This window comes from Pipistrellus hanaki (genome assembly GCF_964339955.1).
Source record: "Pipistrellus hanaki genome assembly, chromosome: 3".
Lineage (NCBI taxonomy): Eukaryota > Metazoa > Chordata > Mammalia > Chiroptera > Vespertilionidae > Pipistrellus > Pipistrellus hanaki.
Genome location: NC_140505.1, coordinates 15,583,806 through 15,655,894, shown reverse-complemented (window position 1 = coordinate 15,655,894; position 72,089 = coordinate 15,583,806). Strand labels below are relative to the sequence as shown.

The 72,089-nt window shown below is 40.2% G+C and overlaps 1 pseudogene across 1 annotated transcript; it reads right to left on the bottom strand.

Annotated features, from left to right (window-relative positions):
* Positions 1–43,914: 43,914 nt before the first annotated feature.
* On the bottom strand, positions 43,915–65,226 carry LOC311618702 (small ribosomal subunit protein uS2-like; annotated as a pseudogene). The gene is made up of 5 exons: positions 65,210–65,226; positions 63,962–64,002; positions 45,717–45,777; positions 45,005–45,053; positions 43,915–44,763 (listed from the first exon to the last, which is right to left on the bottom strand). The product of its transcript is annotated as a small ribosomal subunit protein uS2-like (transcript).
* Positions 65,227–72,089: the final 6,863 nt, after the last annotated feature.

Below are 72,089 nucleotides of genomic sequence, written 5' to 3'. Positions count from 1 at the left end.
TTGATTTTTTTTTTTTCCTCTAAGAGCCAGGTAGAGAAAGCCTGCATTTAGTATATAGGAAAACTTTCTAAAAAGCCTGTTTTGGTTCTGAATCCTGGTTTCTCCACTCATTTATACCATAACTGCTTTAAGGTAGTTTCATCTATAAAATGGGTATAATGATGTTAACCTTTGGGTTAGTATCAGGATTTAGTGAGACCTTGTACTGCAACGTCCACTCGGAAATTCTGCGGATGAGACCATTTCAATTCCCCTCCCCAGGGGCATCTACTCTAATCTGTTGCTGCTTAGGTTCAGGCTTCAGTGTAAGGATCAGAGAAGGCATATCCTTACTTAGTGTTTCATTACTGCTCCTTCTTGGTGCTATGTCCTGGAGTCCAAAAAGGACATGTTATCATTGTGGACAAGAAGGGGCCACATGCTAACCTGACTAACTCAGGAAAGGTCTGCGTAACAGCCTTGCAAACTCAAGAGACCTAAAGTAACCACAGAGGATGCTCTGAAATTAAAATCTTTAACTAAAAAGCAGTTTATAAGTGGGTAGTCATGTCCCAAGCCAGTATCTTTTCTGACAAAGATCAACTTAGATCTTTACTGGACCTATTGTCTTTTTGCATCTAATATAACACGCCTGTGGAATGTCAGGGCAGCTTGTAACTTCCCTTTTTCCAGACCCCTCAGGGCACAACCAAATGTTTTTAAGTGCCAAGAAGGAGACCACAAGTTCCCTCGTTATTATTGTTATCAAGTTAATTGTTAATTGTTAACTGTCCTGTACCCACCTAATAAAAGAAGTATATTTTACTTTTTATCCAATTCTGGAGATCCTCCACATACACACCCTACCCCCACCTTTGCTTTCTCCCGCCTCCCTAATCTATCATCAATGGATTTCAATGTCTCCTCCTTTGATTGTAATGTATAAAACAAGTTTAAAAAAATAAAAATAAAATAAAAATAAATAAAAAACTGCCATTCTCCAGAGCATTATCTTAATGCATTGAGATAGTGCTCTGATCCTCTATATCAAGCACCTTCCCCAGACAGCGTTCACCACCTTTTGGGAGGGTGGGGGAGCGGGAAGAGAGAGATGGGGAGGGCTGCCCACTGGAGCAGTGCTTCTCACACCTCACAGAGCATCTGGAAGCTCTGAAGAGCAATAGGCCTGGAGAGGACTCAGGGATCTGCAGTCCTAATGGGGTCCTCCAATAACATTGTGTGGTGATAACTTTGATGAAGAAAAATAACAGATTCCCAGCCAGGACCATTGTGTGTGGGGGGTTGGCCCACTCTCCCCATGTCTGTGTGGGTTTCCTCTGGGGACTCCAGTTCCCTCCCCCATCCCAAAGCTGTGCACATTGGGTGAACTGGGGCATCTACACTGTCCCAGCAGAATGTGTGTGCACAGTATGTGAGTGCACCCTGGGACGGAAGGGCATCCTGTCCAGCAGTAGGTCCTGTCTTAAACCCTGAGCCGTGGGAACAGGCTCAGGCCATCCTCCACCAGTGACCATGCCCTGGAATAAACAGGTAGGAAAATAATTCTCTTACTTGTTTGTATTAAATCTTTCTGTTCAAGGACCTTTATACCACGGATTCAGAGAGTATGGATTCACAGGGACTGGAGAGCACGGAGCTCAAGCAGGTGACACTCATCTTTATTTCTGCCTCCAGTGCTACTCCCCTCTCTGTCCCCAGCTACACTGCACCCTCCCTGCCTCTAGTGGCTCCAAGGAGATGACTTCTGAGCCCTCAATTAGCATGAAGAGGGCACTTACTTTAACCGAGGTGCTAACATACATTATCCCTAGCCCAGCCCACACTCAATCATCATTCAGAGAGACACATTATTCTCATTTTACATCAAGTTTAGAAACATCAAGTAATGTTTCAAAGGTCACAGTGACGCAGGTGGGACTAGGAGCCAAGGCCTAACCCTTCAGCCATGTGCTGAGTCCACTCCAACCTCCAGGTCTTCCCCTACTGGACCCCACCATGTCTCATTACCTTCCTGGAGAAACATTAATGTTGATGTACGGTGTTTATTCATTCAGACAACAAACCTGTTAGCACAGACCTTTTAGAGACTCAATAACCTGACATTCATTGCACTGTTGAAGACATAGTCTTGTCCATGTGGATCTGACTTCGGTACTCTCAAAACACATCCAGTCACCCATACCGATCACCCACATGCACACTCTTTGGTGATAAATAGGAAAGTGCACCATTCCCAATGAGTACCCACTACAACAGAGCACAGGACCCTTCACTCAGGATGGCTCAACCAGAATCCTATCAGGCTGCTCTGTTCCAAACCTCGGCATGATTTTAACAGAGCAAATCAAATGACCTGAATGCAAATAAAGGCTCCTCTTCTCAGCAGCCCTGTGACCTTTAAAGTTCTGTAAACCTTTTTTGAATCTTGGGTTAAAATTGGAAGAAAATGATACAACTCGAAAGATGGTGTGAAGGAGTAGAGGCAAAGCAGATAAAAACATTCAGCATGTAATAGAAACTGAGTAAATTCTAATCCTCTCTTTTCTTACCCATCCTTCTGACTTTCCTAGTTGAGAAAACCTTAGTGGCCACAGAGTCTAAGGGCTCCCAAACCTAAGTGCACACCAAAATCACCTGGAGAGGTTTCTAAAAATGCAGATTCTCAGGTCATACCCTGAACCCAAACAATTATCCTATCCAGGAGTCTAGGCCAGGGATCTTCATATTCTACTCTGCAAACTATTTTTGCAAACCATTGGTCTGTCTCAGATCAGAAACATCAGGTCCAAAAACCCAACTGTGGTTTTCCAAGGTGAACTGGGCTGAGGAGCCCGCTGCTGAGGCTGGAGGACTAAGGTTTGAAGATTTTCTTTTCATCCCTTTCCCCATTTCCTTTGATTTATAAGGTGCAAGTCTCATAAATATGAGTCCTAGCTTATTTACACTGTATTAAAATTAGGAAAACCCAGGATTTAAAAAAAAATCCTTACACAAAAACACTGTTTTTACACAGAAAGTCAACAAATGAAAACGGGAAATTCAAAACCGTTCTTCCCATGGTGGTTCAAACTCCTTATGCAAATAATAACAATAATGCATCAATTCAGCAGCTTACTAGACAATAAAAGAACTTTATGTAGACAGTAGGAAAAATGCATTCAGCTACTGTCAGAATAATAACTTTGCATTTCTTGACTGGCGCTCATTAAAATGCTCAGTCATCGTTTCAAATAAAGGCAGCTCTGTGTCAACCAAATACACTGTCCAAGGACCTTTTGACTCAAACATTTGTTTAAATTAGATTGATAGATGTCACTTCACAAGTATTGATGTGGCCCATCAAATTCCCTTACCACCTGGGTTACCCACTATAGAGAGAATAGTTAGTTCTCAAGTTGGTGTGTCAAGAAAAATGTGGACAATAATTTGTCACTAAAGTGGCTTACATGGTACATAGGAGAGAATTTTTAGCCAAGAGGAAAAACACTAATAAAAGGATGATCTTCAGCAACACTTTAGTAGTAAGACGATCTATAACTTAATCAAGTTAGTAATATATTTTTTAGAATTCTATGGATACCATTGTAATTAAACTAGTTATAAATAACAGGAAAGAAGCAAGGGGAAGGCCAAATATTATAGTCATTTGTGCAGCTTTGCCATGAAGCTGCAGTTAAATACTCCTTAGTAAGCCACCAGTCTATTTCCCATAGATTGCTAGAGGGAGGAGAGTAGGCACATGCCCAGTAAAATCTGGGTGACATAGGGAAGGTACTTGCTTGTCAGTCAAACACCTGGGAATAGGTCATTGGCCAGAGTAGGCATGGCCACTGCATGGGTAGATTTGGAATATTTAATCCCCTAAATAAAAAAAAGTCCACTCTCTTGCTCTCTTGGCTCTCTTAGTACTCTTGTTGGGGGGTGAGGGGGAGAGGAGGAGAAGGGGTGTTCCCTGGCTCCCCTGCATTCACTCACATGGCCCACAAACATGTAGACCCCACACACAATGGATTATGGACTGCAGCTAGCCTGACGCTGTACCCAACTCCACCATGGCACGGACACTCTGGACCCTGGCTCTGCTTCTAGCTCTACTGAATTCCCAGAGGCACTTCTTCCAGGCCTGGATTAAGGGAGTGGGACTTTAAAAACCCCAAGGATGGAATTCCATGCAAATCAAAATCACTCATTTTATTTTTTTATTTTTCTTGATATAGCACAAGGACCCGATCCCCAGCACTCAGTGGGGAAAGGAAAACCAATGTTTTTATACAAACTGCCCATTAGATCCCTCAAGTAGAATCATTCTTCTGACTCCATGCCCCCCAAAAGGTTCAAAGTTCTTAAAACAGTTACCTGCTACTTATATTTAGTAAATCCAAATATTACTAAATCCAGTGTTAATGATCCAAATATTGGCCTTCTTAGTATTTCAACCCACCCTCTCTGGCCTCCCCCTGCAGTGTGCTTGTCTAGAACTGCTTTCTGAGGCCTCCAAGATGCTGCCAACACTTTTAAATGCAAAGTGTTTGGCAGTAGTAGTAGGCAATGCTGCTTTGGGCTTCCCCTTCCCCATCTTCCCAAAGAATTCTCCAGGGACTCAGACACAGCTGACCACTTCTACCACCCTGAATCCTTTTTAGGTTTTCCTCTCACTTCTTCTCTCTGCTCCTTCCCAGCACCTCTGGCTCCTGCTCTGCCTCATCTTTAAGACTGCAGGTCCTCACACTTCATTCTCTACTCACTTTTCCTCCCCCTCCCCCCACTTTCCCTAAGCAACTGCATCTACTTCAGGGAGAAAAAAATAGCATGTCCTTGTCTAAACCTCTCACATTCATAAACCCAACCCAGACTTCTCTTCTGAGCTCCATCCATTCAAGTCCTTAACTTGGCATTTCTATTAGGACAGATCAAAAGCACACTGAACTTAACCCTTCTTCTCCTGCAGCATCTTCCATCTCATTCCCTGCCATCCATACAATTGCTCAGGCCAGACCCAGGAGCCATCCTCCCCACCGCACCCCCACATAAGCATTCTCCCTTCATAACCAAATTAACCTAGCATCTTATGCTTTTTCATCTCTCCTGCTCCCCTGTAGTGCAAGCCCACATCCCATCTCACCCAAGCCCTCCCCCATGCTCTCTAGATCCCTTTCAGTCCATCCTCTGCACAGCAGCAAGTTGTAATGTTTTTAAAATGGAAATATAACTCCCACACTTAAAACCCTGCAGTGTTTCCCATGCTTTTAGGATAAAGGCCAGCATCCTAAAAATTCCAAAGTGGTCTGATTTTTTTCCTTACCTCTCAAATCTCATTCTTGCCTCTACACTGACTCTCCTCTCTGCTGTTCTTCATCTCTGCCTCAGGGCTGGAAATGTCCTTCCCTCCTCCTTTCTCCCACTCCTCCCCATCAGAAATGTCTCTTTCTCTATGAGAACCTCCAGTATACCATTCAAACTTAGAGTCTTCTGTTACATGTTTTCATAGTGTACCTTGTAAAGTTTAGCACATTCGTAAATATACATATACTAGAGGCCCCATTCACTGATTCGTGCACTGGTGGGGGCCCTTGGCCTGGCCTGCACCCTCTTGCAAACCAGGACCCCTTGGGCGATGTCAGAGGCCGGATCATGGATTCTACCTGATCCCAGCAGGCCAGGCCAAGGGACTTTGTGCACCTGGCCTCTAGTATGAACATAAGATTTTTGGTTAATTTCTTCATGGTTTCCCTCTATCCCCTTCCTCTGAGATTCATCAGTCTGTTTCATGTTTCCATGCCTGTGCATTGAGCATCTTCCCCCTAGTGGTCAGTGCACATTATAGCTACTGGTCAAATGGTACCTTAGGCTTTTATATATATAGATCTACATTGCTTTGTGTAATGCCCTGCCTTTCTACACCATTAGCTCTTCATCACTATGATCCCAGGAATCAATTCAAAGACTAGCAAATAGTAGATGCCTAACAAATATTTACTGAAAAGAAATTAACAAAGGGTACTCACTGCTCTTGTTCTGTTGGTTACCTACATTTGTTTAGCATTCCATAATTCTCGTAATTTTTTAAGCAACAGCTTCAGAATGGCCCCTATAATTTCTCTCACATGTCAGGAATGCCTACATTTAAAACGAAAGAAACAGGACTTGGGGAGCTACACCAATTAATTTTAAAAATAAGAGGTAAATTAATGTTGAATCTCTAATCCATTTGAATTATTTAATAGATATGTCTCCAAATGACCTGCAGGTAAAACAATGCCTTAAACTATTCTTTTTTTAAAATTTCTTTATTGATTAAGGTATCACATATTTGTCCTCAAGCCCCCATTCTAATCCCCCACCCCTCCCCACTTATGCTCCCACCCCCCTATTGTCCTTGACCACTGGTTAGGCTCATATGTATGCACATAAGTCCTTCTTTAACCACCTGGAACTCAAGACCTTACAAAGCAAATCACCCATAACAAAGAGGAGACTCAAGAAGAGCATAGCAAATGTATCATTCTTTATAATTTATACACAATTCTAAAGTGTCCTCTTTATTTTATCAATACTTAACAAAACACTACAATATTAAGCATAATGTGAGTGCACAATTGGCTGTTTTTACAGCATCAAACCATTCATTCATTGTCTCTATTCACCTATTATGAATTGGTTCCCATTCCTTTTATATTGCACAAGGAAGCCCAGCATACACCTAGCTAATCATAAAATCACCAGCAACTCAAGTAAGTGGATAATATTGGCAACTTAATCATTTTCATGGACTTTTCAATTGCATTTTAAAGAGAAATATTTTACTAAGTATATATTGACCATTATTTAGCAAGTTACTAGAAATAAAACTACTGAAAAGTAAACAAAGATGATTCAGAAACAGTGGAAAGATTACTCATCAATATGTTTAATATACAAGGCAGGTTTAACCTAACAATTTGGCTTTTACAGGCAGCTTTATCAGCCAGTTTAATTTATTCTACTAAGAAGAAATGTACACCCTGAAACCCAATTAAGTTAGCAGTGATGAAACCTGAGAGTATTTCTCCACAGTCCCTGTATCAAAATGATTTGCTCAACATGGAGCACTAAAAGGACACCATGGATGTGGATTGACCCTCTACATTTTCAACGATATCAAACGAAACCAGATATAGTAAGCATTAAACTTTAAATACTTATTGCAAAATTAATCCATAAAATGCTCATTTGAGCACAAGAGTGAGCATGGTAATGTGCTATTTATCTACAGTAAATATAGATGGCTGTTGCTATCTGCTCTGCACATAGCTATTGGGCTCTCCCACTGCTGAGGCAGCAGAAGGAAAATTTGTCCACTTTCCAGAGAATAGCTATGCCATTAAAAATAAAATGACTATCTCAAAAAGAAACCCTGCCTATTTTAACCAATCTGGTTCGAAGTAAGATTCAGCTATGCCTAAGGTGTTAGCACAAGACTCTTTCAGAGAAGAGTAAAGACTAGAGCATCTCCTGTTCTCTCCATTCACTGAGCAGAAATAAACTATTGCAGTTGAGCTGTCATGTATTTGGGGTACCACTTGTTATAGCAGTTAGTCTAACCCCGTGGTTGGCAAACTGTGGCTCGAGAGCCACATGTGGCTCTTTGGCCCCTTGATTGTGGTTTTTTAAAGAAGTGGCATTAGAAGAAGTTTAAGTTTAAAAAAGTTGACTCTCAAAAGAAATTTCAATCATTGTACTGTTGATATTTGGCTCTGTTGACTAATGAGTTTGCTGACCACTGGTCTAACCTAATACATCTACCATTAGGAAGGCAGCATTCCAAATGGGCAAAGTCAGATAAGCAAGACTCAGTGCTTGTTAAAAATCAGTATTTTTATTAAAAATAGCATTTATTGCTTTTCCTTGCTAAAAAAAAAAAATTACACTTTCACTAGAAAAACAAACAAAATGAAGAAAATTCTAACATTAATAATTCTAATGGCCTACTGTTAACATTGTTATACGTATAGCTTTCCAGCATTTTATTTCTCTTTAGATTGACAGATACAGAGATGGGGAAGTAAGTGATTGATAGGTAAATAACAGTAATCATACACATATTGTATAATCCTCTTTTTCACTTGACAATATACTAGGTACAAATCCCTAAGTCTTTATACTTCCTCTACCTCAAGATGTTTTAAGACTGTAGAAAAATCTGTTACCTATCTATACAGCTATATTTAACCATTCTTTTGGGACAAGGGAACAATATGTACATAGAACCCTAAGCTACTTAGTACATGTGGATCAATGCATCAGTGTGGCACAGGGTTCCAAGTTAGAGAAAGAACTAGATCAAACACTTGGACAGAAGTTGAGACACCTTATATTTCATTGTAAGGAGTCTGGATTTTATCCTGATGGCAACTGAAGAGCTTTATACAGGGTATAGTATCATCTTTTCTGTTTCAGAAAAATCATGTGAGGAAATAGTCTAGAGAATGGATTTATGAAAAGGAGAATAAAATAATTTAAATAAAATTTAAAAAAGAAAATGAGAATAAATGTGCAAAAACAAGAGGCTGTTACCATTACAGTAAGAAGATGTACTACAGAAACAATGGAGTTGGGGCAGATGGGAGGAAGTAGAATCAGTGCGATCTGGTCACCAAACTGACCTGAGGCAAAAGAGAAGTTTCTGGTTTGAAGTGACTGAGAAGACACTGATGTTATTATATGATAAGGGGATAACTGAATACATATCAGCACCTACCACTCTGTCTGGTACAGAATAAGCTGCCAATCAAGAAAACAACTAGTAATAATAGCAGTGACTATAATAGTAGTAGAGGTAGTAATTTCATTATTTACAGATAAAGTGACAGGGGAGATGATGAAACACTATTTAAATGTTTAATAGAAAGTGTTTGGCCCAGCTAGTGTGACTTAGTGGTTGAGATCAACCCTTGAACCAGGAGGTCAGGGTTCAATTCCTAGTCATGGCACATGCCGGAGTTGGGGGCTCGATCCTTGGTAGGGGGCTTGCAGGAGGCAGAAGATCAATGATACTCTCTCATCATTGATGTTTCTATTTCTCTTTCCCTCTCCCTTCCTCCCTGAAGTTAATAAAATTTTTTTTTAAAGAAAGAAAGTGTTTGTTAGACAGTTAGGTGGATTATCTGATAAGTAGTTGGATATATGAATCTGGAGCCTAAATATTGGGTTGGGCTAGATATGGATTTAAGAACCACAATTTATAAGCAGCACTGGATCTCCTGGATGAGATTAGCTCAGCCTGAGCCTCTTCATATAGTAATTTAAAAAGTCAGATCAAAGTATTCTTCATTTGAGAACTTGTTTCTGCATTGCTTATTCTGTTCATGAAAGGACAAAAATATATCTTCTTCTTGCCCAAACCATGAGAATCATGAGCTGAAAAAAAAGGTCTGGTGTCCCAATCCAGCACTGAGGCTGGAGCCCTCCCCCTGCCACCAGCAGGACTAGTGCCATCCAGCTGGAAGCCACACTCAGCTCTCTGTGCTGGCCTCATCTATTTCCACAACAGCGAGATTATTAGAACCAAAGCAGGCCCAGATATACATTTCTTTAATTAATAAAAACTCATAGCAAAAATCTTCTTTATCATTTTATTCAAACAAATGACTGAAGTTTTCTTACTTTATAAATTTATAGTCGGTGATTAATTGATTACTCACACTTTATAATTTCAAAGACAGGCCTGCAGAAACAACGGTATTTGCTTCTTGATGATGCCCATGAATACAAATAAATTAGTATTTAGACAGTAGAATGAAACAACCCAAAAAGGCAATGGAAGTAAAAATATTTGAGGGAGAGAAACTACCTTACTCCTCTTTCAAACTGTCTGAAAGTTTCACAATTGACTTTCCAGGATTATTCTCCTTAGAACAACACTAAGTAAGATTCGAGGAAAGGAAAGACAAGCTGCAGGAGCAGGAGCAGAAGTGGTTTGTGACTGGGTCATTTCTGAGATGAGGACCAGATGCATTGGAAGGGACCATGAAAAGCATATTATTCTGACTTTTCAGTTTGCCTATTAGAAAACTGAGACCTAAAGAAGTGAGGTTATGTACCCCAAACCACACAGGTACTAAACTACAATCCTGGGAGTGGAAGAGTTCTGACTCTGATGATGGGGCATTTTCCATTTGTGAGTAAGCTGAGGAACTACAAGTGTCTGTGCATAAGGATACTGTGGCCTACTGGATGAGGCAAGATACATCACATTCAGAACATTTTGAAATACTTCAATTAAAAAAATAAAAAAATAAAAACAATGCCTGGCCAGTGTGACTCAGTTGGTGCTATCACATATTTTCCTTATGTTATCATAGATAGATAGATAGATAGATAGATAGATAGATAGATAGATAGATAGATAGATTTATTTTAGAGAGAGATAATGGAGAGGGAGAGAGAGAAGCATTGTCCCATGCATAGAGAGGTCACCAGTTTGATTCCAGGTCAGGGCACCTGCCCAGGTTGCAGGCACAATCCCCAGTAGGGGACGTGCAGGAGGTAGCCAATGGATGCTTCTCTCTGTTTTCAAGGGCTAGTGTGAGTATTTCCAGCAGGATCATTACCAGGTCTGCCATGGAAGCAATAGAATCTGAGCTGGCCCTGGAGAAGATTAGAATTTCCAGGGGCATAAATAAGGAGGGAGATCCAGGCAGAGGCAAAGGCATAGGAACAAACAGGAGGACTAGGAGAGTGCATGGCCATTCACGGGGCAACTGAGATGGACAGGATGAAACCATTCTTATAGTAAACATGAGACAGATTTCATTTGGACTAAGAAGGACATTCAATGTCAGGTTCTAGAGTTAACTGTGACATAATCATTGAAAGTTTCTAAGCCAGGAAAGAATTCTAATAAAATTTAATATTTTAGAATGACTCATACCCCAGTGCCATGTTTAAAGGAAGGTGATTTGGAGCAGTGGACAGAATAGAGGCAGGAAACTGTTATTCAAAAATGAAACATTAATGAATAAGTAAAATAAATTAAAAGATTCAGATACTAATACAAGTGTGATAAGGTGCCTTTCTGGAACACATTGATAGCAATATGAGTAGAAATACATATTTTTATGTATATGCAAGTTTACTCTTTAAACCTTTTATTGGTTTTTATTAAGCTATTATTTGTTATAATTTTGTCACTTGGTGGATTCAGATTCAGGAGCCTAAATGCTGAATAAATGCCTCTCTATTATTCCAAGAATGTTGGTCTCCTATTAATGACAGTCTAATTAGAGGCACCAAATTTGAGTAGAAAACAATAACAGGAAAACTGCTCACCATCCCTTCATACCCATTAGGATGGCTATTCTCAAAACAATAGAAAATAAAACACATTGGTGAGAATGTAGAGAAATTGGAACCTTTATGATTTGCTGGTGGAAATGTAAAATGGTTCAATTGCTGTGAAAAACAGTATGGTGGTTCCTCAAAAGAGTAAACATAGAATTACAATCTGATCCAGTAATTCCACTTCTGGGCATATACCCAAAATATCTGAAAGCAGGGTCTGTTGTTGTTGTTGTTGTTAATCCTCACCCAAGGATATTTATTCCATTGACTTTTTAGAGAGAGTGGAAGTGGGGGAGGGAGAGAAAGAGAGGAAGAAAGAGAATAAGGAGAGATATCAATGTGAGAAAGACACATCAATTGGTTGGTTGCCTTCTGCACGTACCCTGACTAGGGCCAGGGATTGAACCTGCAACACAGGTATGTGCCCTTGACTGGGAATCAAACCCAAGACCTTTCATTGCATAGGCTGGCCTATGTTCTAACCATGGGGCAATACGAGCCAGGAGGAAAGCAGGCTCTTGAATAGATAGTTGTATACCCATCTTCATAGCAGTATTATTCACAATAGCCAAAAGGTGAAAGCAACCCGAGTTCCTTTGACAGATGAATGGATAAACAAAATGTGGCTTGTACACACAATGGAATATTAATCAGTCTTGAAAAGGAAACTCTGACATATGCTAAAAATGGACGAATCTTGGACATTAGGCAAAATGAAATAAGCCAGTCACAAAAAGGCAACTACTGCATTTTGCCACTTAATGTGAGGTCCTTCTAATAGTCAAATTCATGGAGACAAAAGTAGTTACCAGGGGCTGGGAGAAGAAGAGAATGAGGACTTCTTTGATGGGTATAGAGTTTCCATTTGAAAGATAAAAACGTTCTGGAAAGGAATGGTGATGATGGCTGCCCAACAATGTGAATATTTAACGGCATTGAACTGCATACTAAAAAATGGTTAAATTGGTAAACGTTATGTTACCACAATTTGGGGGGAAATCTGCTCACCAGAATAAGACTACCTTCCATCATGTTCTAGCTTTTATTAAAATCTTCAATCCTATGAAAGAAAAGTTGCTTGTGCTTCTGAGGACCAGATGTGAGCAATCTAGGTGGATGGGAGAGAAGACAATGAAGGAAGAGTGTCTCAGAAGTGCCCTGGCTGCCAAAAAAGTAGAGAGCATGGGCAATATCAAAGCGGTGACCTTTCGGTGCTGATGACAGGACAATGATGCTACCACTCTCCCTGGGAGTCACCAAGGAGCCCTACTCACCAGAGTCACCTCCAAAGGGAAAAATCTAGAGACAAATCCTATTTAAAGCAAACTCAGCCATCCTTCTCCCCCTCAGTAGTGAGCTACCAGGTTCGGTACAGAGGAGCAGCCAGCACACTCCCAACAGGAAGATAAAGTGCTGCCACTGAGAACACATCTTTGCCTGTGGTGTCTCTGGGGCCACTGGAAAGGGAAGGGAGAGGATCTCATTATTCATCCAAGCCCCAATGAGCGTGTGCCAACCCACCTGCAGTTTAACCAAGAGCTGACAAGATGTTAAAAACAAAGGAGAAAAGTAATGCATCCAAGATCTTGTTTTACCTCTTTTTTTAGGGACAAGAGCAGTACTTTTCCATATTCATTTAAAAGAACTGAACTTATCGGGCTGAGATGGCTAACACCTGTGGGGGAGGTCCAGGAAGAGCATGGGATGCGAGTACTGAGATCTAGCACCATAATGAGTTGGAATGATTTGAGAGTTGTTTTTCCCAAGCCGGGGCTATAGATTACACAGAATAAATAACGGAGGAAACACAAATTTTAGGAAATTAAATAGCCTTTCTCTGAAGTCCAAAGGTTGAAGCAGAGACGATTCTCTTGGTGGTAAAAGAAGGAATTGATTCCCTGATAAAATATGGCTCCAAATACTACTTCCTACACGTACTCGTCTCACCAAAGTACAGACCTGAAGAGACAGAATCAGGAAAGAGTTCTTCCTTTTCCTTCAAAATGTAATCTAAAACAGTGATTGCCGCTATCTAATGAGCTGGGGTGCCACAGTCAATTATTCATTTAATGAATTATTAAACAGGTAGTCAATCTACACATAGCAATCGCGTTATAGGTGTGTAACAAAGAGGCATAAAAGGTACAAACAAACGGGACTACATCATGTAAGGAGTGGTAGTTATAACCATGTGGTTTTTAGTTAGCCCCTCTATGTTTTAGTTTCATTTGCCTTAATAAGAATTCCCAAGTTAGAGACAACATTTGGAATGACAGCATCACTGCGGTGGGCTTTCCACATTTAGCAAAGCAGAGGATGGTGCATCTCTCTCAGGTCTGACCCTCATGCCCTGGGCTCCTGGGTACACCCACTACCTAGACTCCAGTGCCCTCACCCAGCATGTTCCCTTGTGCTGGGCTCAGTTCAGCTCATATATTCTGGCAAAGCAGAGCAAAAAGAAAGAAATTGAGTCCATCCTCTAGATTCTGTGGGCCTGGCATTGCCTCTGAAATCTGGCTACCAGCTCTGGAATCATGTGCCACCCAGAGCTGTTTTCATACAGGTCCCAGCACACTGGGGCAGATGTCAAGGCCAGGGTCTTGGGCTTTGGAGGGCAAACCTCTGAAGTGGAGATGAAGAAAGAGCACGTTAGCATTGCTGACCTTAGAGAATAATCAAAGAGTCTCTCAGGAACAGAGAGACCATCCACATTCACAAGAGACCTCCATTTTCTGTCATATTTGGACAGATGGCTGAATCCCAAAGGGTCAGGAGAAGGGCTAGTTAATGTGATGATGAATAGCAATTCTATACTTTGGTCTCTCGCAAACTAAGATCCACTCATGCAACCACTCACAGGGAAATATGAAAGGCAAACACCTGAGTTAGGATCTGACAGGACTATCTCCCAAATATAAGGTGACCAGACGTCTTGCTTTTGGCAGGACAGTCCCAATCTTTAACAATTTGTCCCATGTCCCGCAGCGTTTTAGAAAAGTCCCGATTTTTTGAAAGAATCTGTCCCGCCAAAAGCAGGACTTCTGGCCACCTTACCTATGGAATGAAATCTCTTCTCTTTGTTTTGTTTTAGTTATTATGAAAAACAAGATGCAGATGTTACATGGCCCTAATGGGTGAACCAAGGTTAGAACCTAGTTTTCAAGGAAACTATTTGCCATAGAAAACATATCCTGGTTCTCTTAAAACAAAAACAAAAAATAATAGTAATAGCATCAATTACCACTTACACATGTCTCGCAAGGATTCCTGGATGGCAAGTCTATATTGAGGGGAATTGTTTCAGATCAATTGGATCTATGCCCAACCTCACCAAAATATCTTTTATTTTATCTACTTCAATCTGGATGAGCCATTTGGGGATGGAGAACCATGAGGAAAATTGCAGAAACAAGCCTGCCTCTCATGCACTAAACCAGTGGTTGGCAAACCACAGCTCAAGAGCCACATGTGGCTGTTTGGTCCCTTGATTGTGGCTCTTCTACAAAAGACCACGGCCTAGGTGGGTCTATTTTGAAGAAGTGTTGTTAGAAGTTTAAGTTTAAAAAGTTTGGCTCTCAAAAGAAATTTCAATCGTTGTACTGTTGATATCTGGCTCTGTTGACTAATGAGTTTGCAGACCACTGCATTAAACAATACGAAAACACAACCTCTCTCTCTGTAAGACTTATGTCTGTAGTTTATAAATTCTCAAATAAGTCAGCTTTAGATTTAAAAGTATGACAGGATATAGGTATCACTACTCAGTTGTTCAAGTATTATAAAGTGATTGGTATTGGGGAAAGTAGCTAGGTCATAGATTCATTCATAATGTTACTTTACTGGTATTGTTCACAAAGCCACAAGTACATGCACAAATTTAGAGCATTCGTATATGAATAGAGAACTGTCCACCACAGTTATTCTGTTATTTAAAAACAAGAACATTAAAAATTCCTCTTTCTTTGAAAATTTTGAGTAAGGCATGTCACACTAGTATTATTGCTAACAAATTGCACGAGTAAGTAACATCCCTAAATTTTTAGCTTCTGTTTCCATTATACACTTCCACTGAGTATAACCATCAATGAATCTCACTATTACTCATTATGTACTTTTTGTTTTCATTATTATCACTTATTTCTATAAAGCTAATCAAAATACTCACTCAATCAGAGCTAATTATAGAAATCATCTTTTCATGATATTTGAGCATATCCAAAACAACCAAAAAAAAAAAAACAAAAAAAAAAACCCACCAATTATTGCAAAGTACTAAGGGCATATGAGAGTTTGAGGATCTTTTGACATCTAGCCAGTTCATATATTGTCACCAAAATTAAAAAAAAAAAAAAGGTTTTAAAAGATGTTACATTTATAATTGAGAAAAAAAATTAACAGGGAAAAAAAGGGGGCATTGAAGCAAAGATTTCCTGGACAATGAATAGATTATATTTGACAAGGGCATTAACCCTCCCAATCACGTCTTTTGCTCTCATTTGCTATAAATACACAGGCCAGCAGGAACACAGCTCATTGTTTTGACCCTCCATGCTGTGTAAGCTTCCCAGTCTTACCTAATACATTAAGACATATGGTAAAGCACTCCTGGATTCAGAGGATTTATAGATCTCCCACAATGGATGAGAACTATCCCCTAGTGCTTGTCAAAAAGTCTAATTCAGATACTTACATTCTCCTTTTAAAATGTTTTTATTTTAAGGGGTTGTTTTCCCAAATGATCTATCTGGGTTTCATTTTTTAAACATAAATATTATAAAATACAGTTCCTATCCTCAACAGAAAGAAGTGTTTTAAATATGGTATAGGTTTTTTAAAGTAATATTTATACAGTTTAAAGAGAGCAGTCACAAACACTTGGGAAATAAAATTTACATGTGTATTTATGAAATAAAACCAGTCAAGCTGCATCTGTTCCTATTGCTACTTCCTTAATATAGATTTTATTAAAAATAATTTTCTTAAATGCTGCCTGGGAAATCCCTACAGCATTTTTCTCATTTTTATAACACCATAAGGTCAGCACTTTTGATTAAATAGTTATTGGAGATATTAGAATAAAACAGTGCTATTTATCATAAATATTTGATAAACTTGATTACCTTGTCAATACACTCAATATCATATGATATACCAAATATTTAGATCGCCTTATAAAAACACAATTGATATACAAATCTGTATAGCCCAATTATAGAGTTATTCATCATCAGTAATTTTACTCCTTTTTGGAAATTAGCTTCTGCCTAGTATAACATCAATGCTTTGAAAACTAAAAACACAGCACTTCAAACAATGATTTGAGTAACAGAAATTTAATTGAACAGCAAGTTATTTTGCAGTATGACGCATATAAAACATAGAAACATCTCTTGGCTTGTTCAGTGAATAGCAAAAACAAACAAGCAAACAAACAAACAAACAAACAACACAAAGGCTGGCAAGAATTTCTATAACTGTAAAGTAAATGTTATTTACCCAAACTTCCACTATAAAGCAACAAAGCTATGGAATTCTGTGTTTTCTAAAATATACTGAACAGTTTCTGTTTCAAAAGATCCTCTTTTTTTTTTTTTCTTCAGAGAAGAGTTTCTTTTTTACAGACACTATTTAGCTTAGAAAGTGGAAAAAGAAAAAAAAAAATACTCAGGGAAGATTCCTATGAACCCAACACTAAAGCTAATCTGTTGCATGTGTAGTTTCTACACTAGTAAGCAACTTGTAGGAAGCAACACTGCAGCTGAAGGCCTGAGAGCTGGAAACTGCTCCCCTGGGCATGAGATCACAAAATGACTTTGCTTTACATCAGGGCTCAGGCAGGAACAAAACCATCACGCCCCCAGGGCAGCCTCATGTTGTTAGATAAGAACCCTCTGCTCCATCACTGTCCTTGAAATCCTGTGCCCACGGAAGCAGCTGAACCAGGATAAATCAACCCTCATTCTCTCTGTATATGCCCCCTCCCCCCTCCCCCCCCCCACACCATTTGTTTGTGTTCCTTTGCCTGGTAGGTTCTGAATGACATTGTTAACTGTGACCACACAACTGGATGAATTGACAAGTTTTCACACACTTTTACACCCAGCATTTCAAGTATAGATTTACTGAGTTTACATTACACATCATAGCTTACACTATTTACTTTTATCTTATCCTGTCACAATAACTACTGTAGCCATAAAAATTTAAGAGAAATGTTTAACATGATTTCAGTTACTCTTTAGCTACATCTATGAGTCAATATTTCAAGCAATATCCTACTTGAAAGTGCATAACGCTAAAATCAACAAACATACACAATAATTACACAAACCTAGAGCAGTAACCTCATAATTTCCTGATCTACTCAATTACACACGGGTGATTTCCAGTTCATTTAAAGACACACACACACACACACACACACACACACACACACACACCTGCTATGCATAGCATGCCACAACTTAGAACTGTGTTTCCTTTGACTGGCAGATCAAAGGGCAAAATTACCTCCAGTGAAGTCTTTTTGCCTTAGAAGCACATAAACAGGATAGTATTTCTTCAGACAACATGATTTTTCCATTTCCAAACATCCTCTAGACACTTAAAGAACTTTCCCCCTGAAGCCTGACATGTATTTCTAGTGAAAATGCAAACAAACCAATGCTGTTACTAACCTAGTAAAGACCCTCAATCCCCAGCATCATCACCAACTACAATCCCCTTTATATAAACTTCCCACCATGGATAGTACAATAAATGATTCACAACTCGTATGGCTTGGGGTCAAGGCAAAATTCTTCCTGTATGGCATACAATAAAACGTCAAAATTGGACGATGGCGTGGCTTCCAAAGGTTTGCTTCAGACTCTATCACAGAACAGCATATGCTGCAGTACAAGGGTGTGGAGCTTTTGTGTTCCCTCATAAGGAACTCCCAGCAGAGCATTCCCCGTGCTGTACAGTGACATCTACCAGCCAGACCCAGGGAATCCCCACATAAGTTCAGCTTGCTTCAGCACCACCTTCTGAGAACAGCTTCTGTCCACACAGCGGTGCAGTCCTAACAGGTCTGTGGCACCCAGCAAGCACTGCTAAGAGGAGGAAAGGGTGGGTGAGCCATACCCTTTCCCGTCATTTAAACCCAAGTCATTCTATATTCATTCACTGCAGGATAGAAGCACCGCAAATGCCAGCCAGAAATTTAAATTAATGGCCCATCCCAGCTACAAACACGTAAAGGAGCCGGCACACGTTGCATCTCAGGCAGACTGGCCATGGCTTGATGCTGAGTTTTGTAAAAAGTCAGCGAACCCAACCATCTCGACTTAGACAGACACGTAAAGACCTGGGAGAATGCTATGATGCATATTAGAATGTGTGATGTGCAATCGTGTAAGTTTTTTTAGAAGAAGCCCTGTTACGTTGTAGTGATGGCGTGATCATCGGGAAATCATACAGATCTTTAGAACCTAGAAATTATTTTATCAACGCAATGCTACCTCAGAAAGGTCATGACTTTACCAACTAATCGCTCGCACCTGATCATATTAAGGAGCCCTGGAAAGAACACTCTGGTGGTCTCAAAAAGGTCTGGGAAAGAGTCTGCTAAACTTTTCCACAATTCTTCAGGGCCTACACGTGTAGCTCCATAATGACATTCATCTGCTCTGATTCACTCCAGTGCCAAAATATACTCCAAACCAAAATATTGTGAAAACAAAAAAGGCTTGAAATGATTTCAGCTAAAAAAAAAAAACAAAAAAAAACCCCACAACTTTATTACTTCTCACCTACACACACTCAAAAGACACAGACTATCTGTTGGACATCAAGTTCACCACAAGCTGCCACATCTACAGGAACCTCAGGGCGCTGTCCTTTCCTTGTAAGGCTCTCCCCAGACACAGGCCCCTGACCCCTGAGGACTCCAAAGGAAGGCAAGGTGTCCAAACCCTGCTGGCCTCACCCTTCCTCCCCTCAAAGGAAAAAGCACCACCAAAGCAGCCACAGCAGCAGCAGTTTCCAACCAAAGCCAAGTTCAGTTCTGCACTCAGGAGGAAGCAATGAGTCCCTTCCCATTCTGCTTGGCGCAGGAAACCAAGGGATTAAAAAGTTTCAGGTGGCCCCAACCGAGCACCAAACTTGGTCCTCTCCTTCATGGCAAAGCCTAGAACACAGGAAACCGGGAGAAAGGGAGCTGGCTGAGGTCTGCTTAGATACGTCTGCAGCCCCAAGACACTGAACTTGCAACAAGACCGCCTCTGCTTCGCAGCAGCCGTCGAACCCCCGCGCCCCGTTGCTCGCTCGACACCTCCCAGGAGCACGCCCGCTCCGGGGGGCGCAGGACTTACCGCACCGCTTGCACAGCACCCTGCTGACCTCCTTCTTGAGGTTCCGGCCGGTCTCCAGAGGGGGGAAGGACGCTCGGAAGGCGGCCGGCGGCCGGCTGCTGCTGCTGCTGCCGTTGGCGTCGTCGGGCTCCATGAAGAAGATGTACCTGCTGTCCTCCTTGAGCCTCCCGCAGGACGGGAAGGCGGCGGGGTGGCCCCAGGCGCCCAGGCGCACGGTGAGCAGCGAATCCTTCTTCAAGCCCCCGGCTTTCACCGCCCAGACCTGGTGCACCTTCACCAGATAGGGGGGCGCCGCCTGGTCCCCCGGGGCTCCCACGCTGGGCGCCGCCGCCGGGGCGCTCTGCGGGGTGGGCACAGGGGTCCCGTTGGCGGAGGTGGTGAGCGCGTCCTGGGCGATCGGCGGCCCCGGTGCTCCCGGGCCAGCGGCTGGCAGCTGCCGATCGCCACCCCGCGCCCCTGCCTCGCCCGCCGCCGCCGCCTGCCGGTCGAGTGCCCCCTGCTGCCGCCGCGGCGAGTGCACCTTTCCCTCGATCACCACCGCGGCGCGCCGCGCCAGCTCCTGCACCCAGCCCGCGCTGGGCGGGGACGAGGAGCACCCCGAGGCCCCCGCGGGAGCCGCCCCGGGAGCCAGGGCCGCCCCGGGAGCCAGGGCCGCGGTCCCCGGCAGCAGCAGCAGCAGAGGAAGAAGAAGAAGAAGCGGCGGCGGCGGGGGCGGCGGCGGGCGGGCAGCGGGGCTGGGGCGCCGGGCCCCGGGGCCGGCGTCCCCGGAGCAGCGGTGCGGGGCGCGGCGCCACCATCTCATGGTGCGCGAGGTGCGTGCGTGCGGGGCTCCGGGCTGTCGGTTCAACGGAGGGTGCCCGCCTCTCTCTCTCTCTCTCCACGGCTGCCTCCCTTTTCCTCTCTCCTCCCGCCCTGGCCTCCTCCTGTTATTTATTTATTGGAGGGGTGAGGGTGCAGGAGAGTTGTGTATGGGAGCTGGAGCTGGGAGAGCTGGAGCTGGAGGAGCTGGAGGAGGAGAGGCGGAGGAGGTGGATAGGACCGCAGAAAAGCGAAGAGGTATAAGGGCAAAATTAAATAAATAAAAAGATAAATAAAAATAAAGCAAAATGGGAAAGGGAAAAAAAAGCCGCTGCCACCGCCTGGGTTGCTGGGAGTGACAGGTCCTCCCCGCGCCCAGCGCTGCTGTCGGGGCTGCTGTCACCGGAGGAGGACGCGGAGGTGGAGGCGCCGCTCGGCGGGCACCGGTCCTTTGTGCGAAGGGATGCTGCGGCGGCGGATGCTGAGGCTGCGAGGGAGAGCGCCCGGGAGGCGGGGTTGCGTGCCCGGGAGCCGCCGGGCCCCGCCAGCCCGGCTACCTGCGCGGCGAGCCCGCGCCGTCCCCATGCCTGAGCCGGTCCTCCGCGGTCCTCCCTTCCCCGCGCGCCTCCTCCCTCACCGCCGCCCCGATGCTGCAATGGGCGGCCGGGCTGCAGCCGAGCGGGCTGCGCTCATTCCCGGGGAGCGAGCCGGCACCTGTTAGCCGCGCTGGGCGCCCGGACGCGCGGGGGAGGGGGGCGGTGGAGAGCCGGCAGGAAAAGGGGAGACCCAGGCGATGCGGGTCCTCGCTCCGGAAAAGTTTTGGGAGGACTGGTTAGTGGAGAGTCCAGGGGAGCCGCATGTTCATGGGAGACGAGCAGCAATCAACCAACTTTGCCTCCCGCGCGCTCTCCAGCACAGGAACGAGCGAGCGCACAGCCGGCGACACTCCAGGCCTGGCGCTGCCCTCGCTCCATCCTTCCTCCAGGGACACTTCAGCCCCGGTCACCCCGGCCTCTCCTCCAGGTGAAATCCCTTTATGACGCGCGGTGCTGCTGCCATGAGCATTGTTGCTCAATAAGGCCGCTTGGTGTCAAGTTGGTGGCACTTTGTCAAGTCGTCATTTTTTTTTTTTTAATAGATAAAAAGAACGGAAAGAGGTCTGTGGCTGCTGGCACAGAAGGTCCAGACATGTAGGTTAAATGTTATTCTGAATGCCAGCTTCCCCCACTCCCGATCCTTATTCCACCCCGCTCCAGCGCCCCCCCCCCCCGCCCCTTTTCCACTCCCTGTCCTGCAAAATTTAAAGGAGCTACTTTTACAGCAAGAATCCTTTGTCTCCCATTGGTGTTCTTTTTCAAGCAAGTACCACTCAACAGGAAGAGAGCACACTTGGGTGGAGGGGGGCAGAGAGGGGTGGAGTGGGGGGGGGGCATCTGTAATACTGTCAGCAATACATTTTTTAAAAAGGAGAACACGTTTTTAGCATTTAAAGAAAAATGTTTCTCTCAGGCTCTTGTATGGTGAAAAATATATTCAACTAATAAAACTGGTTGAAGTTGTTATTCAGTGGCCACTGAGAGCAGGCTGACTGACAGCTGGGGGCTAGGGGTGGGGGACTGGAGGGGATGAGGGGATTGAGCAAAAAAGAGAGAAAGAGCTCATGACAAAGCTGATAAGAGCTTGGTGGGGTGGGGGGTGGAACAAGGGGTGGTGGTGGAGATGGAAGATGGTATAGGGGGATAAATGGTAACGGAAAAAAAGAAAAGAAAGAAAAAAACAAATCACTGTACATTTTCTTTTGTGAAAACACAGCCTGCATTTTCAGTACACAAAAGAAAAACACCTAAAAATTGTTTCAGAAATATAAATATCGAACTTAAATACCAAAAAGAAAAGGTCATTTTGCATTTCCCATGTTTCTTAAATAACTATCCTGTCTGCTAACACGCAATATGAAGAGTAATTGTGAAAAACAGACCTTTTCATAGACTCCTCAGTCTCATTGAGAATATCCTGTTGGCATTGGGTAACCAATCATAGGCGCAGCTGCAGTAGCAGGGTCTGCTATGCCTGCTGTTCCACACTATTGCGCCTTACCCACCCAGTGAGAGAGCTTGTCCAAAGGATGTGTATTCCCTAAGATAGGGGTGTCGAACTCAATCAGAGAAGGGGCCAAAATCTAAAATCCAGCCTAAATCACGGGCCGAATGGTTTACTGAACAGTCATAAACTGACAATGTCATAAACTGACAGCAGAGTGCAGTGATGACAGCGCGGTGCGGGCCACATTGCAAGGCCTGGCGGGCTGGATTTGGCCCGCGGGCCTTGTGTTTGACATATGTGCACACATTCCCAAGTCAGCAAGTCCCCTGACAGAGCATCAGGTGACATCTGAATGCTTCTGTGACATAGGGCCACTTCAAGGTTCATAGCAACCTCTTCCTGTGCTCATTTTGAGGAACTTGAAACAAAAAACGTACTCAGGCCTTTGCATTACACACTCATCAGAATTCAAAATCCTGGCCACCCCGCTTGTCTTGCCAAGACCTTACAATTGCAGCTGCGAGAAAAACATACTGTCCTCTAAAAGTTGTTTCTGTGCACTGTGTCTCCTCTGGCCTAGTGTATCCACGACGCCACGGTTCACTTGAGAATGTGTCTCTGTCAGGTCCCTACCTGACCACCGCTGTGGAGTTGGGGGAGGAACTTTCAAAGCTTGGCTTTCTTTTTCTCCTGCTCTGAGCTCAGGTGCCAGTACTCACCAATTTGTAAAAGGCGTGGTACCTTTGAAAGCTACTCTCTCCACTTCAAGCTTAAACAAAAAAGTCATTGAATATTGAAGTATGAAAATACTTCTTTGATGTTTCAGCAAACTCACTGAAACTCAAAAACCAACAGATCACAGTAAACAGTCTGAAGCAATGTGGTACCATGGCAGCCACGCAAAGCGTGGGACAGAGTGATACCATGGCAGTGACCTCTGAGAATCACGTCCTTTTTCTCCTCTGGAGGGAGCAGTTTATGTGGGAGAAAGACTGCTCCTTCATATAAAGGAAAAAAAAGAAAAGAAAAAGAAAAGTAGCCCTCTGGAAGCCACATCTTTAGAAACCATAATAGGAATTTTTCATGTTTGAATTCATTGAGAACCCAGTCACATTCCTGTTGACTCGTCACCATGGATACCCATGGCAGGCTACCCACCACTCCTCATTTTTCTTTAAGTTCACCTTTTGGTTTCAACAAAACCAGTGGTTTTCTTCTCCTCCTCACTCATGGTCTCTCCCGTCAGACGAATATGTTTTTCATCCTTCTCTATGTCACGACGTATGTCCACAATCTGAGAACGCGGTGGTTTGCGCTCAGTTCCAGCACTCCAATGTTTGTAAGAACACAGTCTTTCAGGAAGTCTTCAGCAAGCTGTCTTCTTTTGGCCAAGTTGCACTCCACCTTAGGGGTTTGCCTGTTGGGTCTTAATCCGACCCACAATTTTCCTTATTTGGGCTCTCAGCACATATCAAGCATTCTGTCTGCTTCATCTCACATTGGTTTTCCTACACTCTAAAAAGTCAATCAGTCTTCCAGGTGTTGCAATACAGATTTCCACACCTGTCTCCAAACCACATACCGGGTATTTGTGGTCCTTGGGTAGCATCCTCATAGATGCAAGTAGACATCGATCGGCATGAGAACCCAGCAACTACTTGTAGCACCTGTTAGGCCAGTTCCCAGTCAGTGCCAGCACCATGCAAATAGACCCATCCCCTCTCTCTAGGAATGGCTGATTATGGATGGGCACACTGGAAATAAGTCCATGTTTTCCCAGATCCACACTGTGCTATTCTAACCATATCCAACCCACTTTGAGCAACAGGCCATCCCTGAGCTTGAATAGCAGGGCTTCAGTACAGTTCTGTCTTGCAATCACGTCCATGACATTTTGCAGGGAAGTTTGCTTCATAAAAATTCAGAACTGACTTGGGGCAGTGTGACCTCTAACTGTAATTTCCTTCCTTCTGTAGGTCTCCACCTCTTGTACTGTGCATCTTAGCCAAATCAGGGTGTTCTTGATTAAAATTCTTCTCAAATTTGGGCAGCTCATCAAGATTCCACTTTCTTTTAACTAGTTTTTTCCACAGAGTTTCCAAATGTATTTCCTGATAGAGGCCCTGCCCTACTTTCTCCAAATCAAGGTGCACTAAACCCTGGATCCAACCAGGGTCTCGGCAACTCAAATATCCTGACATGGTGTCAAATGCTTGCAGCTGGCAGTGAACCAAGTGGAAAGAATTCCTACAAGGAGTCTTTTGAGGCTGTTTTGGAGACAGCTAAGCCTTGCTGGGGAGGGGGTTGGAGGGGAGGGGCGGGGGTGACAGGAGCCTGAGCTGCTCACCTAGACCCTGTGGAAATGAATGAGATTCATAATATTCTTTATACTGAGATTCTACAAGTCACCCCTAGCAGTTTCTTGAAAGTATGCCACATGAGTTTTAGATGGTTTATATAAAAAAGAAAAGCAGATTATAAGCCACCAAGATCTTTTATTGTTTTCTTGGCATGAAATGAGTCGCTAGAAAACAAATGTCCCACTCTCTCCCAGTCCAGCTTGGAGGGATGGGTCCTGAATTCAGGGATTCCTATTTCTGATGCCCTGATGAAGTGCTTCCAAGAGATTATCACCCCAGAGCAGTACAGACCTGGCCTCCAGTCATGTTCTCTTGAACACTGGTGCACCTAGTGATTCATAGAAAGAAAGTAGTCAATCATCCAATCCTACAGGTGTCTTCACTTTTCTTTAACCTGATCTCACACATTTCTGACTCTTAACCCTTTGGGAATTGCAACTCTAGCTAGAACACTTTCTACCTTTCTCTCCACCTTTCAGACCTTGTACCAGTTATCTACTGCTGTATGCAAAGCCAGTCCAAACTGTGATGGCCTAAAACAGTATCCATTTATTGAGCCCAGGATTCTGTGGGTTGGCAATTTTGATTGGGCTCAACTAGCAGGTTCTTCTGTTCTGAGCCAGGCTCACTGATGGCTCTGCTGGGAGCTGACTAGTCTCAATGGCCTCAGCTGAGACACTTTATCTCTTGAAAAAGATGGTCTCTTTTCCTTCATCAGGCTTAATCTGGGCTTATTTATGGCAGCTGCAGATATTCCAAGATACTGGTTAGAAGCAAACAAGGCACTTTAAGGCCTAAGCTCACAACTGGCACCTTGTCACTGTCACCATTCCAAAGCCAGTCAAATTCCAGGGGTGGAGGAGTAGACTCTCAAAGTGAGGAGCTGAAAACTTGCATTGTCAAGGAGCAGAGACACAGGAACGGGGAAAATTGAGGCCATTTCTGCAAATTATCCACCACCAAGAGGAAGCATCCTTTGAGGTCCACATATGCCCCTGAACCCATCTTTCTTAAATACTAGACACTCAGAATGACCACACCCATGGTGCATACTTCCTGCATTTGCAGTCTGTGTCATACCAACTCAGTATTGATTGTGTTATTTTATTGAGCCCATAAATTTTTCTATTTTACTCCAATCTCTCCAACTGGATTGTAAGTTTGTTGAAAAGCATACACCATGTTTTCAGTGTTCCCTTGTTTGAACCCAGTTTGGGGCACATGTCAAGCATTCGGTGAATGTCAGCTGATTACCTATGGACTGGTGTGTGGTATATTCACCACAGGTTACTGCATTACTGCTAAACCACTGTCACAGAGAGATGGAATTCCAGGCAATAAAAACAACAATAAAAGTTTAAAGTACTGGCTTAGAGAATCATTAAATGCATACATATTCCTTCTTTTTATCTATGATTAGACACAAACCACTTTTCATATTTTAATGCCTTTTTTAATGTATTGTTTTATGCTCTTACTTGACTCCCACATCTTCTCCTACTCCTCTCTCAGCAGAGTGGTAAGGGGTAATTCTTGTCAATATTTCCTGTGCAAAGGTAGGCCTTGTTAGAACAATTCAGTACTAAGAACTATTTGCACACGTGTTTCATTTCAATTCTTGGAGTCCTCATTTTCGAGGGCACCCAGACATTGGAGGGAAGTTACCCTCTTTGGCCCTTTTAAGTGAAGGGGAAATACAATAGCATTTCAAATAGGATTAATGTATGTTTGAGAGAAGGTATGAATAATTGTTCAAAGTGATTAAATGCTCTTCAAAAAAAAGAGACAATTTAATTTGTCCACACCGTTGTTCTAAAAAGACAAATAAAAAGGTTCATTCTTGTGAGCATCCTAAAACCAGGCTTCTTAAACTCCAGCGTGCATCTGAAGCATCTGCGGATCAAAAAGCATAGCTTGCCAGCCCATCCCAGAGTTTCTGATGCAGAGGTCTAGGGTGGGGCTCAAGAATCTGCATTCTAACAGTTCCCAATGATACTGATCTGCTGCTGGTGGAGAACCACACTATAGGAACCACTGCCGAACCTTTACTAGTAGATTTGTAAACTCCAGCCTACATGGCACAATAAAAACACTATAAACATGTGTGCACAGACTTTGACACTATATTCAAGTACTCAATGTCCCCTTCCTCATGAAATTCTCACATTCCAATTTGGGGCGGGGGGGCGGGGGGGGGGGGAGAATGTGGGTTGCCTGTTTGGTTATTAGAAGGAGATTAAAGTTAACAAACTTAGTCTGACTAGGTAAGGAGACATGGGTGACTACCTGTTGGTGGTAAAGGTGAATGCTTCCTAGAGAACTTGTCTCTGTGGCCACTTGGAACCAAAATGAAAACTAGGGATCAGAGCAGATGTCATGTTTCCTGGGGACATTTCATCTGCTCAAGCAGGGAAAGAACAGACACAATTATGCAGGTAAATGTGAAATATTACTTTAACTAGTTGGGAAAAATCTGAAGAGGAAGTCCTCAGTGCAATGGCAATCTGAAACGGTTTTCCCATAACCAGAACTTATATCTGATTAAATGCTTCTAAGCGATGGTTGTTGAAGGGACAGCAGGAAATCCACAGAGGCGCTGGTATCTACTTCATCATCACTGACACCATAGCACCCAGAGTGCACACCTCCAGCCATAAATCATGTAACAACTGTGCTCTTGGTCCTGGAGTCCTGAATTTGCAGTTGCTAAAAGAAGCCTTGCTTCCTTAGCAGCCTATCTTGGAGCAGACACGGAACCCAGTACAATGAAGACTTAGCGAATTAACAATAAGCTGGGCCTGAGAGAAGAGCAACTTAAGAACTAGTGAATTGTAGACTCATAGAAGCCACCCATCAGAAGCAATGTGGCAAAGTGTCTCCGTTGAAAGTACGAAGATTTTCTTGCCAGAAAGTTAAGGAGACTTCACTAAATATTGGCCACAATATGAATCTTCAAAACCTGGGCAAAGTCCTTTGAGTCACAGACACTGGAGGCCCTGGTCACTTCCATCCACCCATCTATAATCTACCCACCCATATTTCCATCTACTCATCCATCCATTCATCCTTCCATCCATCCATTTCTTTAATCTATACTTACAATAGGGTAATATGCAAATTGGTCAGGACGCAGTCACATAATGACCAATCAGCAGGAGGATGGGGCAGCAAGCTACCTGTGGCAGAGAGCTACAGGAGGGCGGGGCAGTGAGCTATGAGCAGTAGAGAGCTGCGAGCGGCAGTGGGTGGGGTGGCCAGCTGAGGCAAGCGGCAGTGAGGTACCTGCACATAGATGCGTGCACAGGGCCACAAGTTATATAATAAAAATGGTAGTACTATATAGTATAAGGCAGAAATGCAGAGATGAAAGGCTCCTGCCCTGAAAATTTTCAGAACCTAAGTACTGCTAATTTGTACACTTTGGTATGACATGAAATTCTATAGATTTCACATATTGGAGCTCAGTTGAGAGGAGAGAAAATAATGAAACCAAGAGAAATTTCTGGAGAGAGAGAGAGAGAGAGAGAGAGAGAGAGAGAGAGAGAGAGAGAGAGAGAGAGAGAGAGAGATGTCCTTGAACTTTGTGGCAAATATAGATTATCAAAAAGCCTCCTTTCGGTTCACTTTCTTAACCCACCAAGCAACAGCCCTCACCAGCCAACCAACAGATGAACATTCATTGAACATTTGCATTGGACAATATATGTAAAATTGAGGGACATAATTGGCCTGGTGTCAGATTCCAATTCTGCTGTTTATTAGTCCTACAACCCTATTAAATAAGCATAGTTCCCACTTTATGTCACAGGACACTTGCAAAGAGTAGAATGTATTTATATATGAAAATTTTCTAGAAACTCCATCCTATACAATGAAAGTGTAATATGCCAAAAGACCAAACAGCAGAACAATCAAACAACCAATCATAGCATAATATGCTAATGATATGCTAAGGATACTCAACTGCTATGATGTGCATTGACCACTAAGGGGAAGATGCTCTGACTGGTAGGTTAGCTTGCTGCTGAGGTCTGGCTGATCAGGATGGGCGGGACATGCCCTGGAGCCCTCCCGCAGTCCCTTCCCATCATGCACTTGTGGGGTCCCTCAGCCTGGCCTGCACCCTCTCACAACTGGAAACCCCTCAGGGGATGTCGGAGAGCCAGTTTCAGCCCCATCCTGCAGGCCACTCCCCTTGGGAGGGCACCAGACACAAGGCTCATGGCTGGTGAGCACTGTGGCAGCGCTAGCTTCTCCCGATTAAGACTGATCGGGCATGAACCCACGGCAGGCACAGTGGAGCCAGGATGAGCAGGAACAGCAGGTAGGAGCTGCAGGTGGCGTTGGATTACAGGTTTAGGCCCAATCCCTGCAAGCCACTCAGAGGAATCCCACTGAAGAGTGTGGGAGGGCATGGGGGAGAGAGCACCCCACAGAATTCATGCACCGGGCCTCTAGTTGTTATATAATATGCAAAGTGAATAAATGACACATTGCCCTCAAGAATCATCCAACCCAGTAATGAAGGCAGCATATTTTGAAAACCACCTTAAAGCTGGTCATACATCTACTTAAATAACCTTATTGTCAAAAGCTCATTACGTCCTAGGGATACTTAATCCATCAGTGTGAAGGAGGGGGATCAACGAGGGGAAAGAGGAGTGACATCTGTAATACTTTCAACAATAAAGATGAATTTCTTTAAAAAGTGTTTTTATATAACAGGCTTTAGATATTTATTTTAGACCTGGCCATAAAATTCAATTAGTGATTCTCTTGTGTGCAATTAACGCCATATCATTATTTGTTTAGACTGAGTCAGCCATGATTGCTGGTCTGGGGCTGACAATCCTGTCTCTCCCATCATCTCTCCCATCTGTTTGCACGAGTTAATTTTTTGAAAGGGGATTTTTGTTGGTGGTGGAGGAGGTAGGGGGTGTTCCTGTGTGTGTGTGGGTGTGTGTGTCTGTGTGTGTGTGGGGGGGGGGGTGGGTGTGTGTGTGTGTGTGTGTGTGCGTGTGTGTTGCTTTCTTAAGGAGAAAAGTGGTGATTAAGGAAGAAACAGAAGAGGAAGGAGGATGGAAATCAGGGTGGAATGGGACGTGCCCCCCAGGCTGGCTCAAAAACAGAGGCTTGTGCTTCTAGGGAAGAACCACAAGTAAAAGCTGAAGTGGCCATTTTATGAAAAAAAAAGTTATATAATTTAAAAGCACACACCATGCATGTTGCTTTAAGATACAGGTGAAAAGTTAAAAAGCAATGTGAAAGTGCTTTTCATTTCTGGGAGGAAGGGCCACTGTGGATGTGTCCTGAAGGAACTAGGGGGGGACAAGGCAGCAGTGGGAATGTCACCTCACTTGTCAGAGAAGTGGGAGAGGAGTGTTCTCATGGAAGTGCCTCTTAAGAAAGAAGATAGAACAGAAGAATAGCAGATTTTGTTCTCACATGTGTGGGCACCCCCTTCCCACCTCCACCCCCGCCTCCAATGGGAATCCAAAGCCTCTACTAAGGCACACTTTGCAAGAGGTGGTGGGGGGTGGGGGAAGGTGCATATCAAGCTAAGATCCAGTAATTATACCCATGTAAGCTAATGAGCTAGAAATACAGGTATCAATGTTTATATGATTTCCTTGGTACCCTCCTTGGGAACAATGAGGTGATAAGTATCCATGCTATGATTAGCATTATTAACTAACTAGTGGCCCGATGCATGGATTCATGCACATTGAAAGGAAATTGGGAACTCCGGCCCCGAATGCCCCAGGCGTTCCCACGTTCCCTGAGCCACCTGGAAGTCACGTGGAAAATCTGTCCTCCCCACAGCTTCCTGAAAAAATATTTCCAAATGTCCCTTCTGCGGCCAGGGTGGTGCCTTGCTGGCTGGAAGGTCCCCATTGAACAACTTGGGCTGTGCTGAATGCTTTCCACCACTCAGAGCTGGGTAAGAGATGCTCTGAGGTGAACAATACAAAGTGGGGGGTCTTGGAGGGAGGGGGTGCTCTCTCTCCCATGCCCCACCCTGCAGATCCATCTCTCTGACTTTTACCCCAATTGTCAGTCGCCACCTTATGGCCATTTTTATATTGCTGCCTTCCTCCATAGCTAGGGCAATAGGTAAGGGATGAGATTTTATCTTTATGCCTGAGGCAGAGTTCCAGGAGTCTGGCAGTGATATCAGGCTTGTCCTGGTTACTCTGAGTGTCTGTGCTTTATTTGTTCCCCAGAAATTGTATCTGTAGGCTTAAGGGGTATGTGCCTTGGGGCAAGTTCCGGCTGAGCCTTAGGAGCCCAGAGGGAGCCCTGATGCAGAACAGGCCTTGGAAGTGTGCGAGGGACTCCACTGCAGACACCCATGGGAGACCTGCTCATCAGATTGGGATTTTCTCTCTTTTCCCAGGACTCTCCCTGGAGGTATGAACCAGTCCAGCTTGGAAGTGGCAGTTGAGGGTGGTAGGGAAGAAGAAGAAGGGAGAGGTGGATTGAGGTCCTGGAGGTATGAACCAGTCCAGCTTGGAAGTGGCAGTTGAGGGTGGTAGGGAAGAAGAAGAAGGGAGATGTGGATTGAGGTCCTGGGTAAGGCGCATTCTTCATATTTCAGTTTCACATACAAAGGAACACAGCAGTAGCTAAGGGGTGGAACGTGGCCCTGATGCCTGAGGGAGAGTTCCAGAGGGGTGCATCAGTATCAAGGTCATTTGTTCGCAATAGATTGTACCAGCAGAGTACAAGGGGTGATTTTTTCACGCAACTCCCAGTCCAAGGGTGGAGCTGCCTGAATGAAACAGGGATCCAGGAGCAGGTATTCAGTGCCAGGACGTAGACTTTTCAGGGAGATGGGGCCTGGGCCGGGTGGTAGGTGGAAGTTGCAAAGGGCTCAGCTGCCGACATGCCTGGTGTTGGTCATTGGGCTGGATTTCACCAGTATTTGTTCTTGAGATGGGGGCCCACCCAGGCAGTATGTTTGTAAGGCGCCTCTGTGGGTTTTTCCCAAGCCTGCATCTGGAGAGCCAGAGGGCAATGGGTAAGGGGTGTGGTGCAGCCTCAGGGTCTTAAGGGAGCGTTCCAGGGGCCGCAGACAGCTGATTCGTGGTCATTCCGGCTACACCCCCACCACTCAGATGTTGGGACTGCAGTCTGTTTGCTGGAGATTGCACCTGCCAGAGGCAGGAGAGGCTCATGCAGCCGGCTTCTGGCTGAGTGGCTCTCCCACTGTGGGACCGCACTGACCACCAGGGGGCAACTCCTGCATTGAGCATCTACCCCCTGTTGGTCAGTGCACAACAGGTCATTCGGTCATTATGGCCGCTTGCTATTATATATAATAGATAGGTAGATGATACATAGATAGATAGATAGATAGATAGATAGATAGATAGATAGATAGACAGACAGATAGATGATAGATAGACAGATAGATGATAGATAGATAGATAGATAGATAGCATAAAACATACTGTGAGGTAGAAAGGGATCATTGTTATCATCATTTTGAAGGTTATTAAGGCTAGTGAATGAAATACCACTTGTATTTTATCACTTTTTCTTGAGCACAAGTTTCTCTCTTGTGCCTTATTAGTAGTGTGGCATTATCAATACATAACATATAAACCATCCAACAGAAATAAGGTACTTAAGATATCCTGAGCACATTACATACAAATCCGCTCAAAATTGACTTGAAAATTATATTGTACACTGACATTTAGGAGTAATGAATATGATTTTATTTACATTTCTAGGAACACTTTTTTTCGGAGCTTCTTATTGCGTTTACATGTATGCCAAATCTTAAGCAAAAGAGAGGTTTAATGGTTATGTTTGTTTTGAGTTGTATTTTTCTCAGTAGTAGAAGTAAATGGCATTTTTGCTTTTCTCCCAATTATTTTTAAAGGATTCAATGGCTATTCTTCTAAGAGAGTTTCCCTTAGGGATGAAAACAACCCTGGAGGAAACTTTAGAAAAATATGTAGGAAATGAAATGGTCATATTTGTGATAGATTATTTTTCTAGACCTTATTGTACCATACACTCCAACTGAGTCAAAGAAAGACGAAAGGAAAAAGCAACTTATGCATTGTGAGACTCAGAGATACAGTGCTGACACTTCATTTTTGACAATTTTTATTATTTCATATGGAAGTTCTCATCGCCATCCTTCCCTTGAAAATTTGGAAACAGATGGCACCTTCAATCACACAGACTGGAAGCTAATAGACGTTTAGAACTCAGGTGGAATGGTAGTCCACCTTACTTTGTGCATCTCTTTCCATGAGAACAGAATACTTCCAATTTTGCTTGTTTTCTTTTGGATTTACAGATTGTTCTGCTTTAGACAGTTCACACATGCAGACAGAATGACATATGCACTCCTCAACATAAACATAAATCCACAGAAACCCTAGTTACTTCTTGTCTGCGGTTATAGTGACAGTCTCAACATGGTAAAGACTTTGTTACTAGGTTGAGGCAGAGGGGAGGACAAGGAAATAGAGGAGCCTGAAAAACAAAGATGAAATAAAAAAAAGATCAGAGCCAAAAAAAAAAATCATGAACTTTCTGCCATGCTAGTAGGTTTTGCATCAGTTTTTACTGTATCTACTCAAGAAAGAGTGCTATAAATAAACCAGAGGCCCAGTGCACAAATTTATTGTTCATTAATTTCCACAATAACCCAAGGAGACACCTACAGAATTCTTATCCCCACCAGAGGCCCAGTGCACAAATTTATTGTTCATTAATTTCCACAATAACCCAAGGAGACACCTACAGAATTCTTATCCCCACTTGTTCGGTAACTTGTCCAAAGTTACACAGCCAATATGTAGTAGAAACCAGCTTTAAACCAACCCCTCTGGTGCAGCTCCCAGTTCCCTGCTGCAGGGCCGAGGCTCTCCTTTCCTCATGTGTCAGAAGCTTTGACTACTAATGGGCTGCTCAGGAGAAAGTCCCTCCCTGGGAATCTCCTTAAAGCAAAAAGAAATGCCTCAGCCAGCCCTAGCCTGTGTGGCTCAGTTTGGTTGGTCTTTCTCTGTAAACTGAGGCATTGCAGGTTCAATTCCCAGTCAGGGCAAATCCCAGGTTGTGAAGTTGATCCTGGATAGGGGGCATGTAGGAGGCAACCAATGGATGTTTCACTCTCTCGTGGCTATTTCTCTCTTTCTTCTTCTTCTCAAAAAAAAAATTTTTTTTAAATGCTTCTCCCTGAAGGACTAGCATAGAATGTTGCACCTGCATTGACATTGCAATGAAGTTGAACTTGCCTCTTTCCTTCTTGCCTCCCACTGTTCCCCAAAGCATTATCCCAGTGAATTTCCTTCATATGAATTTCCACTGAACCAGAACAACAATACTATATCTATATATTCCTACATGTGTACTGAAACATACAGACAACAAATTAACTCAATTGATGGCCAAATGACTGTCATATACCATATGAGTTCAGAGAAAGTAAAGATCACAGGGCTGTCTGGAGGGAATTGAAATAATGAAACTTCTCACAAGTTGATGGAGACATAAAATCTACTTTCTCAACTGAACTCAGTACACATCATTTCTCATAAATATCACCTATAGTTGTTGAGATCCAGAAAAAATAATTTAAGCCCACCTATTTTGTATATAACAAATGATAGTTGGTCTTTATTATGACATTTGTTCATGCTTATAAAAAGAAATTGGAAATTATCTCAAGGTTCCATAACTCATGACTTGGTATTTTTCATCTTTTTCATGAAGACAGAGGTCTCAAGAGGATGGAAAGCATGAATCTTTATTGTACCAAATATTACATATTTCGTGTTTTAGTTATACATAAGAATACTGTTGAAACCCAATGACTTAAATTGATTTTGCTTTCTAAAAAATGATGAGTAGAACATAAAATTTAAGTCATAACCCATCTGCTCTCTTGCACATTATCCTAACTTGACACATAATTCTAGTAAAATTTAAAGTGAGCCAAATATTATTTCTGAGGTATGTCTTTTATTACCATTGAGTATTTCTTGCAATTTAAGCTCTATCCTAATATCAGTTGTCTACATTTCCTCAAAAGAGAAATGTATGTTGTAAAATTTGAAATAAGCAAGCAGTTCAAGCCAAAAATAAATATATGAATGAGGTCAAATGATAAAACCCAAAAGAACTTAAATGGATATATATAATTTACGGTAAGCATTATTACCTAGTCTGCCTTGATATATGCACATCTTATACACTGTACATTCTACTTACATATATTTGCTATATATTAATGTAGATTAATGGTTAATTTTATATAGAGTTCAGGAGAAATTAGATTGTTATATTCTATTCTTTATGGATTATTTTAGGATGCTCAGCGCATTATAAGAAATACCATAAACTGGGTGGCTAAACAACATAAATTTGTTTCTCATAGTTCTGAAGGCTGGAAGTTCAAGATTGGGGTGCTGGCATGGTTGGGTTTTAGTGAAAACCCTTTTCCTGATTTAAAGAAAATGACCATCTCCGTGGATCCTCACAGGGCAGAAAGAAAGCAATCAAGTTCTGTCTCTTCTAAATAGATCCAGAGACATGGAAGCATAGAACAGACTGATGAGAATTTCATGGGAAAGGAGGAGAGAGGTCAGGAAGAGATTAACCAAGAACTTATATGCATACATGCATAACCCATGGACATAGACAATAGTGCCATGAAGGCCTGGGGAGGGGGTTGGGAGTGGAATAGGGGGAGTCAATGGGGGGAAGGGAACATCTGTAATACTTTCAACAATAAAGATACATTTTAAAAATTAAAAATAAAAGGGCACTAATCCATCATGAGGGCTCCACCCTCATGACCTAATTACCTCCCAAAGTCCCAGTCTTCAAATATTACATTGGTAATAGTGCTTCAAAACAGAATTGGGGCGGGGGGGAGGGCACACATATTCAGTCCTTTGAAGATATTCATTCTATTCTACACTTAACCAAAGAAGTTTTAATTCAGCAATGAAAACTTAATATATAGTTTATATTGTCTGCAGGATTTTCAAAGAGCTTAAATTAAGGTGGAGTTTGCATTAACAAAGCCCTTTGTTACCATCATTTCAAAATGTAAATAAGAATTATGTTCCGTATTGGCCGCTTTAATTTTGTTGCATGCACATTAAATTATGTTAATCCTTCAGTGGGGACACATTTATGCATTCATATTACCACCCATTGAACAATTAATTTATTTTCCAAGGATTTTGGACAGGAATAGAAAATATGCAGCCTGTAAATTAGAGGAGCAACTTGAGAGGAAACACTTGGAGAAACCAAAGAAAGAACAGCCAGGAAGAAGAGCAATGTTAAATTATAGACTGTTCTAAAAGAAATACAACCTTTGAAAAAATTGTAAATTGCCAGAGACAATTCAAACTAATCAAAAAACTACTGTAATAGTGGTTCTTACACATGATTAGGTTTGATGCCTAGAGAAGAATTAGCATATCAATTATTTGCAGGTAAACAGTTGCTTTTTCTCCAGGCTGAAGGGTATTACATTTTGGTTTTCTGAAATAATTTATAAATCTCCCCCCTCAGCAATCTTATCTCATATATAAACATTGACATATTGAAGCAAAGTTTTCTGCAAACTCCCCTCCCAGGTACAATGCCTCCTATTTCTAAACCACACTACTGTTCATTTGTGGTATCAGTTGCTAGATTTCCATCTCCTCTTGGTTGGTAAAAAGCATATATTGTTTTTTTTATAATGTAAATGCTTCCTCTATCAAAATTAATTTTGCCATTAAAATACTTATGCATAAATATTAAAATATTTCATTTGAAACAAGGTTTTTAAAAATCTATTAAATATAACAAAGGTACTTTTCTTACTATGTTTCACGTCTGATGAATAATTCTTTTACCAAATCCTGGGATTACCCAGGACAAAGAAGTTCAAGTATATAGTGTGGACTCCTCAGAGGAAGAATATCTCAAAACTTGTCCTTGACTCTCAACCAGCCACATCCACCAAGAACAAAGCCTGAGACAGAATAAGTGAAAGTAAGAATAACAACCAGTACTACAGGAGGTATTTTTGGTTAAGGGGATACACTAAACAGAAAATTATTTCTGCTTGTTTGTCTTTAAAGTTACAAAATAGTTGCTTCTCAAAATAGTTAATAGTATTAAACATCATTAAATGTTCTTATTGATTACAAATGCTCAATAAAAAATGGGAAAACTTCAAATATTTTATTGCAGTAAATAATTTAGATAAGGCATTAATCATCTAAGTATATCTTAGATACAGAAAAAGTTACTCTGCATAATTATGAAAGAGGATGATGCGATATCTGGGGTTAGAACACAGGCTCCATAGCCAGATTCTCTGAGTTCAAATCTTTTAACTTCCTAGCTGAGTGAGCATGAGTTCATTTATCTAACTCACTGTGCCTCAGGCTCTTCATATAACAAATGGAGATGATCATAAACATAACAGGATTATTGTAAGGATTAAGTATATTAATACATATAAAGCAGTTAGGACAGTGCTTAGCCCATCATAATTCCTCAAAAAGCATTAGCTATCCAATTTTGCCAATTAATATTTTTCACACTGAAGTTGACTTACAAGTTTTCCAAATGGTGTGTCCTAGTTTAGACACTCATGTCATCTATTATGTGTATAGATGTTTTCAAAGCTTCCTACCATTGAAAAAAAAATGTATATAACATCTGGACATCAAAAAAATGAGGTGGCTGTTTTGAAAGCTTGGGGAATGTGAAGAAGGGTGACCTACTTACTTTTGGTCTGCGAATAGCCCCGCCTTTCATACCTGAAGTTTGGAACATAACAAATGCCACACGGTGTCACACCACGACTGGTGCTGCTTGTCATTATGTCTTTGACAATGGTACCCAGGAGTAGGCTCCGGGGATAACATGGCTGCCCTCCACATGTTTCTCTCTCTTCCCCTCTTTCCCTCCCTGCTTCCTACTCTCTCTGAAAAGCAATGGGGAAAAAAATATCCTCTGGTGAGGATTAACAACAACAAAAAGTGTCAGGCAGGTAGTCTCACCTGAGGTGTACCTGGAGAAGCATCCACTTCTTCTCTCACACGGCTATTAGTGGTATCTGGTAGTTGTGGGTTGTCAGACTGTGGGCCAGGTTTCTTGTCATGTGGATTTTTTTACAACATACCAGCTTGCTTCTTCAAAGTTAACAAGAGAGAGAGTGAGTCTACCCACAAGGCAGGCAACTAGAATCTTATGTAGTGTGAGCACATGTACATAATCACACGTATCCCATCACCTTTAGCATATTTCACGGGTTAGAAACAAGTCCCAGGCTGTACCCACACTCAAGGGGAGACTTGGTATTCTTATGGAATGATTCTAGAATGTGTCCTCCGCATCCCAGAACAAGGCTACCCCATATGAACCAATGGAGCTTTAACCGGAAATCACTCTCCATTTCTCCTCAGCACTCCTTTTAGGGGTTTTGCATGTTATTTAAAGTTTCCCAAATCAGATTCCCTGTTTGTAAAATGAATCTTCCCATTTTCACCTCACGGGTACATCAAAGAGGGTGATAAGAGGAGTAAAAAATGTGATAATATCTTGGAAATAAAAAAAAATGACTAAAAGCCACAGATATTAATTCAGACATTTGAGCCCCCGCGATGGGGAAGAAACTCACCAGAATGAAGTAGATATAAAAAAAATTGATGAAGGACAAGAATATGCAAAAGTGCCTTATTGGTTTTCCTTCTTTTAAAATGAATTCAATTGAAGAGAAAAATCTTAGGATTGGCAAAAGGATAAAAAGCCTATGTAATAAAGAGGTAATATGCAAATTGACCATTACATCCTCACAAGATAGCTGCCTATGACCAGGCTGGCAAGGAGTGGGGGGGAAGAGGCAGTTGAGAGCAACCAGGCTGGCAAGGGGGACAGTAAGAGGCTACTAGGCCGATGAGGGGGTCAGTTAGAGGCAACCAGGCCAGCTGGAGGGCGGGGGGGTGCAGTTGGGGGCAACTAGGCCAGCAGGTGACGGGGAACTGGGGGCAATTAGGCTGGCAGGGGAGGCAATGAGGGGCGACTAGGTTGGGGGGGGCAGTTGAGGGTGACCAGGCTGGCAGGCAGGTGAGCGATTAGGAGCCAGCAGTCCAGGATTGTGAAAGGGATGTCCGACTGCCGGTTTAGGCCCGAGCCAATGAAATCAGACATCCCCTAAGAGGTCCCAGATTGGAGAGGGTACAGGCTGGGCTGAGGAGACTCACCCCACCCCATGCACAAATTTCATGTACCAGGTCTCTAGTATTTTATAATTATCTTAGAAATGTGTTTTTTAAATATGATTACTACTAATAAAATTATAAGTGATAAAATATATGTTATGAAAATGATGCCGATATGCTTTCAGTGTTTTATTATTCATGGCTTTTATGCTGCCTGAAGAAAAATGTTCAATTAAACAATTTTCTACATCAATTTGGATAATGCAGGTAACATTACGGATAATTTAAATCTACATACCACTGCATTAAATAGAGATGATTCAGCATGGGATTTTGCTATTAACTATTAAATTGCATTGCTGCCCAGTCAGAATGGCTCAGCTGGTTGAGCTTCAGCCCATGAACCATAAGGTCACCAGTTTGATTCCTGGTCAGGGCACATGCCTAGTTGCAAGCTTGATCCCCAGTAGGGAGCATGCAGCCTATTGATGTTTCTCTTTCTCTCTCTCCCTCTCCCTTTAATCTTCCCCTCTCCCTTCCTCTTTCTCTAAAAATCAATTTTTTAAAAACATTAAACTACATTGCTTTACACTGTCCTTTTATTTCACTGTCCTTTTTAATGTTAAAAATATTAAGTACCATGGGCTAAATTTAGATTGAGTTTGGTTTTTAAATATTATTTGCCAATCTGAAGTAATAACTGCATCCCGTGCATTATAAATATCAGCTCATTTAATCCTTTCAACAACTAGATAAAGGACATGCTACTTAATTGCCATTTTCCAGTTGAGGTAACCATGTATCAAGGGATTACATTAAGGGATTAAGGGATCTGCTGATAAGTGGTAGAGATTGAATTCAAACCCAGATATCTCATTTCAAAGTCCATGCTCTGAGCCATGACGTAGCCGTCTATCTTAATGGGGTTGTGTAAGAATTTATTAATATATGGCTTACACTGGGAAGATAAAGATGCTCTCAATATTCAAATGGTTTTGAATTATCAATTTTGTTTCTAATGAATGGGTGGGCCAGGAAACATCTGTGGTAATTTAATTAAGTAAACCAGAAAAATAATAATAAAGTACTATACACTGTATTTGTGGGCATTAAGAAAAGGTTGTTAAAACTGAGATTCATGAATGGCAATACAGAGGGCATTTTATTATGGAAAAAATAATGACTAAAACTACTTAGCTTTTAGGAAAAGAAGAAAATTCTACCTCCCCCCCCCCACACACACACACAAAAGAATAATAATCTCCTTAAGAATTTTTAATATGGAGACAATTTAGAAAAGCTCAGAGAAATAGATATCTAGAACATTAACATTTTTAAAAACTGAGTTATTTTATTTGAATTTAACTTAAAGTAAACTTGAAATTTTATTTAATCTTGTTATGTTGATCCATAATTAAAAAACAAAACAAAACAAAAAAAACACACAATACCATGGAGGCAAAGGGAATGACAGTTCACACAACCTAGAAAAATCACAGATCATTTTACCTCGGGCATATATTTGTATTCTGCTGCAATAAGTTACTCTCTTGTTCTTTGATTTTTCAGTCTTTTTATATCAATGCGATTGTTTTGAAAATCTACAATATATTCATTATGGATTTTAAATACCTTGTAAGAAAGCCACTTTCTATGTGTAGAAATCCTACTCATCTGTACTCCTAAACCCCAAAATACAAAAAGAAAAGAATAAAGGAAGAAAAGGGGAAGGAAAGAAAGAAAACAATCCAGCATTTTCTATATCTTATAAAGCCCCAATTATCAACTTGACAATGAGTTATCAACTCCAAGCTATTGAGGGTCAGCTACAGGAATCATTTGTGAAGCATTGGATAACTAACTACTCAAATGGTGAAACAAGAAATTGATGAGAGTAATTTAAACCATTGTCCCCAAATTGTCCAGCCTCCTCCCTGGATCCTCAATTCCTGTACCACCTACCATGGTCAGTGTACTGTCCTAATATAACTGAGGAGTCACAGAGCAGTGCAGAATGGGGACCTGGAAGAGAATTAAAACCCCCTACCTCTCCCTTTAAATCACTGCCCTGCTTAACTTGTGATTGTTAATCCCTGTCTAGCCCCCTGTAGCTGCTATCCCCTTCTCATACTCTTTACTCCCACCCCTTGGAGATCATCCCCTATCTCATTACCCAAAATAAAAGCAATACAAAGTTGTTATGTATAAACATTTTAACTGGCCCTGGCTGGTGCATTCAATGGTTAGAGCATTGGTCCAAGTACTGAAGGGCTATGGGTTCAATTCCTACTCAAGGACACATACCTGGGTTGCAGTACCTGGATTCCAGGTTCCATCCCCAAGCCCAGTAGGCTGTGGGGCATGGGCTGTGGGCCATGTGTGTGCGGGAGGCACCTTTTGATGTGTTTCACATCAATGTTTCTCTCTCTCTCCACCTCTTTCCCCCTCCCTTTCTTCCACTCTCTCTAAAAGTCAATGGAAAAAATATACTGAGGTGGGGATTAACAGGAATAACAACAAAATTAAAAGAAGAGTTAATGATAAAATACAAATCATTATAATATAGAATAAGAACAACTTTGAATTTTATGTAGGATTTTACTGTTCCAAAAAAAAAAAATCACATCCAGGCCTGACCAAAGGAAATCTTTATTTAGACTTTGCTTCCATTTTGCTAGGCGTCTCCTCTCTTTTTTCCAGTTCTAGTGACAACCAAAGGAAAAAAACACACATTTTAAAAATGTAGTTCTCTCTAAATTACCCAGGATCAAATTTCATAATCAGGCCTCCATCCCCCCTCAATTTTTGCATGTAGGACATTTGAGACATCAAAGTAGTAAGGGCTCACACTCGCTTTAAAATTTACTTTCTTTCCTCTTCAAAAATAAATACAGGTTATCTGAATAGTTTTTTCTTTCACTGAATATAATAATGGCTGAGAATTCCAGAGCAAATTTACACACACACACACACACACACACACACACAACAAGCACACACATGTGCAAGAGGTATCCTATAGTGGGAAAATCTTCCTTTTGAAGAAAAAAAAAAAAAAGAAAGCACAGAATTTGGTAAAAGACAGATCTGGGTTCAAGTCTAACTTTGTCACTGGCTGGCTATATGAAGTTGTTCAAACTTCTAATTGAATCTCTTAATCTCAGGTTTAATAACACCTCCCTCACACTAATATTTTGAGAATTATAAGAGACAATGAATAATGCAATTTTCCTACAGGATTTGAACCAAAAAATATTGGTTGTCCCTCCTTTTCTCCTGGAGCAAAATCATAGATGCCAGTGATTTCATCACTAACCTTTTTTTCCATGGATCTAGTCTAGTGCCATTTAATTTGTTAATATCTAAGGAAACAACTTTTAGGAGGAAAAAGTATTAAATGCATGGCACATTTATTTTACTTACAAGGTGATCTTCCTTTCTTCTTTATGTATTCCTTTCCAAAATATTCCTTTATAGAGCCCATTGAAAAATAGTATCAGAAATTTCCTAGTAATTTTAAACCTGCTTTAGAAAACAAACTGCCTCAATTTACAGAAAGAATATCAATATTTTTAAAAACCTGAAATTTACAAATATGGGTGCATATAAATTTTAAAAATTTTGTACTGCGTGGCCACCAAACTAGAACCCATTTGTAGTGTTCATTTATGCCAAACGACTGAATCCCACCAGCCAAATGTGAACTGAGGCATTCTTCTGCAACATTTACAGAAAGGATGCTGACAACTCATGGCCCTAAGGCAATGCAGTAAAGTTTAAATGACCTATTGGCTTAGTTCTGGGCTGTGCTTTGCCAAGAGAAGCTGCTGTAGAGGCTGCTTTTATGGATTTTTTAAAGCCTTTATACTTTGTCTTAGCCAAAAATTCTAATCGAAATGAGCCAACTGAAGTGGCAAAAAAAAAATTCTGGAAAATTCAGTAAATAAAATAAAATAACCTGAAAGATTTCTAGATGTTTACTATGGAAAATAAAATAAGTGTAGCTGATGTTAATGTTTTTAACTGGATAAGAAATTATATTTAAAACTTAAAAAGGGGCCCAGTTGGAGTGGCTCAGGGCACATGCCTGGGTTGTAGGCTCAATCCCCAGTAGGGGGAATGTATGAGGCAGCCAATCAATGATTCTCTCTCATCATTGATGTTTCTCTCTTTCCCTCTTCCTTCCTCTCTGAAATCAATAAAAATATATTTTTTAAAAAATGAAAAAGGGGACTGATTACATAAATTATAATACATGCACATAAAGAAAAATATCTATAAATATAAATGCTAATAGAGAAACATTATCAAGACATGTTAATGAAAAAAAGCAAGTTTAAAACAGAGGGTATAATAATCTCACATAAACTTGCCAAAGTTAGATAAAGTGAAAGGGAGTATTTTATAAAGCTTAAAATTTACCTTGAACCAATCTATACATTGAGTGGCCAGGTTATTATTGTATGATATCTGCACGCATAATAATCCAGCCACTCAGTGTATATCCTATATAATAAAAGGCTAATATGCAAATTGTCCCCTTAACCAGGAGTTTGACCAGCAGGCAAGCCAGCCAACCGCCCATGTCTGTTATGTCTGTTGACATTTCTTCCAAGCTGGCCAGACCACACCCATGCATGAATTCATGCACTGGGCCTCTAAGATGTGTGTGTGTGTGTGTGTGTGTGTGTGTGTGTGTACATACACTGAGTGGCCAGATTATTATGCATTCAGAGATCATAATAATCTGGCCACTCAGTGTATATACATACATATATATTTTTAGAAGCTGTTTCTTTTCCATCAACCTTATTTCCATTCTGTTAGGAATTTGTGGAAGAGCAGCTTAGGACCACTCGGTGGCTGTTCCTACCCATTCAGGAGCCTGAGCAGTAGGGGCTTCAGACCAGTCCTCAGGGGCAGGCTGAGCCCTCCAGTCTTCAGTAGGAAACTGCTGACTGGGCACAGAGGGCACCTGCGCCGTCAGACCAGTCTGTGACCTCAGGCTGCGCAGCAGTGACCTCGGGAGCAGGAGCGGTCCCTTCACCCTGAAATTCCTCCTTGATCACAGCCTTTCCAGCCTCAACTGCTCTTCCTTTTCAATCTCTTCAGGATCTCTGTAGAAGGGAAGATCAGGCATGACTTCCCACGGGTATTCATGGGAGATGGTGCCACGCATGCGTAGTACTTCCCGGGCCAGCATCCACCACATCAGACCCACTGAGTGAGCCCCCTTGTTGTTGCAAGGGATAGTGATATCCACATAGCGCAGAGGAGCGTCTGTGTTACACAGAGCAGTGGTGGGCAAGTTAGCATAAGACGCCTCTGTGAGAGGCTGCTGGGCAGCCCTAGGGTCAGTCACCACCAGAAGTCTCGGCTCCTGGAAGGCTGCCTGGATCTGGTTGGTGAAGGTTCCTGGAGTGACGCCGCCGGCAATAGAAGGGGCTCCAGGGGCAGCAGGAAACTTCAGCACAGCCTGCTGGCCAGTGTCCTGGAGGAGATGACACTGATGTCAGCTGGGTTTTCAATGGCAACATGGGCACGGGCTGCCAGCAGAAGCTCCTCCCAGGTTCTCCTCAGATTGATGTGGAGGCCATCATCCTCCCTTCTGTAGATGTACTGTTTCGTTTGGAAGTCAAGGTTGGTGCCACCGAAGTGGGTTCCTGCTGCAAGGAATTTGAGGACATCCTCCTCTTTCTTTCTTTCTTTTTTTTAATATATTTTATTGATTTTTTACAGAGAGGAAGGGAGAGAGAGAGAGAGCCAGAAACGTCGATGAGAGAGAAACATCGACCAGCTGCCTCCTGCACACCCCCTACCGGGGATGTGCCCGCAACCAATGCACATGCCTTTGACCGGAATCGAACCAGGGACCCTTCAGTCCGCGGACCGGCGCTCTACCACTGAGCCAAACCGGCTTCGGCACATCCTCCTCTTTCATTTGCAGGACATCAAGGGCTCCAAAGTGAAAAGTTTCCCTTTAAGTTACATAGGAACCGAGAACAACGCTGTATGGAGCCCGCCCTGGGCAGTGCGAAAAGCTTGAACCAATATTTTCAAGTAAAATAAAAATTTACCAGAACTGAACTATAACGGCTATAGATATTGTCACACCATAAATCAAAAGAGACTTTTCATACTAGAAACTAAGAGTAATGCACCTTTGGATATTCTTTTAACTCTATTGGTTCAGTTATTCTCAACGAGAATTTGTATAATTAACACTAAGGTAGAGCCCTTTTAGAACTGACTTAAAAAGAAAGAAATGTCAAGAGCTTATATTTAAATTATAATTATTACTAAACTACCCAAAACAAATTAAAATTAGCACTCTAATTTGCATATTCAGTATTTTTCAGAATTGAAGAGCTTCAATATTTTCATTGATCTAATAATGCAAACAAAATTTTCTTGACACCAAAAATTTTTCTAAATGTTCTGCTTTCTCTTCTACAATCTAAGGAGAAGGGACCCTTGGAGTACTACAAAAACAGTGGACAATTATTAGTAAAAAAAAAAAAAAAGCTTCAAGAGCTACTCATTATTAATACGGAACAATTCTAAGTCAAGAGAACTTGATAGTTCATATAGAAAGCTTTAAGATTTCCATGTTCATTGTCAACATCTCCTTTAGATCATACCTTTCATTTAGTTTTTCATTCACTGTGTTTACCAAAAAGTGAAGAATATAGAGTGTGTGACCTTTAGTGAGAGAGAAAAATAAATACATATAGAAACTTAAGCCAGAGGCTGGAGAGTGATATAAAAAAAATTGAAGTGTAAGAGACTAGATTTACCATCCAAACTCTAACTTGAAGTAACAAAAGCAATACAAAACAGTCGGAATATATGTAACAATGGTTTTCAAAACACTGGACATTATTAAATGAAGGAGAGTGACCCCAGAGAGAAAAGAAACAAAAACTATGTCATCCATATGATTGTCCTAAGTATATTGCCTTGAGGAAATTCCTAGTCCCCAGAGCTGATGCAAGGAACCCAAGTAGAGCATGGTGGACCAACTAGGTAGAGATGGAGCTGAGGATCTGAGGATATTAAGGTAGTTTGGAATTTTCAGGAAATTACTGGAGAAGAAAATGCTGAACAGAAAGAGAAAACTTCTTCCCTTCCATTCTCTCTAAAGGTTAATGGGGGAAAATATCCTTGGGTGAGGATTCACACACACACACACACACACACACACACACACACACACACATTAATATTATAACTCTACATTCAGGGCCAGCTTTCTGGAAGGGCCCTATGCTTGGTGCAATACTTTGCTATCACTGCCTTGAAATTCTCAATAATTTTTAAACAAAAGGACCCATATTTTCTTTTAAACTGGACCCCACAAATTATGTAGCTGACTTTGATACAGCAATCAAGACACTTTAGTATTAGTGCAAAGACAGAAAATTGGGTCATTAGGTAAATATAGATCCCAGAAATAAACCCCCCACACAATTGATTTTTGATAAAGATGTGAAAGCAAGTCAGTGGGAAAAAGGTAGTCTTTTTAAATCAAGAATGCTAGAAAAGTGCAAAATTATGCAAAAATAAATGAACTTGGATCCAACTTCATACATATACAAATAACACAAATAACCCCAGGTATAATGTAAACTTGAAAACTATAAAACTTTTAGTAGAAAACTTCAGAGAAAAACTTTATCCTTGAGTCAAACAAAGATTTCTTAGCAACAATATAAAAAGCATGATCCATTTAAAATATATATAAGGAAGACTTCATGAAAATTAAAAACTTATTCTCTTTGAAAAAATAAATGAGACCACAAGCCAGCAGAAAGAAAATATTTGTAAAGCATAAATCTGATAAAGGATGTATATTTTTATGTATAAAAAACTCTCACAACTCAGTAATAGAAAAACACAACCCAATTATAAATTGGCTAAATATCTGAATTAAAAATTTCAAAGAAGATATATGTCAAGTAAGCACATGCAGCGATACTCAGTATTCTTACTATTAGAGAATTGCAAATTAAAATCATATGAATGGCTAAAATTAAAGACTGATTATATCAAGTGTTGGTGAAGTATAGAGGGTTTGGAACTTTCAGACCCTATTGGTGGTAATGTAAGATGCTACAATCATTTTGGAAAATAGTGCAGCTTTTGCTTTAATAGTTTAGCATATACTACTACATGTTCTATCCACTCCAATTCCAGATGTTCAAATAAAAAGGAAAAGCATATCATTAACAGAGGGAGACATTCTGCAAAATAATTGGCCATTTTTCTTCATACATGTCATGAAATAGAAAGAAAGACTGAGTATCTCAGATCTGGAAGCCTTAGGAGACTTGACAAATAAATGCAATATATAATCCTAGACTGAACAATTTGGACAGTTGCCAATTGAGTAGAGTCTGTAGATTACTTAACAATATTGTATCAGTGTTAATTTCCTGCTATGTTGTATGTTGGTTAAATAAACTATTAACTTTTGTGCAAAAAAAAAAAAGGAAAGGAAAGGAAAAAAGAAAAGCATGTGTCCATATAAAGGCTGGAACAAGAAGCTTGAAGCTTCATTGCATCTTTATTCATCACATCTCCAAACTGGAAAGAACACAAATGTTCTAGTGGTGAATATAAGTCAAATTGAGATATATCCATGTAATAAAACATCACTCTGTAATGAAATTGAATGAACTACTAATAGAGGCAACAAATCTGAACCTTAAAAGCATTATGAGAAGTTAAAAAATTGAGCATGAAAGACAATATAAAATTGTAGGAAATTAAAAGTACAGTTATAGAAAAGCCAGATCAGTAGTGGCCACGGTCCAGGATGTGGTATGATAATATTAATTTAAAGGGGGCATGAAGAAACATTTTTGGGGTGATACAAATGTTCTATATCATGATTTTAGTGGTGGTTACATGACTATAGATATTTGTCAAACTTCATCAGATTGCACATTTCAAATTGTAGTTTCATTCTAAGTAAATTACTTCTTGTTGAAGCTGATAGTTTTTAAAAATTGTCTCTTGGTATGCTTTCCCTATTAGTTCAGTAGAAAATTACAAATGAGTTTCTCTTTAACTATGTACCTGATGTTCTTCATAGTCTTGCCTGATAATGTAGATGGAAGAGTGAATATTCATGCATGAAAGAGGTAATACACAGACTCTAGAATTCACTTGACAGTCTCATCTGGTTTTCTGATTGCATTTTAAACAGTGCTGCACAAAATAAAAAACAGTATCAATATTCTTTAGTTACTACATTTCCACAAATAGTTTCTGGTTACAGCCATATCGAAATTGTCTCTCCACAAATCTTGACTAATAGCCCTAAAGTCTTGACAAGGCTATTGTCCGCCCTTGATCGATCTAGGGATGTTCTGCTATTCTGGATACCTTAGAATCTGGATTTTGAGGACCTTCCAGAGGAAATAGTTTTGTTAATAATCTTTGTGTAACTAGAATTACAAACCCATAAATCTGTGGGAGGGAGGGGGGTGCATGTTCTTTAATGTTATCTTATAGCACCTCCTAGTGTTTAGATATTAAAGGTTTAAAGATTAAAGGCCAAGTCTATTTTTTCCTAAAATCAGAGAAATCAGAATGATTCCTTTTTTGGGGGAAAAAGTAAGAAAATACAATAAGTAAATTTACAAAATATGTACAAAAAAAATAAACTGAGGGGGTCTTGGTTTGAATCTGCTACTTGATCTCCAAAATAAATAGAAAAATATCTACTTTCAGGATAGTCCAAACTTTAAAAAACATAGCCAGAGTACATTGGGATTTTTTTTTTCTTTCTTAAAATATGCCTTAGTCATTCTTCCTAACATTTTAGGCGCTTTTTTATTTTTCATTAACAGTTTACATTCAACATTATTTTGTGTTAGTTTCGTGTGTACCCCCACCTGACACCACACATAGTTATTACAATACTATTGACCATATCCCTACGCTATACTTTATGTTCCTGTGACATTGGAATTTTTTTTAACAGTTTCTTTTTAGCCATCCAGCCACCCCTAACCCCACATAGAGTGCTTTTTATGGAAAGAACTGAGCAGTGCATGACAACTAGCAAATGTGTTCTTGTCATCACTGCGGACACCGAAGAGAAACGAGGGCCTGTTTCATTAAAGCCCTGTGTGGCCAGGTGCCACAGTTCCAGGTGTTCTGTCATGTTCTCATTCTCAGCGCAGCCTCCTCCAGCCTCAGCTCCACCACAGAATGAGGTGAGAACAATCCGCGGGTCCACAGTGGTTAGGCTGACGGATAGGGCAGCTGTCCCCATGCTTAGGCAATCAATCTCTGAGAATAGATGCTAACCCTGCTAGTGCCATGCAAGCTGGCTTCTGCAGCAGCTGGACCCTTTATCTCAGTCAGGTTCTGAGCAGGTATTAAGCATGGAGAAGGGTTAAGACCAAGTTCGGCAGAAGGTAGGCTATTATTTGTCAAGGCTAAAGGACACGGTTTGCAAGGGAAAGAGCATGGCAAATCCAGCCATGCTTACTTAATGACGAGGTGCTAAATTCAACATCTCTCTCCTCATGCCTATTTTTCCTAGACTTCTGTTAAGGTATTATAATAAGGCACAGTTGGAAAAGGGGGGGGGAGAATAACACTCGGCATATTTTGCTGAATCTCAGTGACTCTGAAATAATTTGGAGGGGGGCAGGCAGGTTTGGGGAGATGAAAGTTAAAATGCCCTGAGTTGCCGAAACCGATTTGGCTCAGTGGATAGAGCATCAGTCTGCAAACTGAAGGGTCCCCGGTTCAATTCCGGTCAAGGTCATGTACATTGGTTGCGGGCACATCCCTGGTGTGGGGTGTGCGGGAGACAGCTGGTCGATGTCTCTATCTCATCGATGTTTCTAGCTCTCTGGCTCTCTTCTCTCCCTCTCTGTAAAAAATCAATAAAATATATTAAAAATAATAATAATTTTTTTAAATGTCCTGAGTTTATCTGTGGATATAATTTATCCATGCTAGCATTCATCCCAATTCCATAGGTGACCCAAAAAGTCAACTGAAATTCCTGTCTCCCATATGGATATTGAACAGCCAGAACAAGAGGAGAAGAGAAAAGCAGCTATCATTGTTACATTAAAAAACAACAATATGTCTGATTTCTCACTAATGTCATCTATCTATAACTAATGGCTAGCATGTCTTGGTCTGATAAGCTTGAAATCTGAAAATTAATAAATAGGTTAGTTAAAGTGATCCTTCTACATAAGTCTTTTCTTTTTCAGTTTCTGCTGTTGGTGTGTCATTGAAATACCTTTTTACTCTACTGGAGAACATCAGCAGGTGCTTTTTAATTATTCAAACTCCTCTGGAAACCAAATTACTTAATGTAATTATATCAGGATAAAACAATTTGCTAATAAAAGCCATTTACAGTTCTTAGGAAGTTTGACATATATGTTTACCACTTTGTAAAGGGACAGAGTTGATTTTTCCTTTTGATTCATTTCTATTTTTTTATTTCATAAGAATTGCAAAGCTGCAATTTAAAAAAAGAAAAAGATGGTACTACTTACCTTAGAGATAAAATGTTCTGTTTTCAATTATGTAAATTTTATCCGTGAAAACCCATTTTCTTTTGCTGTAGTCTCGCCTCATCCCATAGATAATGAGGGTTCCCCATGTCATCTCTGGTAGAATAAATAAGGGAGGAATTTGTTCTTATTGGAGTAAAAGAGCATCTTAGAGCTGAAAAGAAACAGATGTAGAAACCAAACATAAACAGCCAAGCAGAGCGTGAGAGTATCCACAACTACTGCTATGAAAGAAAAGTAAAAATAAACACCATAATTTGAGTGCCTTTAAACAACTTTATTTTCTCTTACAATGCTGGAATCTTTCGGAGTCGCTCTTCTAATTATCCCTGATTTCGAATAAAAGGGGAGGTGTCTTGGATGATACATTTAAGGACCACTGTTTTGATATGAAAACCTGTACAGTTTCATACTTGAGCCAGCCAGCGAGGTACCCGGAACCTTCACAACTTCAGAAAAAGCTTTCAGCTAGCATGCATGCCCGCCTCGGTATGAAAGGCTGCCCTTGGAGGGGATGTGACTCTGGGGAAATTATTCTGAAAGAAGCAAGTTTGGGAGGTCTGAGCACACACACGTGTAACACAGCAACACATGTGCTTTCCTGGTGCAATGAAAGAACAGCTGCACGCTGCTCACGGCCCTCAGTGATGATCTATGTGCACCAACACTGCTTTTTCTATCAGTGTTCCCGCAACGGACAACAACGTGTGGTCTCAGGCAGCTACTACAGGCAGGAAGGAGAGCTCTGGTGATGCAAACAGCTGTCACATTCTTCAAAATGTTTTCGTTTTATTTATTAACTTTTTTTATTGAAGTATAACTGGCCTACACTGGCCTATTAGTTTCCTATGTATGTGAGTGATTCAACATTTGTATGAATTGAAAAATGGTCACCAAAGTACAATATTATTGGCTGTGTTCCCCAGGCCGTATAGTACACCTCCATGACTGACTTACCTTATCACTGAAAGCTTGTGCCTCTTGATGCCCTTAACCCCTTTTGTTCTCTCCCAGCCTCACCCCCCAGCCCCCATCCGGCAACCACCATCCTGTTCTCTGCATTTATGAGTCTAGTTTTTGTTTTGTTTTGCTGTGTGCTTTGTTTTTGAAATTTCATATATAAGTGAGTTCAGGCAGAGATGACTGCGGAGATCAACTGACCTTCCAAACACATGCCTTTTTCAAAAATAATTCGTTTTTAGTATAAACCTTGTAGAGCCTATCATAAATAGAACTATTTTTTTAATTAGCCCCTGTCTCATTAAGAATTGTTATTTCTCATTAAATATTGAACTGATCCGCTATCTTTCTTTTATGTCTTAGTTAAAATTGAAATGTATCCTCAATCACTGCTTTCACAAAGCACTGGTATTTTATTTTCCAGCCAGTTTTTCCTCATACATATAAAGTAGCCACCCCCCACCCCCCGCTTATCTATAGAGGATATGTTTTGACCCCCAGGTGGTCCCCAAAAAACAGTATTAAAATTCTTTCTTTGTTGAAATGAAATGCTATATATACTATGGTTTTTCCTTATACCTGTGATAAAGTTAACTTTACAAATGTGTCACAATAAGGGATTAACAACAATGACATAACTCAATAGAACTATAACAATCATTGTAATAAAAGTTATTTGGATGGTTCTCCCTGTCAAAATATTTTATTATACTTTACTCACCTTTTCACTTATAGACAGCACTGTACGGCTTCTCCTTGGCCTTATTCCGTGGTCAGCAAACTGTGGCTCACGAGCCACATGTGGCTCTTTGGCCCCTTGAGTGTGGCTCTTCCACAAAATACCAAGACCTGGGCAAGTCTATTTTGAAGAAGTGGCGTTAGAAGAAGTGGTGTTAGAAGTTTAAGTTTTAAAAATTTGGCTCTCAAAAAAAATTTCTATCATTGCACTGTTGATATTTGGCTGTTGAGTTTGCTGACCACTGGCATGACTGAGCGAGATTTCATCACACTACTCAGAATGACATGCAATTTAGCAGTTGCTTATTTCAGAGATTTTCCATTTAATATTTTTGGAGGGTAAATGGAAACACAGATTAGAGGGAATGAATGTGTTTATTTCTCAATCTGTTCTGATGTTGGCCAACTAGAGAGGTTCTTTTGGGTCCTTCTAGGTTATCTTGAAGAGATGGTATATATCATCACACTTCATTGAAGCTATGTAAAAATATCCTGGTCAGATCACTTAAAAGTTTTCATCACAGAGAGCCTTAGACACTGATCTTTAAGCCAATGACAGCCCATGACAAAATTAACATTGCTCTTTTACAAAATGAGAAACCAAAACAAAATAACAACAACAAAAATAAGAAAGGAAGGAAAATACAAAATTTTTATACTGATGAATTTATTCATTGGGGGAACTGAGCTTCATTCTGACAATATGTTTTTAATTTTTAAATTAATTTATTGGGATGACATTTGTTAATAAAATTACATAAGTTTCAGGAGTAAAATTCTATAATACATCATCTGTATATTCTATTGTGTGTTCACCATCCCAAGTCAAGTCTCCTCCCATCACCATTTATCTCCCCTACCTCCCCTAACCCACTTTCACTCTGATAATCACCATACTTTTATCTGTCTTACCATTTTTGTGTGTGTGTGGTTAAAATGCTTCCCTTCTTGAAATGAAGGTGATTATAAATGGTAATTGTATTTAAGGGTCCTATTCAGTCCCATATAAATTCCAGAATTCTGTGAACTTCTGCTGGTATATGAAGTTTAAAAATCTGAACTAATCTAAAACAAGCAGTCTCTTAACCGATGTCAGTACCAAAATAACAATGACTAAGTGGTGCCAGATGTCTGCTATGCCCCAGTAAGGAAGCTTCTGCATTAATGTTCAGATAGGAATTGCTTAAATTTACAACACTCAACTAAATATTATATGGTTACTCATTTTCCTATCTTAAAACTTCGTTACAGTTATTAAAAATAATAACCCTTTATTTTTGTTTCTAAAATCGTGTGTTCACTGTTAGTTTGCTCATCAAACTTGAATAATAAATAGCAGGTATTAGAGAGATAAATTTTCATCTTGGGAACTTGCAAACCAATCTCTATCAGTAGAGTTAGAAGGAATATATTTAGTTGGGTTGGCGGAACTTGGTTCAGGCACAAAGACCTCAATTTCCTTAGAGAATCACTGGTCCCCTCAGCAATCCTTCCACTTATTACTGGTGACATCGAGCATCTCATCACTTTCCTGCGCCTCGGATTCCTCTGCCTTTCAGTGGAGACCACACAACTAACCCGGACCCTCCCAGGAGGATGTGAACTGAGGTTTACCTTATAAAATTGCAGCAATTGTTTTGATAGAATTTTAATCCTAGGTTTCAGGTCAATGCGCGTGATTTAAATGCTAAAAAGGAAAATAACTACTTTCAGGAATGACTTTCCACAGATGGAAGCCCCAGCTTAGTATTTCGATGATTATAGGTAGCAGGCTCATGAGGGAACATGGAAACCATTGAACGATGACAATTAACATGGGCTTCTCCATAATCTGTAATTTAAACTGATATAATGAATGCCGTTCTATATATAATCTCACGCTGCATCTGCAAAGCTAAAAACACAATAGGAAAATCTTACATCACCAGTATTTTACTACATCTGTGGATATTTCTTTGTTTGCTTTTGTCTCGTGAGATTGCATTTTAGCTTTTGGATCCAAGTGTTATACATTCACTAGCTGGCTCTTCTATATTCTGCAATTCTCTGAGTAGCCTCTATTAATCCAGATTCCTCAAGGGCCCTAAAACCATTAGATCCTTGAAATGGGAGGAGTCATTCTTTTGTGAGCTTTGCAGAGAATATACATTGCATTTCTATCCACAGATCGAGAAAGCTGTTGATGTAAGCCAGATGTATATGTAGGTTTGTTTGGGTCTAACACTGTGGTGTGATTATCAGTTTATCCCTAAAGAGCAGCATCTAGAATTTTCCTTCTCAAAACTGCCTACTTGAGAGCCATAGCCTAATTCTGTATTACTAGGAAAGAGTGGATAACAGTCTAAAGACACACAGTCCTGGATATAGCAAGGTAAGGAGACATAACATTATCTCTGATGAAATGTCTATTTTTAAAGTACTTGAATGCAAACTGAATAAAAATAGGATTTTAAAAAGTTTGGATCCTTTGCATATATTCTATACAATCACTATAAATATTAAATAAGAAGCTGAAATAAAGACAGGTTTTAAGAATAACTGAAGCCTTAGCCAGTTTGGCTCAGTGGATAGAGTGTCAGCCTGCAGACCAAAAGATCCTGGGTTTATTCCGGTCAAGGACATGTACCTTGGTCACAGGGACCTCCCAGCCTGAGTCCTGGTTAGGGGTTCTGCAGAAGACAACGAATCAGTGTGTTTCTCTCACATTGATATTTCTCTCTGTCTTTCCCTCTCCCTCTAAAAATTCAATGGAAAAATATCTCCAAGTGAGATTTAGAAAAAAAAGAAGAAGAACTGAAGTCCTAATCAGTGGAGAGGCCAAGAGGTATTTTATAGAGTTTTGTGCTACTCCTTCCCCCTCTTCTCAAATCTAAGTAAAAACATATCTTGTTAGGCAAATGCATCTTCAAACCCAGTGCCTATGCCATCTCCCTGCCATATTTCCCATCCAAAATGCCTCTCTTAAGCTTCCCCTAAGGGTGTCACAACTGGTTTTTAAAACTGTATTTTAAATGGGGAGAAAGATCTGAACCAAAGAAGATATATAGATGAAAGATAAGTATATGAAATGATGTTCAATATCATATGTCACCAAGGAAATGCAAATTAAAGCAATGAGATACCTCAGCACATCTATTAGAGTGACAAAATCTTTTTTAAAAACTTGATAATATGACTTGCTAGCAAAGATGTGGAATAACAGGAACTCTTAATCTTTACTGATAAAAATGCAAAGTGTTAGAGACACTTTGGAAGATACTTTGATACATTTTCACCAAACCTGAACCTAATCTTACCAAATGACCCAGCAATTATAATACTAAGTATTTACTCAACTAATTTGAAAATGTATATGCCTATAAAACCTGCATGTACATGTTAATGGAAGCTTTATTCATAATTGCCCAAAACTGGAAGCAACCAAAATATAAATGGATAAGTAAACAGGTAAATGGATAAATAAACCATGGTACATCCATATAATTGAATACTATTTAGAGGAGCTGGAAACCTACACAAAGACATGGATGAACCATAAATGCGTATTGCTAAATGCAAGAAAGCAGTCTGAAAAGGGTATATATAAATATATATATGGCAGTGACACTATTCTGTAGGGTTCTATACAGATACAGTAAGGTGCTATGCATTTGTTGAAACCTATAGAACTTTACAGAACCAATAGTAAACTTTAATATATGCAAATGTTAAACATCATTTAGGAGTTCAGGAAATCCCAGTATGGAATGCACAATATGACAAAAGAATCTGTGTTACAAGTCTGGAAAAACTTTCAGAAATGAACAGAGTCTATAAGAATGTACCCAAACTCTGTATTCACGTTGATAACATTTTTTCACCTGGGGTGCAGGTTAGCAATGCTGAAGAATATACGTATATATACTAGAGGCCCAGGGCACGAATTCGTGCATGGGTAGGGTCCCTCAGCCTAGCCAGTGATTGGGCTGATCAGGGCCATGGGAGGTTGGCTGGCCAGCTTTGGAGAAAGGGCTATGGGAAGCTGGCTGCCCCAATCAGGGCCATCAGGCTATCCAGCCCGGGGGGGAGAGGCCATGGTAGGTTGGCTTGCCAGCATGATCTGGGCCATTGGGGCTGGCCAGCAGTGAGGAGGGAGCACAGGCAGTTAGCCAGCTGGCCCCACCCCAGATCAGGGTTGGGGGGGGGGGGCAATCAGGGGCAAGGCTGGCTTGGGGGAGAGACTGCAGGTGGTTGGCCAGCTGGTCACATCCCCTGGCCAAATTCCCATAGAACTCCTGGTTGAACTCCCAGTTGAGAGGACAATTTGCATATTAGCCTTTTATTAAATAGGATACCAGAACTGTACAACTAAGTAAATAGATGACAAATAGAAGCCAGGTTTCTCACCATTAAATTAGAAAGTTATGGGAAGATAAGAGAAAAAAGGCTATCATCCATGAAGTGCTGGGTTAGAGTGGAGACATCAGTTTGAACTTGGGCAATACTTATAGCTATGTCTACACAGAAAATTAGAATACACACATATTTCCTTGTTCTGTTGCCCGAGAAAGCATAGAAGCAGAGATATCCTAGTAGCAGTGATCATACTTAGTGCCCAGATCTTGGTTTCAATTCAGTTCTCCAATAAAAGAAACCAGGGAGTCTTGGAAAAAGGATTAGTTTTAGGGTTGGCACAGGAAATACACAGGATGAGCCTGGAGTGCCTTGTAGTACCAGAAAATAAGGAAATGCTAAAATAAACAAAAACCTCTATACAATGATGAAGATATGTTATTGGGCACAGGATGCAACTAAAAGAGCAGGGCGTTCCATCAGTGGACAGCTTGGCACATGCACATGGAGGTGAAGGCGTTGGTGCCTGCTTTGAGGTGAAGTCCACCAGCCTAAGCCCCCAAGTAAGACAAAGATGAGCTGGGGATCCCAATGGCCTGATAGCCTTCCCAGTCCTTCAGCCACCCACCCAGGTTTCCCCATTTACCATTGTGGATCCATTGGAGCCTGCAGGTCAGGGGGAGGGACCAAGAGATCAGCTGTTCTGCCAGCTCACCAGTGTCCAGTCCCTCCCCACCACCATCTACCCACTTAGTTCCCTGTTCGCCTGTGGGCAGCAGTGGAGCAGATGGGGAGGTGGTCGGGGAGGAACCAAGAGGTGGTCAATGCACCTCATAATGGACATTCTGGTCATTATGTTTACGGTCCCTGGCCTTTTATTATATAGGATTTGTATGTTATATTACTATATATTTTCTAAAAATGAATACCAACAGGAAAATTCATAATTTTTACTTCAGGGACTGCAAAGCCCTCCTCTCAAAAATATGAAGTAAGCAGAAAAGCAAATTACCAAATGATAATGAAGAATATAATGCCATTTACATAAATTGTTAAAATGTAAAATAATACTATTCAGTGTTTTACCTTTCATATTTTACATATGTAGTTGTGGGCTTCTCATATATGGCTTTTATTATGTTGAAGTAGTTTTCTTCTATTACTATTTTTTTTTTTTGGTTAGTTTATCATGAAAATTGTGTAAATTTTGTCAAATGTTTTTTTCTTTTTCTGCATCAATTGTGATGATCATGGGTTTTTTCCCCCTTCATTTTGTTAATGTGATGTATTACATTGATCAATTTTTGTATGTTAGGCCTATGTTTCACGTATCCTTACATTCCAGGAATAAATCCCTTTAGATCATGGTGTATAATCCTTTTAGTATGCTGTTCATTTCTGTTTGCTTATTTTTGTTTGTTTGTTTGCTTATATTTTGTTAAGAATCTTTGCATTCATATTCAGCAGAAATATGGTCTATAATTTTATTTTGTTGTGGGTCTGTCTGGTTTTGGTATCAAGGTAATATTGACCACAGAGAATAAGTTTGGAAGCATTCCCTCATCTTTAGTGTTTTGGAAGAGTTTGAGAGGATTTGGTGTTGATTCTTCTTTAAATGTTTGATAGAATGCACCGAAGAAGCCATACAGTTCTGGACTTTTCTTTGTTGGAAGGCTATTGATTACTTATTCACTCAGTTTACTTATTATATATGTTTTCAAGTTTTCTGTTTCTTCATGACTCAGTCTTGGAAGGTTGTATGTTTCTAATAACTTATCCATTTCATCTAGTTCATCCAACTTGTTGATGTACAATTATTCATAGTATTTTTTTATTTCTGTAAAATTGGTTATAATGTTCCCCTTTCATTTCTGGTTTTACTTAAAGCCTTTCATTTATTTATTGTTAGTAAATCTAGCTAAAGATTGGTCAATTTCATTAATTTTTTTGGAAGAATCAACTTTGGTCTCTTTGTTACGTGTATCACAATACCAGCCATTTTCCCCACATTTGCTTTTTCAACTGTAAATATAATATATAGTTTTTTGGGTGAGTTTTTGGTGATATTTACTCAATATCAATCTTGCCTACAAGCTGTTAAACTCTTTAGCATAGTGAAAAATTTTGCTGTTTACTTCTATATCCACAGTATCTCTCACAGTTCTTAGGACACAGCACGCACTCAAAATTAATTTTGTTATTTTTGTTTATGAAAAATGAAGCTTATCATTTATATGTTTGCCTTGTAATTAAAATTAAAATTAAAATTAACTCTCCTCATTAGTCCCATAGAAATACTGCTAAATATGAAGTTTCCTTTCTGGTTTTAATATTTACACACTAGACTAGACTATCTCAAATTCTTTCCATCTTACTTTCAGATTGACCTACAGCAACATTATATAGTAGCAAAGCTTCCTCTTTCAGTGTCTTTTGCCCATATTAATCATATGCTTTCTCTTTGGGTCACCAGTGATCACATTCTATGAAGAAGTAATTGCATTTCTAACAATGATCTTGAATTCTTACCAAATTCTGAACTTACTTTATGAAGGACCCCCACCCCCACCCCTAGTGGCAAACAGTGGATAAACCTACAGTGGAATTGCCCACATTATTGACAATGTGAAAGAAAGATAATTTTGGAGGGGGTAGTTTCCCATATCCCTTAAGTAAGAAGGAGATCCTCTTCTACTCTGTCTCATTTCTTTTTTAATTCCTTTATTTACTGCAAAATTTTAAATATCTACTACATAAACATAAATGTGAAAAATGGTAGTATAAAGATGAATAAGATTTGATTCCTATTTTTAATTCAATCTAGCAAAAGAGATGAGTACTTGAATAAACAACTATAATACAATACCAATGATCAATTCATTCAATAAACATTTATTGAGAGCTTATTCTGTGTCAGGCTATTGGAGAAGCAAGATGAAAAGAAATGCACTTGCTCTCAAACAGATTACATTATGAAGGCAAACATACTTGTAAGCAATTATTAAAATACTTGGCCAAGGTCTCTAGAAGTGGGAAATAATTACCTCATATAATTCTTTCAGTCACACAGCTAATAAAGTCAATTTAGATACTCAAGAATGTTTTGCTGTTGTTCCCTTTAATAAGTGGCAAGGAGACACACCATATTTTTCCAGAAGGAAACAGTACAATGTAAGAAGAAAATATGATGAAGGAAGACAAAAGGACCTACAAAATACAAGGAAAGAAATGTCAAGAGGATAAAAAGTTAGAATAAAAGCACATTTAACTTTTAATAAGGTCAAATGGGAGCCAATTAAAAACAATAATACTTTCTCAATTTAGTTTCACAGCCAAAGGGCTGATGGGACCTTGCTGGATCAGTTGGTTTAATTCCCTGCCTCCAGGCTGAACTTAATTTCAACTATCCTGAGTAATAATTGTGATGTTCCCATTGTATACCCTAGTTTCTATGCAATAGCTTTATTATAGTTTCATTTTTCAACAATTAAACTAATTCTCTCTTCTTCTTTTTTCACCTTGGCAGAAAGAAATAGCAGAACAAGCATCTATTTGTAATTCATTGTTTCTCCGAAGGCTTCTCAAAGTCTGTGTCTGAGATTTAGGACACAATTGCAGTGAGACAGTCCCTTAATCTTTATTATCAATCCATGAGGAAATATAGAGTTTGAGGGGCTAAAACATAGGGAAGTATCTTAAACTATCTTTTAGTACCTTGAAGAAAACTTAGCTAGTGTTTCAATTTCTTCATTTGTGCTAAGGGTCCAAATAATAAAACATGTGACATTTAAGGTTTCTTCTCAAGGTTGATAATCTATGATCTGTGTGTATTCTGACATTTTATTCAACCTTATAAGGGAAAACAAAAATATCAATAGTGGTAGATACTGCAATGCTCTGCCACAGTTCAGGGTACACTGATTCATTTCTCAACATATTTTTTGTGTGTCAAGGGGCTTCTGTGCATGTATAACACTCACTCTTAGCTACATTTCTTTTTAAATTTTTCTTTATTGATTATTGATTAAGGTGTTACATATGTGTCCTTATTCTCCCATTACCCCTCCATCCCCTGACTCATGCCTTATCCCCCTGTTGTCTGTGTCCATTGGTTAGGCTTACATGCATGCATACAAGTCCTTTGGTTGATCTCTCCCCCTTACCCCCACTCTCCCCTACTAGTTACATTTCTTGAATGTTTAATTTATTAAAGCATTTACAATAATTTTTATAAGTTAATTTTAAAATATGTTCATTGTTATTATAAACTTAAGTCTCTTTAAACAATTTGGAGCATACAAATTTAGCCAACTGATTCTTTAGAACCTCAAACACCTTAATCAATAGAGAAAAATGTAGAGAAATGCAATGCTTTCAAATGTATTATTATACTTACACTAAAACTTGTTCTAGAACATTAACAACCTATGCTTTTTTATTTCTTTATTTCCTTACATATCGTTAGTGTCATGAAAATGCTACCTTTGATGCTATCCCAGAGTTATAGTATTCTTACCAATGCAACAGGATAAAGAACATAATCTCATAAATCTAATATTATAGAGTCTGAGTAACCAACCAACTGATCTCTAGTTGGGAAAGGAGACTTGGTTGTTTCTCTCCAGGTGACTTTGCAGTCTTTTATCATTATAGATTAGAAGGCCGGTGCACGAAATTCTTGCAAGAGTAAGCCTTCCTTCCCCCAGTGGCCTGCTAGCACTGGCTTCCCTGGACCAGGGCTCCTCTCCAGCTGCCAGCAGGCTCCCGGGACCCAGGCTTCCCTTGCAACCCCGGCTTCTTCCTGAAGGACATCCGGTCTAATTAGCATATTATGCTTTTATTATTATAGATTGCTTGTTAAACTGATAAGAATTTTTATGATCATCATTTTAACTAGAATTTAACTCTTTGTAACTCGTAGTTAATCCCAAATGATGTACCCTTAATGTTCACTAGGTTAGTGTTCATAACAAATGTCCTATTATAACAACATTAAACTGTTTGGATGTGCAATGAAACTCAATAGCAATGAGCACACCTAGCACCCAAATCCTGATTTCAAAATACCATTACCCAATAAAATAACTAGGACTACTTGGAGAAATAGCTGATTCCAGAGTTAGAAGTCATAAAGTACAAGATGAGTCTGGAATACTTGATTGTGCCAGAAAGTAGAAAATTGCTCAAAAAAAGTGATAGGGTAAATGCCAACTAATAAATCTAGAAGGAATAAAAGAGGAGTTTGAAAAATTTTAATATATATAGTAATCATTGAATTATTAATGGATACCAAAATCACTGTGTAAAAGCCTGTTGGGATATTTAAACACTGTTTTTCTCCACAGTTTATTTCGTTTCAGAGGGAACATGGTATGTTTAGAATGTTAATCTTGACAGATAACACCTTAATCAAGTGATTAAAAGTCAACTTCACCAATGTTGGTACAAGTTGACAGCCCTAAGGTTATACACACAGAAGGGCACAGCATCGCATAATAAAGTTTATGTGAAAAATGCACAACATGAGTACTATATGAGAAAACAGATAAACCCAAACTAAGACTCATTCTATAGAACTGGCCCTGGCCTGCCTACTTTAAAAATGTTAATGTTTTCATCCATCCCCTCACTCTCCTCCCCTCCGACAACTATCAGCTGGTTCTCTGATTCCATGAGTCTGTTTCTGTTTCGTTTTTTGTTTATTTATTTGTTTGCTGTTTTGTTTTGTTTAGATTTCAAAAATAAGTAAAATCATATGGTATTTGTATTTGTCTGATTTATTTCACTTAGCATAATACCCTCTAGATCTATTCATGTTTTTGCTAATGGCAAGATTTTATTCTTTTTTATGGCTGAGTAATATTCCATTATATATCCATTCATCTACAGGTACAAACTTCTAATTATAAAATAAATTAAATCTGTGGATATAATGTACACCACAGAGAATATAGTCAATAATATCATTATAGCTATACAGTGACAGATGGTCACTGGACTTATCATGGTGGTTACTTCATAAGCTAATAAATGTTGAATCACTACCTTGCACATCTGAAACTAATATTGTATGTCAACAAAAACTTAACAAAAAATGTTAATATTATAAAAGCAAAAATGACTAAGGAAACCTAAATTAAAGATGGCAAAACAGTATAACAATTAAATGCAACATGTGATACTGGAATTGGATACCAGAAAAGGGGGAGGGATGTTATAAATAAATAATTTCTCCAATAGGATAATTGGTAAAATTTAAATATGGATCATATATAAGATGTTAAAATTTCATCAATGTTAACTTTTATTAATTTGATCATTATATTGTGGGTAGATAAAATAATCTCCTTGTTCTTAGGAAATACATGTTACTAGGCCTGATATTTACTCTCAAATTATTTAGTTCTTTAGCTATAACAATAATAATGACTATGTATATGTATATGTATATGTATATGTATATGTATATGTATATGTATATGAATATGTATATGTAAGAGATAAAACAAATGTGGAAAGTGTAAATGATTAGGGAATGTGGGTAAAGAGTATATAGGAATAAGGAATGTTGGAATAAAGTACCACTATTGTTCCACCACATTCAGTTTAACAAAATTCTTGAAATAAATTGTTTCTTTTTAGATACATATGTTTTATTAATTTTCCAATTTATTGTGATATCCTACTTAGAGAGTGAAGTTTAATTAACCACTAGGGTTTTTACTACAATGATTGTACACATTATTTACAGACCTTACTTCTGACGATATGTGAGCATTATTGTCCCTTCTTTCTGATATATCCTTTGTCCACTTCCCAATCTCAATTAATATAGAAGCTCCTTTCTTGTTCTACCCAAAATTCTGGATAGCCAACCTCAAAATAGTGTTCTGAAATTGCCAAATTTTTTTTGTGCCTAATGGTTACCTATTTGCATATGATGTTTCTTAAATACATTCAAATATTCCCTCCCTACCTCCTTATTTTGAAAGGGAAGTATGGGATTTATTTTCCTTCCAATTATATCTCTTTCTTCTCCCTTCTCTTGTCTCACTACTGCTTCAGAATATCATAGTAGGTAAGACCACAGACTTTGGTGGAAGTCCAATCCCAGTTCAAAAGCTGGTTCCACCACCGGTGAGGTGTGTATGGCTTTAGACATTTACTTCTCTACACCTCAGCTTTCACATTAGCAAAATGATCAACTATTCCTCATATGGTTGTAGTGAGCCTCACATAAGTTGATGAATGCCAAACTCTTAACACTGTGACTAGGAAAAATCATGTTCAATGAATATTACCTGCTTCACCATCATCATCATCATCATCAATGCTACAGTAGCTGATAAGAGCCACAAAACCAGAACAATTGATGAAATATTAATATCTCTGGTTACTGACATTAAAGTGTTTAATGAGGTATTAACCATAGTTAATTCTTCTGACTGCAACTCCAGTAACTCTCATAGATGAAAAGTTACAACAATTTCAGTCCGAATTCTTCAAAAGCAATCATTAATTCTTAATTGAATTTATGACCTTAACTTTAACAATATGTGTCCCGAAAGCAGAGAAGTCTATTAACCAAATAGTGTATGACTCATATTCATTGATTTATCTTTTATCCAACATTTATTGAGCATCCACCATGTATAACCTACTTTTTTATCGATAGATGTTAGTGACATTGCAATAAACAAAGTGGATAAATTCTCTGCTTTCATGAAACACATTTCAAAAGGAGGTGGAAGATTCATTCATTCCTCCCAAAAATATTATATATCAGATAGTGATGAATACAAAAATGAAAAGGGTAATGAGACAAGGAATAATGAGAAAGATGTTGCTTTAATGGGGAAGTCAGAGAAGGCCTCTCAAATAAGTTATCACTTTTTAAATTCCTAATTAAATTCATCCTTTTATATTTTAAATAACATAAGAAATTAAATTTAACAACAAGCCAAAATTATATTCTTTTCTAATTTTTAATTTGATTGAATTTATTGGAGTGACATTGGTTAATAAATGATACAGGTTTGGGGTATAGAGTTCCAATACACATCATCTGTATATTTTACTGTGTGTTCACCACCCTAAGTCCATTGTCATACTCTACTGAAGAGTACCACTAATCATGAGCATACTGAACAGACTCAGAACTCAGAAGAGAATGGTATTTGTAGACTGATAAATGAGTCTGGAATAAACTACTTCCCATAAACTGCCTAAATCTGGCTTGGGCTAGCATAAACTTGTTGCTCCAGGCTGGTTTTCATTTCACTGAAAAACAAGTGGCACTTCACATTATGGAATAGTTGGAGTATATTCCAGTACATGCTCAGGTATACTGTCCACATTTCCTTTTCTCCCCCACTCCAACTTCTTTTGTTATCCTTCACTTCAAATATGCTATAAATCCTTAAAGCCTCTACGTTTCTTTTCAAAAATATATAAATACTGGAGGCCCGGTGCACAAATTAGTGCATGGGTGGGGTCTCTCTGGGTGGCCTGCAGGGATCCTGCAGTCCAATGTTTCCTGCAGCTCCTACCTGCCACTCTGGCTCATCGTGGCCCCACTGTACCTGCAGTGGGCTTGCACCCAATCAGTACCCATCAATTGGGAGAGGCTCATGTTGCTGAAGCAGCACTCACCAGCCATGAGACCAGTGTCTGGTGCCTTCCCAAGGGGAGTGGCCTGAGGAATTGGCTAAAGCCAGCTCACCAACATCCCCCAAGAGGTCCCAGATTGCAAGAGGGCACAGGCCAGCCTGAGGTATCCCACCGGTGCACAATCAGACTGGGAAGGGACTGTGGGAGGGCTCCAGGGTATATTGGCCCATCTCGCTCAATCCCGATCAGCTGGACCCAAGCAGCAAGCTAACCTACTGGTCAGAGCATTTACCCTCTGATGGTCAGCACACTGATCACAGTGACTGGTAGACCAGTTGACTGTCTGCCCCCTGGTGGTCAATGCACATCATAGCGAGTGGTTGTACAGCCTTAGCATATCATTAGCATATTATGCTTTGATTGGTTGTTCGGTTGTTCTGCAGTTCAGTCTATTTGCATATTACCTTTTTATTATAAAGGATATTATTATACTTTTTAGGGTCATACTACATTATAGAAGGTTTCCCATATTTTGTTTGGTAAATGATTCATGATATGCTGCCCCAGTTCACATTCAAGAATGAAGGAGCTATTCTCCCAGCTGCTGGAAGTACTACCAGCATACAGATCTCAGCTATCAGTCCTCTTTTGAGAAGTGCCTTGGTTGAAGAGAGCTGCCTTGTCCAAGGTTATGCTCCTTCCCTGGACATCCTGCATTCAGTGATTTCTCAACACAGGAGTATAAAGGCCCAGTCTCCTTGTCTCAACTCAGGACAACTCTGCAAGACCAGTCCACACTATAAGCTCCTCATGGATCAACAGTGGTACTCATTGAGATTGCATCTCAGCCCAGATTTTTCTTTGGCTCATTCTTACTTCTTTCCTTCTATAGGTATTTTTTCCAGAGCACTCTCTTGTAAGCTATCATATTCCAGGGAAACTGGCATAAATTTAATGGCTTCCATTAAAGACCTAAGGAATACAAAGGTGATGAACTCCCATCATATCTCCATTTAATTTATTAGTCACCCACCTTAAAAACCAGATGAATTCTGAGGGATAACAATGGGCTACTGAAATCCCAACTAAATAGTAATAGCCCAACTGCAGCTGCTGCCAAATGTGGCATTTCTCCTAGTCCTTATTACTATGACCTCAGGCACATGGTATGTGACCAAAAGAAATTATTTTCTAACCATAATAGAAAAGGCCAGAAAGAGCACACATTTACTTGGGTTGGGTAAAAGTATGGATCTGCAATATTGTCCAAGAGTATGTTAACTCGTCTTCTCTGTCATAATATAGTTTTAAGAAATCTTGATTCATTTGACATACTACAGAAAATCTCATCAGTCCACTATATCTAATATATAATGCAAATTGGACAAAATGAAAAAGAAGTAGCAAGTACATTGTAAGCAAGGTAAAATACACTCCTCCCAGTTAGGAGATAAACCCTATGAGGATTCAGATTCTGTCATATCAGTAAAATGTTTAAAAATCTATTGAGCTTGGGCATTTGAGGACATCTCCTCCAAAGAAAAGACCGATTATTGCAGTTTGCACTTTTTGCCCCAAGGAAAGAAATACCTCATTGGGTAAGTGCTTCCATATTCTGGAGGCAGCATATTCCATAGCTGATGGTAATATAGCAACAAATCATAAGCCAGGAGGCAAACAAAGCTTCTAGCTTCGAATAAAGACCAAAGCAGAAAAAGAATATATAGCAATCCACACTCTGGTGCAGGTATCCCTGTCACTTGAGTAATATAACCCACCAGTATGGCATAGCATTAGAGATATCTGTATGTAGGAAAAGGTGCCATGAGGTGTTTATAGCAAGTCCAAATGGAAGAATCACAACACAGATGTCTAGGTTTTGGAGTAAAGCCATGCCATCTACAATAGATATTTATTCATCTTCTGAAATGTAGGTCTGGACATGATACTGGTGAATCCAGGTAGAAATGCAGTGCCTCACTGCATACAACAAATCACCATGAGGCCTTAACTGCTTATTAGGAGCTAAGAGATATCAGACCACAGCATCATCAGATTAGGTAGGTCCAAGACCAACACATCATGAAGTGAATGAGGTACACCTAAGGTCAAACATTAATAGAAGCAGGAGACACAAGAAAGCTACATGAGAAGATGGCTTAGATCCTGAAGTCACATACTATTGTTGCTCTGGCACTTAACTGGTGACTCACACCTATCACCATAAAGGGGAATCATTTGGCCAATTTAGAGAAGATAAAAATATTCAAGTTTGGTATGCAAACAGGTTGGCTTGGCATGTGGGTGAAAACTGAAAATGATTGGAGGCTATAGTACAGTCTGACTTAGAGGTGGCTCCTAACTTCAGGGAAGAAGAAATCCTCCCAATAGGCAAAGCTTCAGACAGTGCATGTGGTCATGTTCTTTGTGTAGAAAGGGAAAGGTCCTGAGTTTATAATGTGCATGGACTCATAAGCAGGGGTATATGGCTTAACTAGTATGTCATTAGTTAAGAAGAAGAAAAACTGCAAGGGCAGGAAATGAAGGTCTCGGGTAGAGGGATTTGGGTAGACCTATGGGAATGGGCATGAAGAATGAAGATCTTTGTACCAAATGTTAACACCAATGAGGAAGTGTCCATCATGGAAGAGGTACTAAATACTCAGTAAACAATATAACTTTGTCAATTGACATCCTCCAGTGTCTGTCATCAAACTTTCCAGTGACACACAATGGACATATGTGAAATAGCTATAGTGTGAAAGATAGAAGCTATGCATGGGCTCAACAGCATGGCCTCCCCTTAATAAGGCTAACCAAGCTATTGATCTGATTGAGTGCTCGATCTGCTAGAAACAAACAGACAAACAAAAAACAAGATTAATTTCCCAGAATGGCACCATCTCTATAAGAGAACAAAAAGCCAGTTGGTGATTAGTTGAATGCATTGAATCTTTCAACTTGTAAGAAGCTTAAATGCATTTTGACAGGGACAGACACATATTCTGGGTTTGGATTTGGCTTTACTGCCTACAGTAGGTCAGTTAGTAACACTATTTAAGACTTATCATGTTTGATTTACCAGTATCATCCTGTATAATATAGATTCAGACCAAAGAGGTCCACTTTAAAGAAAGGAGTTGAAGAAATGGGTATCTGATACCTCACCATAAGTTCATTAGTCATATCACCTACCACACCAAACAAAAGGTGCTAGCCAAATGGAGTAGCCTTCTGAAGGTATAGCTGAAGTAATACTGTTAATATTGAACTTTATCCTCCAAAATGCATAGTATATTCTAAAGCAATGATCTTTATGTGGTGCCAGTTGGTTGAATACCTGGGTCCATGAAGAGATATGCAAGCAAGAGTGGCCCCATTTATCACCACTCCCAATGACCCACTTGGATAATTTGTTTCCCGTTCCTACAACTCTGGGAACTACATAACTTGAGATCCTATTTCCCAAAGAGAGAATGTTTTCCTCAAGGAACAAACAGAAATGTTCTAATTGCACTATAGTTTTGGCTGGCACCTGATCATTTCAGGCTCCTCAGGCCAGGTGACAATCTCATAATAATAGAAGTCATCATCTTGGCAGTATTAATAAACCCTAATCATTGAGAGGAAGTAGCGGTTATATACACTGAGGACAGGAAGAGATGTTTGGCACCCATGTGATCCACTTGCCTAAGCTTAATGTTAAATGCACAAGTATAACTACAGCTGGAATAGGGCATGGTGAGTACAAGCTCAGGATGGTCAGGGTCATGTCACTAGGAAAGCCACCAAGACCAGAGAGTATGAGGGGAATTTAAGAGTAGATAGTAGCCGGGACCAGTTTGGCTTAATGGATAGAGCATCGGCTTGGGGACTGAGGGCCCCGGGTTCGATTCCGGTCAAGGGCATGTATTGATACTTTGGTTGCGGTCATATCCCCAGTAGGGGGTGTGCAAGAGGCAGCTGATCGATGACTCTCTCTCATTGATGTTTCAAACTCTCTATCTCTCTCCCTTCCACTCTGTACAAAAATCAATAAAATATATTTTTTATTAAAAAGAGTAGATAGTAGAGGAAGCAAGTGGTAAATATCACTTGAAATCTTAAACTAGCTGCATCAAGCAAGGGTGCCCATTTATCATACCAACCTTATTCTTATACCATTCCTCCAGGAAAAGAAAGCCCCTGGAATTCTGAGAGATTGATTCCTAGTATTTATATAAAGAAGTAAATTCAAGAGATACAAGCAGGTCACTTACATGCTGCCAAGATGTAATGAAGATCTTATTCTACCAGCTCTTGGAACAGCTGCCAGATGCCAGTCTTTAGCTTTCGGGCCTTTTTGTGAAGGTTCTTTGGCTGAAGAGAGTGTCCTTGCTCAAGGTCATGGATCCCTTTGTCTCAACTCATGACAGTCCCCAAGGGCCACCTCAGCCTCAGACTCTCCCTGGGTCACCTATGACATTCATTAGACGTGTCACAGTTCAATTTTCCCCAGTGCCCATTTCAGTTGTCTTCCCTTCCTTTCCATAGTTGTTGTTTCCAAGACAACCCCCTAATAACCTTCCTGCCCACTCATCTCCAGGTCATCCCAGAGAACCCAACCTTGGAAACAATGATGGTGTCACAGCAGGTAAACTCTTGCTCTGGATGAGAAATCAAGAGACTGGGTCTAGGCACATGTTTGCTTCTAATGAGTTAATTGACCTCAAGCAAGTCAATAAACCATATAACCTTTATTTTCCTCATTACTTTAGTATAAGAAGGGAAAGAAATTACTGTGGTCTTGAGTCCTAAACTGAGAACCAGAATTTCAGTTCCTGGGTGACTGTTAGTTGACCTTGGAAAAATCACTCCAAGCTTCTGGTCCCATTTCTAAAATGGACGGTAGGCCAAAGGATCTTTAGTGTCCTTTAGAGCTCTAATAGCCTATCATCTAAATATATAAATCCCACAATCATTACCTCAGTAACATATAGCCTTTAAGATGGCATTTTCAATTTTATCAATAACTTCATTGCCTAGAAACAAATGTTTAAGTTCTTATGGGGGGAAAAAAAGGTCCTTGCCAAGAATATTTTTTAAATCCCATTACTTCATTCTTTCTCATCTCTTTATGTCTTCCTTATTGATCTTTTTTAAATCCATTTTTTGGCATGTACTTTTATCTCCCATCCCTAGGAGACTGTGGACAAATGATAGAGGAGCAAAGTAAGTATTCAGTGTTGGCATAAAGCTTAGTTTAAGATATTTCATGTTCTTTCCTCTTTCTTTACAGCTTCTATTGTATCATATGGATTTTTTTAACCTTGCTCCTCTTATTCAATATTCATAAAGTACTTTACTATTAAACTTCTTCAGAAATATTTTCAAATTGTGCCAAATGCTTTTTTTGTCCCCTAATCCCCTTTTCTCTACTACCTTTCTGTTCCATTTTATTTCATTTGTACCTCTTTCTGGGCACTACTGTAGAGATTTCCTAAAACAACTCCTTTTCCTTTTCTATCTCTGCTCTCATTTAACTGGCCCCACACATTCTCAGGAAGAAAAGAGATGTCAAGCCCATTGCAATAGGAGCCATAAGAAATGAGGTTGGTGTCTGGCTTGTACCAGTCTGGACATCTGAAGAGGAGCCAAAAATAGAAGTGAGCTGAGTCTGTTCAGGACTACTGCTGCCAGCGGCGTTTCCTCAGTCAGTTCTCCAAGGCTGTCTTTTCTGAGTCATCTTTCACAGCTCACAGGCCAAAACGTATAACTCACACGCTGGGCTCTCCATCAAGACACAGTTAATGTCAGAAAGTGGTTACTCTCTAAAGGAGGATCTTCACTCATGTCCTGACTGACAGCCAACAAAGTCCATGAAATGGAGGGCATAGTGCTCACCTGTAACAAAGTTACAGTGAAAACCTAAATCATACAATAAAGGTGTGCCTCCTCCTCCTATTCTCATCTCCCCAAACCAGTAAAGTCCTTTAAAATGAACCGTGATTAAAATAAATACTTATTGGCATGGTTCACAAACTCCAAGCTATGTGAAACAGTGACTTCACGGTAGAGGGAGGGGGAAAGTAAGAAATGGTGGGGTTACTATGTTAATGTCTCCCAGATGCTCCTATCACTTGTTTCTTTCTTGGAAATTTGTTTATTCCTTAATGTTCAATGAATTTCAAGGGTATTTTTTAACTTTTCAAATATTCAATGGCATTGAATTAGTAAGAGAGTAATAACCCAAATCCTTTAAACTAAAATATCATAATTTTGAGTATTCTTGCTCTGAACCTCTCTAAATGCCAAAGTTGTCCTAGTTACCTTATTCTCGATGCCTTGGGTTTTTTTAATTTTTTTTATTTCAGAAGAGGAAGAAAGAAAGACAGACACATTGATGATGAGAGAGAATCATTGATTGGCTGCCTCCTGCACGCCACTGGCGATGGAGCCTGCAACCCAGGCACTTGCCCTCCAGTCTGCAGGCCAATGCTCTATCCACTGAGCCAAACCAGCTAGGGCTCAATGCCTTAGTTTTCAGATGAAAGAATTTGCCTCTTATTATCTCATCAGGTCAATGAAGTAATTCATTGTCTATTGCGGAATTATTTTTTCTTTTTCTGTTTTAAATAGTAGCTTATAATTGCAAAGGCTATAACGATGTCACCAAAGATTGACATTGATCAAACGCTGTTGATTAAGCAACTATGGGACTCAGGAGCTTATTGACACAAGTTTGCAGCCTATTCACACATCCTGTTGCTTGGCAGATATCACTAACACGAAGTTGGGAGGCAACATTAATGCCACAGTAGGTGCTAGGAGAAATAAGAA